Raw genomic sequence first — 72,089 nt, 5'->3', positions numbered from 1 at the left:
TTCTATTACTGAAAAATTATCTGAAAGAAAAGGAATTTTAAACGGGTATTTCATTTGTCTTGATCTTTAGAAAATGTAAACAATGCATTCTGATTTGAAATTAAGCAATTTTATCAATATTTTCAACCCTTGTCTGAACGATACAAGTAAACAAAGTTCCATTGGTAGAAAAAAATATTTATCTTAAACACGAGAATAATTTACCATCACCTACAAGAACTTAGTGTTTTGATCGTGGAAATACTAGTAATGCAATATCATATTGTAATTTGTGTAAATATTTTTTTTTTATCTTAAATCGGCATTATATAGTATACAGTTTAACAATGTAACATTTAAGCCTTGGAGAGCCTTTTGACCTACTTTAAAAAGTTTTAACATCAGGAGCATAACAAAGAGTTTATTTTATACAGATAAATGCATTTTACAACAGATTACATGTCACATAATCAAAGAAATTCGGCAAAGATACAAGACACTTTACAGATAAACCTTCTATTCTGGAATACATGTAGTCAGTGCATGACATCGCCAATTGCCGGAGAAGACTGCTTACGTCTACTGAGCAATTACGGCTCTTATTTCTGCAAGAAACGACTGTGACATAGAACCTCTGCATGTTTATATGTTCCCATCCAATTAATTCCATCCATTCTGATTGTTCAATGACCAATACAGGTTTCTTTTAGGCACAAATTATTGATTTTAACTGCCGGGGGGGGGGGGGGGGAGTATTAGCTGGGTCATACTTTTTTGGCATGCTTCTCATGTCAGATTATTTTTCACTATTAAATTAATGCAAGAATTGTGGTAGGTGTTTACAATCAGAGGGTAGGCAAAATATCTTGTCGGTCGAAATTGGGGCAAGTACCCCCCCCCCCCGGGAAAATACCCCTAATATCTTGATTTCCTCTCAACGTAACTTAAACTAGTAGTAATATATTACTTTATTTTCTAATAGCTATGCGTGGCATTTCTAATGAATTAGATATGTCAATAAACGTTTCCCTTTGCTCAAAAGTTCATCACCTCTCCGTTGTAATTTTGAAAAATCATAATATACTTATATACAGTATTTATCTACCATGTTATTTCAGTTGTAGGATCGCACATTAAGTGATGCCGATCGGCAAAATGTTTGGCATGATCGTGTACTCTGTTTGAAAAACATATGAAAACTTTTATACATTTTAAGGTCATGCAATTACTACTTACATGTACATGTTGATGCACATTGTAAGTTACATGTTGACGGAATATTTAATTTTAACAAATGAAATGCTTCTTAGTTTTTTTAAGGACCTTGAAGTTGTTTATATATCTAGCACCAAATTCAAAGCACAGGCACTTGTTTCTATGATATTTTTTTTAGCCCATAGCATAAAAAAAACATTATTACACTATGGGTCAAAAAATTATTACAGAAACAAATGCCTGTGATTCAAGTCATAAACACTGTAGAAAAATGTTGTAATAAAATCACAATAAAGGACGAAATAAGTTTTGATAAATCAAAGTCTTTTCATTTGATTGACTCAAACAATCCACGGATTGCATCCGAGTTGCCGTTCAAGGGTGGTAAAGACGAAGAAAACTTACTATTGGAAGTAACGTACGTCTTAGTCAGTGTATTCCAGGTTATTATTTATAACACGATTACAAAATGTGACAGGAAAAGATCAACATATAAACGTTTGAACAAATATAAAATAATAATAAATTAAAACAATACAAGTGGTTCAGGGAAAGGTGTGAGTGTGCACAGGCCCGTATAACGCGCGGGCGGGGGTGGGGTGGGGGGTGCGACCCCCACTTTTTTCTGAGTAAAATTTTTAATATTTAATCTTTATTTGATGCTGCCCCCACTTACTTATTTTGCTGTAAGGCCAAGCACTGGCGAGTTCAATGTTTTTTTTTTTAATGTGCACCAAAAAAAGTAAGAAACCCCCACCCCACCCCCACACACATACAAAATAGGATTTTTGCGTTCGGAACAATGTTTTCTGGGGGCCTTGTCAGATTGTTTGTGAAGATCCCCCCCCCCCGACTTTTAAAACTATTGCTACGGGCCTGGTGCATGTGACAATATGTAAGGTCTACGTTCAAAAATATGTATAAGGTGTACGAACCGAAATTAACCTTTTTCAAGTCCGGTAGAATCTCCATGTTTAAGAACACTTTCACTGGTACGTGTAGATCCCTTAAACTTATAAGTAGCTATGAATCATTGTGTTTCAATTACACTGCATATTTTTAACTTTACTCGTGTTGCGATCATTATATTATGCAGTATATACTTGATCCACGGGTACTTTACGTTACACATTGTTCTTATTTAAAAAATATAACCCCCTACCTAATCTACAAAAAAATATTATTTGAGCATAAACTTTGTGTGTTCTGTAAGTGTATTTTTTTTTTCGGAGAGGCATGTCGTTGTAGAATTTGTTCTTTTATAATGTCTCTATGTGAACGATTTTTTGCAGAGGCGAAAAACCATTTATACCTAAGTTACCTACATTGTTTGTGACGTCACAGTTACGTTACATCATAGATTCAACGTAATAGAAATCTGTCACGGCACTGTACGTAATTTGAACTGGAAACATGTACGGCAGCAAAAGGGTTAATTCTTAACGTCATGACAGCATTTTTTTTTAATTATTTGCCTAAACTTAAACAATTTAAGACGATTCTTTTTAATTTTGAAACTGTTATATAACATATACCACATTTATTCTCGGGTGACTATACCAGAATGTTTGCCCCTCGGTGTCAGGAAAGTCCTGTAGTGTTGTCATCCTCTGCCTTTGCATGGGGTGACATAACACTCCAGGACTTTCCTGTCATCTTGGGGCAAACATTCTGGTATGTCACCCTCGAAGCCATGGGAACGACTTTACTTTACCGGTCCCCAGAAAAACGCCCTAACATATAGTGTAGCCGTAGGCGTTTCTATTATATAGTACGACGGCGCCAGCCGTTGTAAAAATGAAAAATAAGCGTTTTAGGGCATTTTTGGCCCCAGATTCGTAACCTTCACAAAATTTCATAGTTAAAAAATTCGTTTTAAACGAAAGTTTTTAACTTAATAACAGAATATTACATTAAAACACTTATGTTTAAATGAAAATGTGATCAGCTGTTCTCCAAAACGCCGTTGTCATCACTGCACGTGCGGAATTTGCGCAGTAGTTTGACAGATGAATTTGTAAACAAATGCACGTTGCGATATGCCATACAAATTGAAAGATCTAGGAAAAATATTCTAAAATGTCGAAATAATTATTGACTGGTTTATTCAGTTAAATTTATTGATTAATCTGAAAGATTGTGTGTGTAAATTTTGTGATTTCGGACGTTTTTTTGTTGACGGGGTGTGAGTGTTTGGTGGAATTGAACGGGATTCCAAAAAGTGTTTTTTTTTTTCACCACTGTTGAAGATAGAACAGCTGATACATTAATCACAATAATAAAATAGCACATTAAACCTGGAACAACAATTATCAGCGACTGCTGGAGGACTTTCAGTTCCCTAAACTCGGAAGGTTTCGTTCACCTGACTGTCAACCATTCAGTTCACTTCGTCGATCCCGACTCTGGTGCCCATACAAATACTATAGAATCCACCTGGAGAGCTCCAAAGAAATCCTTACAAAAAACGGATCACAGAAAACATTATACGACAGTTTCTTTTCCCAATACTGCATCAGAAAATTATATTTAAACGACTCCCCTGACCCTTTCATTTGCTTCCTGAACCTGCTTTCTGAAGTGTACAAGCCAAACAAAGCAGTTTTCATTTCTGATCTCACCATTCCGCCTTTGAAAAAATCACGAACACCTTTAACAGACCTCACAACAACCCTCAACAACAGTCTGGATGATTTTCAGATCTAAGGTAGGTTTTATTTATAATTATAAGTAATTTATAAGAAACATTTTCGCCAACTTTTTACAAGCGATATCAAAATGACCGCCATAAATACTGGAACTTAGCAACATGTGTGACGACAAAGTTTCTCGCGTGGATCTAGATCTCTGGGGACCGGTAAAGTAAAGTCTACCCAAGGAAATATAATTAAAACTAATTATGAACTAAAACATTATGAACTTTTATTACATAGTACTCAATACATTTTTTAACATATGCGATATGCCTGGCCTCATAATAGACGTATTACAAAGCTTCCAGAGCTAAGTGCTGACATGGATCTGCTGATACGGATATTATAAATTTCATCCCTTGTGGATTAAAATTGAAAAACAGTCCATGTGTTAATGCACCTATTTTTTCGTTCAAATTCTCTGTAAATATTGCTTAATTTTAAATTACTGTTATTTGATAAAATGAACAAGTCTGTAATTATTTATGGTATTATTTTGTTCAAGTACATGTGTTCTGTTTGTTATTAGTTAGTATGTAATAAACATAATAAAACATACCCTTTTCCACGTCGAACCCTATATCAGCCTTCGGTCTTCTGACTGATATTGATGTCTCGGACTGATACAGGGTGTGGATTGAAAAAGGGTGTGTAGTATTTATTCTCTATATATAAACTGTTATCTAAGATACATTAAGTACTCTTTTATTATAACTTTGCAAGATCATGTTTCTTTGATAACATTAAAATGATGCTGATATTTTAATTATTAAACTGTTTTTACTTCAGGCAACATTATAGAAAATGTGACGATTCACTTTAATGAATCAAAAGTGTACCAAGTTCGAGAGAAGTTTGAAGTAAGGATCACAGCAGATATAGACACCACCTATGTCAATAATTATGCTAAAGTATTCACATATAACCCCTTCGGTCCAGATTGCTCTTCTTATGTAAGGATTTCGAATTTGAAAAGTCTCAACACGACATCTGTATGCGAAACTTACTGCTACAGGCAAGGAAACCACACTCTGAATTTATATGTATATTATGGCGGATACAGTTACAGGACAAGTGAAATTATCTATACTTGGAACAGAATGAATGAAGAAATTGTTGTACAAGATATTGCTGCTGTGGATGAGAAGATATATTTTAACTTTGAGTCAATTCAGTACTTTAATTTCCATTTCATTCTCGATTTTGGAGACGAAACAAAGTACGTGCATGAGTCAGGAACATATGGTAACTCATTTTACAACTTCTTTCCCTCATTTAGACTTTTACATTCCTACACAGCTCCTGGAATTTACAACGTCACATGGATAACCTGGAATGCAATGTATACCGAAATTCGGTATAGATTCGTAAGGGTTGAATATCCAATTCCTATTGGAAGTTTATCCATTTACCCTTTGACGGAATACATACCAATACCTGAGGGGAAAACTGAACTGACTTTACATTACTCATCAACAAGTCCAAACCCCACAAACGTCAGATGCATTTTCAAATACGGCGAAGGAGAAGAGACACAACCAGTTAGCCTTACAAATGGTATATCAATTTGGAAGGTTTACTTTTATGAGTCAGCGGGAAAAAAGAATGTTAATTTTACCTGCACAAATAACCTAACTACTCAGAGTGTAAATGCAACTATGTATGTGGAATCATACAGTCTATCTGAATTTGACTTTGAATATCAAACTCCAGTTCCTATGAGCATGGCATTGGAACGAGTTCAGCCGACCGAGGAGTACCGTCATTACTACCGATCCGTTTCTGTCCCTGTAAATGTAACATTTTCTATTTCTTTAAAGAAATTTAAAAGACTTCCGCCTGGTATGAATGTCATTTGGGATTTTGGAGATAATTCGCCCGTTCAATCATTTCTCTTAGAGTCTAAAACAAAAAACCACACCTTTTTTGTCAAACGCGGAACTTATACTATGACTATTGAAATAGGGTCCCAAGATAATTTCCACATATTTCATCGCAGTATCACTTTAGGGGTGATTCAATTCAGCTGTTATCCTACAGCATTTGACTTGAGGGATACAGACGTTACCTTTGCTGCAAAAGGAATCCCCGGTGACGCTACATATACATTTCATACAGATTCCAACTCCACGATTTACAGACGATCTTTTCATTATGCCATCAGCAGTCTAATGAATGTCTACACATACACAGTCAAGTATCAGAAGTATGGATTTTACATTCCATCAGTTATTGGTAATGGAGAAAGAGTATATCTTGATCAACCCTTGATTGCAGATTATAAGTTAGAAGATAGTTTATACCTTGATGTTCATCCAGATCCGATTCCCCTTCCACCCGGAGACATAACAATTAGAGTTCACACCTCGTCTATTAAACCTAGACCATACATAACCTGCAGCATGAAAGCGGGAGATGCAGTTGATCGCGATAGTGTTTTCTACAAAAAACAGAATGTAACAAACACAGAGCCGCTAGTCTTTGTATATACCTACACCAGTCTTGGAGTGCCTACTATTAGCGTTAATTGTTCAAATTACATTGCTGGCAAAACGATGACAAAGAAAGGAACGGTTATTAACGCATGTTTTGAAGCAAGGGGTGTATTTGATCGCCAATACTCGGTACCCAAGGAACCAATGAAAGTCTATAAATCTAGTGATTTGTACATTAGAAACAGAATGCATATCTATTGCGAGAATGAAAAACCTAGTTTTCAGTGGTATATATATTGGGCAAACAGCAGTGGTAAAACAAATTCATTGTACCCATATGAAAATCCTCTTGAAGAAACAAAGGGTACACTTCTTATTAAAAGGAATGCATTTCCAGAAGGACAGTTTTATCTTTTTCTTAATATATCCCTCAGCAGCACCTGGATATCTGAATACAGCTACCTTAACTTCTTCAGTTCTATTCCTTTTGCCTACATCAGCGGTGGAGATTATGTCATAAGGTCTAATAATTTTTCATTTGATGCCTTGACGGAATCTCATATAGCGACCGGAGATTTTGGAGAAAATGGGAACTTGACTTTTTCATGGACCTGTAGAAGGTATTTATATTTATAAAACGCAAATAACTAAAATTTTATTTGAAGGAAAAGTATATACATATGTATACTAATCACAATGAAGTAACAATTATCATTACGTTATTCAGAATCCCTCCAGTGAATCTAAGAGAACCAAAAATAGTACTCAGTGACACGTCATCAGGCACATGTTCTGTTAAAGAGGTGTCACGTGGTGTTTGTCAGTTGACTTCTCCAATATCAGAATTATTTGACTATGCCCTTACGGTTACTGTGAAAGAGGGATCCTCTCAAACACAATTCACACAAATTGCAAGCATAAGGGAAGAAGGATTCACGGATCTACAGATTAAGTATTATGAATGCAATTATTATAGAAAAAGATATGTTTATTAAGTTTTCATTCGTTTTAATGGAAGTTGATAAATTGTACAATTTATTTATACAATTTTACAGCTGCAGCTTGAACTGTAACGACAAAGTTGCCGTATCATCTAAATTGGCATTGATAGCTTGGTGCGCCTCCTGTAAACCAGAACATGAGGTTCAATATGTGTGGACACTGTGGAAAGACGAAAGTGGATCGGGGTTGTTCCAACCGGTGCATATTTTGCCTGTAGTCACCGGGAACGGTACATTTTATTAAAAGGGATTTAAATTTTGATAAATTTTATTTTGAAACATAAAAACCCACAAGCTTAATCCTAAGAGCATTGTAATTAATATCTATGTTAATGTTGAAATTATTTGTATTTTTTTCTTATTAACAGATACTGTTAAACAAAGCTTCATCTTACCAAAGTTCTCTTTAACACCTGGAAATACCTATTTGGTGACTTTATATATGACGGTTGTCAACGAAACGAATGTAAGTGGGGACGTATACAGGAAATTACGAACTAACGCCCCACCTACTGGAGGCTCTTGTTCTATCGAACAGAAAACAGGTTAAACATATTTTCGTCTTTTTTTTCTTCAGAAATATACATGGCAAAAATAGTTTTATTGGAACAGTTATTTTAGAAAAATTATTGCTACCAATAATGTGTTTACTGAGATTTAAATTATGACATATGAATTCAATATTTAAAAAAAAAAAAATTAAACAAATATTGATGAGAATACAAGAAATTTTTAACAAGACATTTCAAAACTAGGAAAAACAAATTTTCATTTGGTTTTAATAAAAATATTCGTATAAAGAAAAGAAAATTGAAAGTCAAAAAATGAGCTTATCAAAGTCAGACTTAAAAGAAGACCTGCAATAAGATTTATTTTTGAGATATGAATGATAACCTCTTAATACAATAATAATGTAAACTTGTTTAAAGGGTATGGCTATATTAATTTCCCCCTTTTTTTGGACGATATTCTACATTGAGTAAAATGCATACTATTTCTGTTAGTTTGGTATGTCTATCACCCTCTAAATGAGTAAATATAAATATATCCAAAGAGTAATGAATGATCATGATCATCTTTGAGAAAATTCAGAGAGGTAGATACGTGGAATTATTCTATTTCCTTAATCTATCTTTTAGCTATAGTAACTAAGAACATAAAATCAAAATATTGAAAACAATTAACAATATGCAAAAAAGGATATTTTACGTACATGTACTGTACATGAAATACTACTAAAATTGAAAGAAAAGTGAAAAGTTATGCCATGAAAACTATGATTGCTATGCTTCAATTATTTTCATGATAGACTCACTGGTCGTTCTTCTAAGCGTGCAGTGCTCAAATTGGATCGATACAGACGAGGATGAAAACGTGTTCACATACCTTTACGAAACAGTTACAAAAAGGAACTTTACACACGGAGAGGAAAACGTTGTCAATTTTCTCTATGAAGGAAGTATGTAAAAATTTTATACATTCATTTCGTTTTAAAACTTATAAAGTTTTCTTATATATAAAATGAAATTAGATGGAAGATGTAATGTCACATAAGAGCTTATCTAAATCATTTCAGGAAGGTAGTTACTGTTATTTAATTCTTAGATGATTTTAAACTTGGGATTAAAATTCAAAATGTTTAAAGAATTATTTTAACAAAGTGCTGATGCGGCAAATATACTTGTATGTAAACTAGCTAGGCTTTGTGTTGCAATTAACAGCTCAACAGTCTCTTTAACCTTACATGCTTTTATGAGCAACTAATTGCACCTTATAAAAATGTAAAAAAAAAAAAAAAAAAAGATAAAGAGAGAGAGAGAGAGAGGGGGGGGGAGAGAGAGAGAGATAATGAATTTTGCAGTTTTATTAAAGTTCTTATATTCATAATTGATAGCTTTTGATACTAGGCTTTTTTTGCACGAATAACAATTGACCATGATGCGATAGGTAAGTTATGAATTAAGTTTTCATAGAACCTTTTTAAAAAATGAACATCATTCCCGCTGGAGTGCCTTCCACATATCCTTTTGATTGTTAGGACGTTTTGACCAAAAGTCTTCTTCAATCGACCGCAAATATCGCATACTGGGTTTCAATCTGGAATTTTTTTCCGGCCACAGAATTTTCGAACCTGCACTGTGTTTGAAAAACTCTATCATGGTCTGAAGGACTATTTTTGTACCATTTGTGTTTGTTAAGTATCTCCAAGAAAGCGATTTATTTCTGTAATATAGAACTATGCCATAAAGAAAAAAAGCACAAGGGAGTTTGTTAAACACAATGCATTTCATATACTTCCGTGGCCAGGACACAGTTCTGATTAAAAATCCAAATATAACACTTGGGGTGGAATAAGGAAGACATTTTCTTAAGTCTTAACATGTCAACGACGCTCGACTTAAAAGGTACTAGTTTATGGAAGACACACCAGTTTGGATAGTGCTCAATTCTGAAATCTTTCTGAGGAAACCTAATTCTTAGCATACCTGCTCGCAACTTTGCTCTAGAAAGATAAATATCAATCACGAATAGAATTTCAAAATTCATCATGCATTCAGTGGTAATACATTTCTTTTCAAACTATGCATTTAAATCGTTCACAAATGCATGTTATTTTAAACCAAAATTGATCTGTTCCTTTTTTTAGTATTCCAAAATTACATTAAATTTTTAATCTATTGTAACCTTTATTAAAGGTGAGAGTCGCATCTTAGATGTCCCCGTGCAGCCGGGAGATCCTGTTTTTAATCACACAGTTACCGTCCGAGTTCGGATTCTCGACATCTATGGGGATTATGGAATATATTCTTCAAATATAAGAGTACTATTTTTATTACATTATTTTTTGTCCTTTTTATCCACAAAATATTTGCTTAGATTGATTAAACTCGGACCCCCACTCTTTAAAAATGATCTTACTCCTATACAAGGCATTCTTTTAGTTAACAAGTATATATATGAAGTGTAATGCTTTACTTATGCAGGTTATACAACCTTCCAACTCTCAGCCTGAAGATGTAGATGATATTTCAACAATTGAGTCTTCGTTTCAAAACTTTGATTCAAAGTTCAACAATTACAATCTGTCAGGGAATGACATGCATACCTTGAGTTTATTAGGAGCTGTTGGAGCCGGTTTCAAGCAATTCCCGTTTGTAAGTACTGGATTTCTTGACTTCTAGTGTACCAAGTATGTCTTAAAGATATGGTTAGAACGTCGTGGAAGAGTGTTTTGAAAGGAAAGGGTCAGATTCAAGGATACTATTTTCATATTTTTAAATATTTTTTTAACTTGTATTTTTTTTTTAAAGATTGAGAATACAACAACTGAAGAAGAAGTAAAAGGTGATATAGAGTCCATTAACATCGACACTTCCGGAGGGGGACCTGTGTTTCTTGTTTATCAACAGGTAGACTGTAAAAACATAAAATACATGCACTTCATATTGTTGTTTACTTTTTCACAAATCCTCACAAGCATTTTTTTTTCAAAAACAGAAAACTGAGAAGCTTCTTCAACTAGTCAAAAGTGTTGTTACCCCTGGCTGTGCAAATTCTATCGACAGATTCAAATTAACAGACATGCAAAAGATTTTTAGCACCTTGGATTCTCTGACTCGCTTTGAACCGTATTTGTCCTTGGAGGGAGTGGTTTGTATAAATCAAATCGGAAATTTGCCAGACTTTAAAAATATCTGTCAAATCGGTTGAGTTGACTGATAACATAAATTTTTCTAGTGAAAATGAGAGGTAATTCATAATTCTGAATATTTCATAATTGTCTAATTAAATGTTAATAATTTATTATCAATGAATTGATAAAATTAAGTCTATTTCAAACAGAACATAACGGTAGACATTGTCGACACAGTAATTGACTGTTTGGAATATGGTAGCAGAAGAACTCCTCTATCTGCAAGCACAGTTGAAGGTTTAACAGACATTGCTAATGGTAAGGCTCTACGCTGTATTCGAATTTGGGAGACCTCCAATATAAAAACAGTTTTTCTCGCTTGTTTAAATTTTTTTTTAATTTGTTCAAGTTTGTTTTTCTTCTTGGACAAAATCTTAAAATTTCTCCAAATTTATTTTACTACAAGAAAATCTTTCAACTTATGTCTCATTAGAAAAGTTTAAAATGTAAATGAGAGCTAAATATGCAAAAATAAGAAGAGAACAATTTCTGTACATCGTATTTTTGTAATTTCTTAAAAGCATTTTTAAAAGGGCACTATTCTCAAAAAAATTATGGAATAATCACCAAATGTTCATGCTAGTTTATCACCGTGTATTGGACAATGTCTTGAACAAGATGCTACCTCGGAAGCTGCAAGACTTGGATGTCGAGCTTTCCGAAGACAATATAAGAGCGGAAATCATGTTGCATGTCAAATTCTTCCTACAAGAAACCAGTCTATTAAAACAAAATCAAGGCAACATAACTTTAGACTACCAAAGCATTAATAGACAAGTCGATTTTATTTATCGAATACGAGCACATGGGCGACAGTTTCAACTTCAGCAGAGAGAAACCGTATGTAATTAATTATATTTACAATAAAGCAATATCTTATCTTTATAAAATTGCCTGTTCAACATTAAAAAAATTGTCTTTCTTAAATGGGTAGATAAATTTTAAAGTAGTTTTTACTAATCAATTTCATGTAGGAAAATCACAATTGTCAATAGAGATTACTTTTAATTGTTCATCTCTGTTTGATAGCCACAGTATTAAATGAAAGAAATACTATTTATAATTATTTCTTAATGATCTATATATTATGTAATATATTATATATCGGAAGTGTTTTTATTCATTCTCACAATTATTTCAGGCAAGAAGATGTATCCCGATTATAAAACGAATTCAGTCAGTCTTTCTAAATGTCATGCAAAAAACTATTGTTTTGGGCGAGCGACTTCATTTCAATGCTATTCGTGTATTAGAAATAATGTTAAGGAAGGCCTCCTTAAACGATCTTGCAAATGCCCCGGATGAGTTTTTTGGAGGTGTACATGAAGTGAATGGCTCAGACAACTACGCATCCTACTTGGAATTATCAGTATTTTCTGACATTTATACATCTCTTTTTTAATTTATGCGTTAAATTTAATGTTAACAATATATAACTATGATAAAAAAAATATTGGCGTAAAGAACTATATACGGTAAGGGCGTATTCCTGCCCCCATAATAGTCAAATTTTGAAAATCTCTTGAAATGAGAAAAAGTGCATATATTGTATAAAATAATCCAATTTAATACAATATATAATGAAATTGGAAAAATTAGTTGGCTTTTCTTGTCTCTGTGACGTCACAAACTATTTGGATTTCCGTTATTTTTAAAATAGAGGCCAAAATGTACAGAGTTTGTTCAATTTTGACTATAGTATTTATAGAGCGCAAGCTTGCTCAGGTACCATATTCACACATTTCATTGATATTATCATTCTACTTATTATATCAAAAGATCTAGTCTGAGCAGACCTGCGCTCGATAATTTCCAATCAAAATACCGACGTAAAATACACTATTTTCTCTCAAAATCATTGCAATTTGGAATTTACGTCATTTTATTGACGTCATATCTAACTAATGATGTCATAGTTGATAAAAATATTTAATGCTTTGAAGTCTGCAAATATCCACCTGGTTTAGAACATAATTAAAGATTTCTCCATCAAAGTTTTATTTTGGGGGCAGATACTGGCCACTACAGAATATAGTCCTTTGGAATTGTTTTAGTCAAATTGAAAATAGTTTTAAGGTTTATAAACCCTCTGCTCACTCATATAAAATGTATCTTTAACTCTTATGATTTTCCAAAGGAAATGTATATGCTAAGTAAAATACAAACAATTATAGCATGGCTTGCGGGACAAAATTGGAGAAAAAAGACACTTAAACTTTACAAATTTATAAAGGAATACTAGACATTTATGTCATTAAGAATTATATCTCAAATCAGATGTACCTTAAAAGAAAGTTAAGTCAACAAAAAGAGTCATATCCATTTTTTGATAATTCAAATAGTGTTTACATTTAGGTGACTAACTACTTAAGAAACCCTTACATATATGGAGAAAACGCAACCAAGGCAATCTCTTCAGTTCCGGTGATGGTTATCCCCCAGAACATAACTGTGGACACCAATATTCCGAATAAAGGAAACCTGGAATTCAAGAGATATATCCCTCTTATCAATCCGCAATATCCAGAACCGATGATTTATTTTACTTTTGAGATGATAAGTGAAAGAGATGCAGTACTTACTTACATAAAACCTGATGGATTTGATTTTTTGAACCACCAAAAGGTGCCTTTATATTCGTTTTACTTTAGTTCAGCTACATTTCCAACATCCAGTGCTTTTGATTACAAAAAGGTCCTGAGTGTTAGAGATTGGACAAAATATGGATTTAAAGTGTTTCTTCCCGGAGGTATATGTGGAAAAGGACTTTGTTATCTAGGCGTAAAACCCCTCACAGGTAAATGATACGGTTACTGCACATAAGCAATTTTGTGAGTACAATAATCCTGAATGAAAATATGTTTTAGGCATATTTAACACTTTCATATTCTTAATATTACATATTTTAATGATGAATTAATACGAATACTAAACTGAGGAATTTGCAAATTAAAAAAAAATGACTTTGGAGCGTTCTCGTTGTCGAATAGTTCAAATATTGTTATCAAATAAAAATAATTATAAAGACGTGAAAAGAAAAAGGAAAACTATTTGTTTAGAGAATAGTTTCGAGAGTAATAATGAAAAAGGTAAAGAGTTTTGATTGATCGAATTTACTTTCAAATTTGTTTTTAGCTCCCGACCCCGATGATTTCTCGGGATCTAGAAAAAGACGAGCAGCAGAACCTTTAGCAACTGTCGGTCCACCAGAGAGCACAACCTTAATTGTTAACTCTTCGGAATTTATTCCAATTGAGGCAAACTTTAGCATGCTATTTACAACTACAGGATGTCGAACCTGGGAAAACGGAAACGACTCCTGGACAATGGAAGGGTGTCAGGTACTTGTAACAATTGCTTACTGTGTTCCATGTAAAGGTATTTTATAAAATTAGTTTGATAAACTACTGATCCAACTTTATTAAACATCCTTCTGTTTGTTAAATCTCTTCAAATCTTTGTTCACAGCAACTGTAAATTAAATTTCAGTCACATTTAGCACATTTTTTTTTTCAATATCTTCATGTTAGTATAAGTAGTACATTTCGGAAGAGACTTTATATTTTGGTGTCTATTTCTCACACAAATCAACCAATACTCACTTTTATCTCTCAGAACTCTATCATGCACAACAAACAAACGACAATCGAAACGATAAACTTACCAATTATGAATTACCCATGCTTGCTTATCTTCTCTCTCTCTAACTAATCAAAATGTCACTCCTGGGAATCAGAGCTACAACGCCTGCATCGTGCACCTGCAACCCTATCAGACCGTTCATACCACTGTTCTAACTTTCTCATTTTTGTAATTAACTAACACCGGGGGATTGCTCTGTACCTCCCGTCTTAAGTGTGGCGATCCGACACACACTATAATGTGTCCATGACAACATTGCACTTACAAACTTTTTAATTTATTCTACCTCATCGTCACTAAATGCAAAACATATTTGATCTTTTCTAACATCCCATTTAGTCATACCCTCACGCTCTTTTTCACCCAGAATAGGGCTCAAGACACTTTCAATTCATTGACACAGCCATATTCTATCTTACAGTCCTTACTGACCTCTATACCATTTAATTTAACCATCTTTCAAACCACCCTCTGCTTGTCTAATTGCAGAACGAAATAAAACATTCTCATACTGTACGTGTACATAAATTGGCGTATTCAAAATTTAGCGCAATCACTGGGTATGGAGTTGTTGGTGAAATCGTGAATTAGCGCTATACATGTTCGTGCCGTATATTGTATTTAAAAATGATTTCTTAGCGGTATTCATGAATTAGCTCATCGTTGTCTGCGCCAAAGCCGCTAAAATATGGAGCCCGCTTTTTTAAGTACACATACAGTATATGCCCAGTCTCTCAGAATATCAAATATAATATACAACTGTATAGGGAATTTCTATGATACAATTATGATCTGTATTTTTACCAATTCTAAAAGTCGATATAGTCGCCCATAGCTGAGGAAATAATCACTCCCTGAACTGCTTTCTTTGCAACTCAGTTCTTCACTGACAATCGTCAAGCTGGATCAAGTATCACTCATCATGAACACCTTTGAATTATAAGCACTTCTTCCAGTTTTGGCGGAACAAAACTTAAGGATTCAAATGACAAGCATTTCCTCCAATTTTGGCAGAACAAAATTGATGAGTTAAATGACGACATAGTTTTCATACACATTTTTCACACAATTTCACTCTTTACAGAGTCGCCCGCGTGGCGCAGTGGTTAGAGCGTCTGCTCAAGAGTCGCGGAGTGAGGAGTTGATCCTTACGTCGCGGGTTCGAATCCACTGCGGGACGTGGTGACCGGTCCTTGGGATGAGACCGTATAAACCGAAGTCCCGAGTCGCAGTAGGTGTTGGCACGAAAAAAGATCCCTCACTGCTCAACGGCCTCAAGTGCCGAGTATAGATATAAATTTGCAGCCCTCCACCGGCAAATGGTTGGAGGTCCACATGAGTGAAAAATTCTCGAGAGGGTCATCTCGCTTAAAGTCTCATCTCCAAAGTTCTATGGTCGATACAATGACCTTGTCAGCAAATACAATTTATCATGAAGTCAAATGCTGACTAACGTTTTTCATACTAATTGTTAGGCCATTAATTACACTATTGTCGACGATTTTTCCATTATTTCCCGATCATGACAAGGAGCACATGTCGGGTGTGACCGGCCGGCAGGGTATGCTCACTCCTCCATGGCACCTGATCTCACCTCTGATGTTTTAGAGGTCCGTGTTTGCTCTCCTTCTAAATTTTATTGTTTGATGGACTTTTGAGCTTGAATACTGTTTGTTTTCTCCATTCATTTCACGTTAAACAACAAACAAACAAATTATCTACAGACGAAACTGCAGTATTCTTCTTCCATTGTCGGCTGTTCTCAGAATGATGATGCAGACATTAGTTTTCGGAATCGGCATATTTTTCCTCGTTGCACGGAAGCGCTATGTGTCTTGCTCTTTGGCAATTGTTGCAAATCGGTTTCCCGTCTGTTGTTCTCAAATTTTGGTCCAAATTCCTTTGATTTCGAATTCCTCTCTGATAGCTTCTGTGCTGTCCTTGTCCTCTGTAAGAATGGGGCATCGTTGAGAGTTCCTTCTCGATGGTATCATAGATTAAATTGCGTTGCAATCATGGGCATTTTGGGTAGTAAATTCCTGTACTGTCTCCTTGAGCGCAATGGTGCGTTGTGTGGCGAACACCTCTGCTTTTCCGGATCCATCTTTCATTAGACTGCTATTACGTTCTTCCCTCTTAGCATGTCTAAGGACTCGTTGAATGTCTTTGGATTTGATTACGTAATAAACCGCCCGAATTCAGGTCTTAGTCCCTGAATAAAGTGTTCTTTTGTCAGTTAGTCTATCTGTTTTTTAGTCATATCCTTATACATTTATACATTTACGAGGGCTGTCCATAAAATTCGAATACAAATGCTATAATTTTCTTTATATTTAGCACACCCTGTTTTTATTCAAACAAATTTAAACAATTAATACATAAATTGTAACTCTCTGGGTAAAAATCTTTCTTTGGGATCCTCACATATCAGGTGATAGGCCTCTTTCACGTCCGCAGACAATAATTCATAGTGTCCTGCTGCTTTGTCTCTTAGGTAGGCGGGTAAAGTATGGATTTTCCTCTCAATGCTACAACCATTTGCTCTTGAAATTCTTAGAAAGTTTTTGATCTAGACATCAATGTCGTCATCTAAGTTTCCATAAAATGGAGATGGATTTATTAACACAATTTCTTAAGGAACACTTGTGTAGTCCACCTCTAAAGGATCTTGAAGCTACCGGCTGGTGTTGCGTCTTAACTATGTTACAGAAATCTAACAGAATTATTTGTCATCCCGCCGCTTTTTTAAGGATAATAAAGATATATGTAATCATTCAAACTGTGTGTTTTTACGCGAAGTAATTTGAAATATGTAAGATAATCCATGTAATTTTTGAAATCTAGTAAATATACAGAGTAAACCCTTTTTTCAAATGATCGAAATTAATTTGTTTTTTTTTTTTAATCAGATTTAGTTGAAACGTAGGGTTTTTTTTCAGGTGCTGCCGATGAGTGATTTAAACAATACGGTCTGTCGATGCGTTGGGGATACCATTTCAACCTCCTTCTATATACCACCTAATGTGATAAATTTTCTGACGGTTTGGGGTAAATTTGACGGCTCCAACGCTGCAGTGTATGGTACCCTGAGTGTTGTCTTTGTTATGTATATAATACTGGTTATTGTGCTTCGAAGACAGGACAAAAAGGACCTTCAGAAGGTAAAAATCACTAGTATATCTCTGTCTTTGTTACAATGTAATAATTACTTTTAAAACATTCATTCCAAGGATTATAGAAAAAAAATCAAGGTTCTGGGGAAGAAATTTAAATACACTATTGTAAAATCACATATTTTCATGGGGTCAAATTTTCATGGTTTGAGGAAAAAATATTGATTCGTGGGGATTTGATTCCGTGGATGAGGAATTGTTGAATATTTGCTTAATAAAATTTTAGCCTTTGTGGTGGACATGAACTCGTGGATCTCTTCATACCTTGCAATCAACGAATCTTAAATCCCCATGAAAATTAGTGACCTCACAACTATATTTGATAAACTAAATACATTGTAAATATATCAAGTCATTTTGCAGCAGGTAGTAACCTTTCTCTGTGACAACAACACAACACATACCTACTTCTATTTGATAAGTGTGATTACTGGATTCCGGAGAGGAGCGGGAACCAAATCTAATGTATATTTCATACTTAGTGGTGATGAGAATGATTCAGGAATTCGTCTCCTACATGACGGGATTAAAGAGGTATAGTTTTATAGTTAAAAATAGTTTTATAGTTAAAAAATTGTTTTTCAATTCATTTTAATTTGATACTTTGTTAACATTTGTCTTTTTTCATTTGATTTAATAATTAAAAGCGATTTTTTTTTCTAACCAATTATGCTTTTCTGGCATGTATTGTAATTTTTTTTCAAAATTTTTTTGATGTATGCTTCCTCGTTAAGTACTTCATATAGTGTTAGTCCATCTGTATGTTGGTTTGTTTCCATAGAAAAAGTGTGAAAAGATAATTTTTTTTAAAAAGTACATCTTTTCTAAATATTATTAATGAAATGCAATGACCTCAATTCATAGTTATTGCATAAACAAGAAAATCTAAATATGATTTCAGATTTGCAAAAGCATTTTTGGAAAGTTATCTATAAAAATGAAAAATATATAAGTAAAAAAGATGATTTAAATAATTCAATGAATGAACTCCCTTTGATGACTATGTCCTTTTAAAGGAAGACCCCCCCCCCCCCCCAAAAAAAAATCAATAGATAAAAACATGGGAAAAAAATATAAAAGTTGTCTGTGCTATCATTGGTATTCTGGATTTCAAGTAAAATCCAGTGTTTTTAAAACTTTTTAAAAGCGATTTAGCATTGTGATTCGCCATGCCCTTTTAATGTGAATCAAGGCACTTTTGTGCAGCGCATTGTCTATTTTGGTTTTTTTCTAGTTTATAAAACTGAAGGTGGCGAAAATATTTTTAAAATAGGAGATCAAAGATGACAAGGAAAAAAGGTAAAGAAAAAATCTTTAAAAAATCTTTTCAATTACCGCAGGTTGTGATTAGTCATATTATATATATATATATATATATATATATATATATATATATATATATATATATATATATATATATATATATATATATATATATATAAAATATGCAAGCAACCTCGGGTAGTGTAGATTCAAGATTATTCAAATCAGGATCTCTTGAGGTAAGATTTGGGCAACAATATGAAAATTTTTATATTTATTTTTACATAGAATATTTATGAATAATTTATAGCTATCTGGTTGGGATACAATAGATCTGAGTTTTACAAGGGTATAAGTTTTTCAAGAATAGCAGGGATTCACTTATCCATATTAAAATGCGAACATTCCTACATTTTGCGGATTTAGAGTTTTCCTTTCAATAAATGAATCCTGGGATGTGGTTTAAAATGTTGCTCAAATAAGTGTTGCCTTTGTACGAAAAAAAAATAAGATAAAGAAAAAAAACAAAAAAAATTAATGTGAATCAGGTAAGCGGTGTGCACCAGGACATCTATCTAAAACGTTTTATTTCAAGATTGCCATTTTTTTCAATTGCTCGAGATATTACATTTAACAAACTGATCAATTACTGTTTTTAAGTACGATTTTCGTCAAAAACATGCATTAAATCTGAGTATGTGCCGTTTATAAGCAGTTAGGTTTTTATTGTTTATCAAAATAAATTAAGTCAACTTTTCGCAATATTAATGACAAAGTACGTTTTCATGTATCTTTTCTAAATATGCAAGAACAGATGGTAACTTTTTCATAGGGATTTTCGACATCAAGTGTCAACATGTTTTTCTTTGGAACCAATAAAACCTTAGGAGATTTAAGATATATTCGGATATGGCATGACAATTCTGGACCCCCTGGCTTCAAAAGTTGGTTTTTAAGCAAGATTACAATTGATGACCTGGAAAAGCAAGAAAGGTAACATTTGACCATATATATTTTTCTTAAAAAACGACTCTTACAACGCAAAAAAATACACATCTTATTGTATTTAATGTAGAAAATAATTATGTTCGAATCACGACCGCGACTGACCTTAGTCGATTAAAAAAAATAGGTAGCAACTGTTCCTTCGCCAAGCGCTCGGCACTTTGAAGTGAAAGTTGACGGTTTTTCGGAGGAGACCTTAAAAACCGAGGCCCCGTGACACGGTAGTGGTCGTCATAAGAAAGAACCCTCACTGCTCAATGGCCCTGAGTGCCGAGTAAAGGTCTAAATTTGAAGCCCTTCACCGGTATATGGTGACGTCTCTATATGAGTGAAAATTTTATGAATGGGACGTAAAACTACATACAATCAATCAATCAATTAATAAGAAATAATGCTAATATATGAACTTATGATATTTCCCCTCATAGAGAGGAGTTTAGATTTGCTACATTTTTATCACTGTTTCTTTCTCTGTATGTATTTGTTTGTTACAAAGTGTGTCTGGGTAATGAAGTTTGAGTATTTTCTGCACACAATCGAGTTCTGATAAGTTCTGATTCTGTAATATTTTTCTGCAGTTAGAGTGATCTGCCCTCATATCTAAATTTATATTAAATTACAGTGTATTTCTCAATTTGTAAACAATTCAAGCATTCTTAACATTTAAAAAGGCCAAAATAAATAAGCTGAACACTTTCTTTACATATATTTTATCGAATGAAATAAATGACAGTAATTCTGTTCATTGATACTTAGTATCGGTAAGAAATGTTTCTCTTGCGCATCTTCCGTCTGGACTCCGCAGCGGTGTATACGAAGTGTTTATACGGATGACGCACGTCAATTATCGTATATTGTTTTAAATTATACACCTATAACTTTCGTAATAATAGCACATTTGGCAGTGTGGTCATTATTAAGAAAATTATAGCATTTGTCTTCGAACTTTATTGACAACCCTCGTACATATGATAAGAAAGGGTCATAAAGTGAATCTTTATCTTAATTATTTTGAACTTTATTTACACATTTTGTTCAAAGCTAGAATTGACATCGATGAATAGAATAAAGTGAACCCATTACAGTTTTGTTGACACTACATATTTTAGATCTTAATTCAATGATCTGACCGATGGTTAGAGGCATAATTGAAAAAGTGGATACATATTGTTGATTTACAAAGACAATGTATAGTATGGTATTGAATGGAAACTGTAAAATCGACTTCCCTTGATATACAAACGTATTTAATAATTGATTACAATAAATATTCTGTCTCCTATTTTGATTTCAGATATACGTTTCATTGCAACAAGTGGCTAGGTATTGATGATGAAGATTGTAAGCTGGATCGAATTATCCCAGTATCAACTCCAGACACAATTTCTTTTAACGATCGTCTTTCTGTCGAAGCTCAATGCCTTATGCCTGTGTATCATATATGGCTTTCTCTGCTATTTCGCCCACAGGGAAAATTCACACGTGTTCAAAGACTCTCATGCCTAATAGCATTACTCTATCTGATCATGATATCAAACGCAATGTTCTTTCGATCTTCTGATGAAAACCTAAATGTTGATGAAGTGAAATTTGGAATTATAAGACTGTCATTTGGAACATTTTATATATCATGCATTGGAATGTTAATCTCAACCCCACCTGTTACTTTTGCTGCCTTCGTATTCAGAAACATTAGAAACCCTAAATCTCCCGAAACCAGGATCGACAATTCCAGAAAAAACAATTGTTTCCCATTAAAAAATGAGACATACAAATCATTTTCTAAGCTTGATGGCAAGGTATTCGTACCAAATCAAGGCACATTGCCACGTTGGGTGTTTTATATAGCATGGGTCGGTGTTGCTTTGGCTATTCTTTCATCAAACTTTTTCCTAATTCTCTACAGCATGGAGTGGGGTAAAGCTAAATCAGAAAAATGGCTTTCATCACTTGCTCTTTCAATTTTGGAATCCTTCATAGTATTTGACCCAATAAAAGTGATATTTTTCGCCATCATTTGTTCAACCTTTTTGAAAAGCTTTGCAAGGGAAGAGTCTCCCAGGGTAAATCTCGACAAACTACGGTCGATGTCCAAGGATAATAAGTTTTGCCAGGAATCAGGAATTTCAGGTAGGTTATTGAATATGCAGAATGTTTTTAATTGTATTATTGAACAATTGAATCAGGTATTCTAAGACATAACTTTATCATTTGTACCAAAATCTGGTTCATATTACATGAGTTGTTTAAGAGGTTCTCGGGAATTATTAGCATACATTTTGCTTAAAGCGACAAAATTAGTCACAATCATGTTTTTCATGATATATGAATCATAAAAGTTTATAAAAGTATGAGTATAACGAAGGTTTGAAAAACTCAACTGAATAGTAAAGCAATCAATGATTGCAAAGTATATGTACCGGAAAAGTATATCATTGTTGATTTCCTCCCTGTCAGAGTCACGTTACAGATTTATAGCGTAAAAGAAATAAACAGCATAGAATTGGAGTGTGCAAAGGTAAGAAATATACGCTGATTCAAATATTGTTTTTACCGACATTCTACTTTTTGGGACTTAAGGCCATATGGTAACTTGTTCATTTTTACTGCGCTCATGTACAATATTTTTTCTAGGACCAGAGAAAATTACCTTGGTATTTTTTTCATCATAAAAGTAGATTTTAAAGTTCGAAAATCTGTAATTTTATGAAACATACTCTCAAGAATTGAAGAAAATTTGCATGTGTATTGTACAAAATCCATTTTTCTTGTTTCTATGCTAGCATTTATAAAATGGAAGAAATTAATCGAGCATAAACTGACTTCGGAGTTTTAAAAGTAATCCCCTTTTGCTCCACGTAAAAAATTCTCTCTTCCACAATTTTTCTTAATCTTAATTAGGAGCTTGTGTTTGGCTCGCTTTATACGTTTCTCCTTGACCCTCCCTGGACTTTATTGAATGAATGAACAAAAACAAACCAGAATTTTTTTTCAAACTTTCATAATTATCTGTATTTTAACAGTATAATTGATAGCTAAATTTTGAAGTCACATAATAGCCAAAATTCAGAGAAAGTTGGGATTTGATAATACCTTCTTGTTTTTGTCCTTTTTAGGGTCAAATTAACTATTTTAGAATTAGAGTAAATCTACAATTATTTTTTTTTAAATTTTTTAATGTTTAATCATTTAAGGAAGCGCTAAACACTGCACACTAACGAGTTCTATTTGTAGGGTAGTTTTGTTGAGTTAGAGTGATCTGCCCTTGGAAGAAAAATAGAATAAATGGGAATCGACACTTAATGACACAATTTCTTATGAATTAAAGTATTCTTAATGTTATGTTAGACCAAGATTAAGTAACTGAATACATTATTTCCATTAATTTTCTCGATGCAAGTAAACAACAGTGATTTCTGTTCACAAATAGTTCATTGTCTTTGAACAATATTTCTGCAGAAATAAGGCAGGCACCCTATGTTGAAAATGAACTAGATACACTGAATATGTGCAACTTTATATATTTTTCTCAAAGTCCAAAAAAACATTTCTTATTAGTGTTTAGAGCTTCCTTAATGTTTTAAATTCGGTATCTTCTTTTTCAATACATATAAAAGAAAAGATTTTTTGAGAATGAAAAAATAAGGCTGATCGATAGTGACATTTCGTGTTAAATATGTAATTTATGAATTATAAAACCTGTATAAACTATTATACAGATTTTTATAAAATAAATTTTTGAGTAGCCTATATCCTTAAAGCAGTTTGTTTTTTCCTTTAGTTACTTAAAATCACGTCTGTAAAATTGTGTTGGCATTTTGAGCCAGATTTCGTATCGTTATAATGTATTGTTGTAAATTTGTTATAACAAAGGTACCCCCTTCCAATATTTTATGACCGAGATGTTTAAAAATTCACAGATTCACCGGCATTTTTATCAACAGATACCAAGCATGGTCGATATACAGAGTCTGATTATGTAATTAACCATAATTACCTCTTCTCTTTAATGTAGACGTAACCCTCCTTGAATAAATAATTCATTTATTAAAATCACACTTACATTTTTTAATTTATGATATATACATTACATTTATTGGAAACATTATAATTGTTTCTATATCCATTACAAGTAATTAATTCTGATTATGCATGTAATTATATAAAGTTACACAATTTGTGTATCAAATTAGTTATTCAGAAAAGTTGTGTATGAAATATGGAGATAACGAACAATAATCAAGCTCAAAAGTCCACTGAAAATACAAACTGGGAGCAGAGCAAACACGGACCTCTAAAAACATACATAAGAGGTGGGATCAGATGTCTTGAGCATCCCCTGTCGTCCATCATCATCCATCAGAAGCATCCCCTGTCGACCGGTCACCCCCCCCCCCCCCTTTGCTCATTGTCATGATCTGGTAAACGGAAAAATGTGTGTATTGCAATCTTGATTCCGTCTCAAATTTGGTTGCGTTAAGACGGCGAAGATTAGAGATTAGCGCTTTGCGAACAGTGTGCGCCATAGTAAAATCTCAAATGATAGATATTATTTACATTTGAAAAATACAAGTACATTTTCAACATTATCTTTTGTGTTGCATTTTGTCTTTACCCCTCACTGAAAAAAATGTTATATAGAACAACTTCAAACTTTTCTTCAGTGTTTTGTAATTTTTTTTTTACATTTGTTAATTCAGATTTACCAACCAACATTTTACCGAAATGCGAAACATTTTCCGAGGAGAAGATCGACGACTTGAAAAGGAAAAGTCGCGAAGAATCTCAAGCGAAGTCAGCACTGGCCAGACTTGTCATGTTCACTTTGTACATTTTTGCAGTCTATGGAATCGCTTTCACACAGCGCGACCAGCGATCTTTAAAAGTGAAACAGAACCTGGATAATTATTTACTTTCAGGAAGTCGTGGTTTCTCTACAGTAATTTTTTTAAATCTTGATATTAGAAAAAAAGAATATATTTTTTTGAAAATCAAATTGCTACAAATTCAATACTTTTGGTCAGTTTTCAAGATTACCTTTCACATAAGTTTACTTCATTAATTGAGACCTTTTAAATGAATTTAGAAATCACACAAGATATTTATAATTGTAAATATTCTTGGTATTTTTCAAAGAGATACAGAAGAGATATCTTACAAATCTTTTCTGATTCATATTTTTTATAATAGAAATTTTAGTTTGATACTTTGTTGTCGGATGAATCTAACCACTATCTGCATTACAGTTGAAAGGTAGAAAGGACTTTATTAGCTGGATGAGTGACACATTCATTCCAACTTACTACCCAAATGAAAGTTATTCGGGTAAACCATTGACAGTTATGGATCGCCAGTGGTTAAAAGATATGACTAATATCCGTGTTGGACCAGGGCGTCTCCGCCAGGTTCGCATGAGAACTGGTAATAAGTATTCCATGTATATCTCTAGTGCCACATATATCTCCTCTCAACAGTGATAGCTAGAAAATATTAAGTTATCAATATCAGAGAGCAGATAGTGATAAAAATGTACTAGATTAATGATTATATCATGTTCAATTGTTATGTTTGTTTGTTTGCTTGTTTTTCTTACGTCCCTTCAAGAATTTTTCACTCATATTGAGTCGCCATCACTTGCCGATGGAGAGCTGCAAATTTAGGCCTGTTCCCGGCACTTACGGCCTTTGAGCAGTGAGGGTTCTTTTCAAGCCATCACCCACTGTGACACTGAACCCCGGTTTATACGGTCTCATCCGAACGACCGGTCTCTACATCTCAGAGTGGATTCGAACACGCGACAAATGGATACACTCCTTACGCCGCAAAAGCATGTTTTTATCCATTATTCATGTATATTTTGTAGGCAAGTGTCCGTATTCTTCCCTAACTTGGCCTTATCCATGTGTGAACGCCTACTCTGAAACAGATGAAGAGAAACATTCCTATTGTCTACGATGGAAACCATATAATGACACCATATGTGGAAGCGAAATTTACAAAAAAAAGTTCTATACAGCCCAGGCTTGGAAGTATATGGAGGCCAGTGATATATGGGGTATATCTAGAATGGGAGAATATAAAACATACAGTGGAGGGGGATATATTCTGCAGTTTGTGAAAGATAGAATGAATGCCCACTTATTACTTACTGAACTTGTTGAAAATAACTGGATTGATCGAAGTACACGTGCAATATTTGTTGAGTTTACAATATATAACTCAAATGTCAATCTCTTCGCGTATGTCATGTACTTAGTGGAGTTTCCTGAAGTAGGCAGTGCATTTACATGGACTGACACACAGGCCTTTAAACCTATATTGAATTTATCATCTCTGGGCTTCACCCTGGTGTTGTGTTATATTATTGTTTTCTTCTATTATATCATCATGCTCTTCAAAATACTTTTGCAATGTAGGAAAGTTGGTTGCTTGGGTTTTGTTAAAGAACCATGGAATTGTGTGGACTGTTTATGTACTTTACTTGCTTATTCTTGTCTGGTGACATTTATATTGAGGATGAAATACACGAATAAGGCAATGGATATGTTTTATGACGACAAATTGACTGGCGCCAATCGGTTCATAAACTATGGACATATTGTGCTGTGGGACCACGCATTCAACGTACTTTTTTCGACTCTCCTGTTCATATCAACGATACAAGTTTTAAGAATTTTAAAATACAATAAACGATTCACTGAGGTCATATCGGTGATATCAAATGTTGGAAGGGATTTATTGGCTTTTGGTTCACTCTTGTTGATTTTATTTGTTTCATTTGTCATTTATGCTTATCTTCTTTTCGGCTCAAAATTGGAAAGCTACAGGTCTATGTATAATACGTGTGCTAGTTTAGCCAACACATTAATCGGTAAAAATAAGCTAGACCCCCTGATTATGGCTGCACCATTATCAGCTCAATTCTTTTACGTATGTTACGTATTGTGTGTTATTATGTTTATGTTGACTATCTTTATGGCAATCCTGAACAACAGTATTTCGGCAGTGAGAGCAGACAGTGTTGCATCAGCTGCAAAAATAGGAATGTTAGAGATCGTGAAGAAATTTGCAAAAAACACTCTTGAAGTTTTCTTCAAACCGAAAAAGAGCAAAGAAATAAAACGTACGTCGTTCTTTTTTTTTTTTTTTTTTACAATATACATATTAAAATTATATTTTGACATTTAAAAAACCTATGTCTCATTATTGTTTTCGTTTTAAGCTTCTTATAAAGTAGTAATTTGTCCATGGAATAAACTGATTTTAAAAACTATCGAGTAAATGCTTACATCGGGGAAAAAACGAGGGGTGATCAAAACGTTCGCTAACTAATTGAATAATTCCATAAAAGTAATCAAAATGGGTTTCAGTGTTTATTCTTCATCAAAGTAGGCCCTTCCGGTTTTAATACAGATATGCCACCGTTCTGACAATTTACGAAACACATGGTCCAGGCGACATGCTTCGTAGCGTATTGTTCACAGCAGTCCAAATGTTTTCTCAGGTCTTACATTTCTTACCAAGCGGGTTATTTTTTTTTTAATATCAGGAACAGTCCATATGCCACAGAACAAGATTTTTTTCTCAGTGTGAGCATGGTGTCCATCTCAACCAGACTTATCTGCCTTGGATGCGTCGAGTATCCAACGTAGATCAAGTGTGGACGTTTTCCCTTTATTATATCTGATCTGCTAACAGTCTAAAGTTACTCAAATATTAGGGAATTAGGAATAATTTTCTTGTTAATATAATCAACTAATTCACTAACTGTGACTCGATCATCTTTTATTATAAATTGCTCAACTAAGGACACATATCTTTTTCCAGCTCACTTACACCCAGAATGAACATCATTTTATCCATCTCCTTTCCTTCACTAAAACTATCCATCCAGTTACTAATTGAACTTTTTGCAAGTCCTTTGTCATCTTAACCGTTGCACAAATCATCATAAATTACTGCATAGGATTTTCCAAATTTCACGTAAAACTTTACAGCTGTTCCTTGCTCGAGTTCGACTTAGTCATCCATTTTTGTCACATGTCATCTAAATATTGACGTCATTTTCACATTGTGACGTCATAAAAATGAAGCAAAATATGCTATTCATAAATATACAATGCTCATAACTATATAAAAGCCAAATTTAATTTCTGATCTGAGTTTTGGTAAAGTAGACACAGAGATAGTTCTTAAACTTTTTGATCACCCCTCGTACATTTATAAGAGTTATGTGATATTTTTGCACTCCGTTCTGTCAATATTAGATCACACGGGTTCCAAAGGATATAAAAATTTATATACACACCTGTGTGATTTATTGGGTGGTGAAATGCAAAAGAAAATAGCAGTGCTTACCAATTATTCATTCATTTTTAAGGAAAACAAGAACAGCGAAACAGTGAAGAAATCAATGCTGCAATAGTGGTAGAACTTCTCCGTGACATTGTTTATGTACATGTATATGGAAATAAGGAAACTAAGGTAGACGTTCATTTATAAATTCTGATGAGAATACCAGAATATCAGATGTCTATGATAATAATATAAATACATTATAACATTTTACAGCTCATGGACAGAAAATACAATGCAGGGGAAGATCGACGATCTTTGCTGAAACCTACCAGTCCAACCACTTCTTTAAAGATAACTAAGCATACCAAGGAGGATGGATTTAACTGAACGAATGTTGCATACGGAAAGGGCGAACCCATGAAAAATTTCCGACAAAATCTTGAGTCTCGACTGTCGTACTTATAGGCGTCAAATGTGGACATGTCAATACCGGTCTGTGATACAGAAGAAATTAGCCATCGTAAAGAATGATACAATACTTTGTTGTTTTGAGTGCACAGGGTTATATACATGTATTCTTGTCTTTGAATTTGTTTTTATTTAGTACTGTCTTAAATATTCCTCCAACGAGATAAACAAATGTGCACAGAATATCTTTTTATACCTTTGATATGCGCACAAAATAATATCTGTTTGATACCTAGCTTACTTATTTATATATATTGCTTAAAAGCGAACCAATTAAATATCTAATTTTTTCAGTTTTTTTCTGTGTCGTCTGTATGAAGTATTAATGTCAAGAATTATTTTCTACTTATAAGAAATGAATATCTTCCATGTAAACTGTTATGACTGTTTAAACGAATTTAAACAACGTTTCTTTAACAAGAAAATATATAGCTATGGCCCGTTTTTGTTATTAAGTTTTTGAAATTTTTGTCATTTACATTACCATTTTCTTAATGTCTATATCTGATCTTCTTTCAAAAAAGGGTATCAAGAAATGTTGGATGGAATTCCATAGCAAATGAAAATGCTGTATCCCAAATTTGATAAACGATGTCCATAAACTTTTCTAATTTAAAATCCTTTCAAGGTTTTTTAAGCTCACCTGGGCCGAAGGCTCAAGTGAGCTTTTCTGACGGAAATTTGTCCGTCGTCTGTCGTTGTCGTAAACTTTTCAATTTTAAACTTCTTCTCACTGGGCAAATTTCAACCATCTTGCCACAAAGTATCCTTGGGTAAAGAGGATTCAAGTATGTTCAAATGAAGAGCCACGCCTTCTTCGAAGGGAGATAATTATGAATTCGTGAAAAATTAATGGCTTCAATTGAAAATCTTCTTCTCAGGAACCACTGTGCTTGACACTTATGTGGAATCATTGTGAGGTAGTGTAGATTCAAGTTTGTTCAAATCATGACCCTAGGGGGTGGGGTAGGGTGGGGCCACAATGGGCGATCAAAGTTTTATATAGGAATAGGAAAAATCTTTAAAAAACTTTTCAAGAACAGCAAAGCAATGATTGGTCGTATTGTAGAATTGTATTGTAGAGTCAAGTTTGTTCAAAATTTGAACCCTGGGGTAGGATGAAGCCATAATGGGCGATCAAAGTTTTACATAGGAATACATACGAAAAATCCTCCAAAAAGTGTGAGCATGATTTTCAATTTTTTCTTTGATATGGTTACGCTTCAGTTAACATCGAATTTATTTTAATTTCTTATTTTTAACTTTGCTAAAGTATTTATATATCAAGTACATCAGAAACAATTACAGTTTTGAAAAGGTGAATATTAATTTTCTGAAAGCTTTGGTGGTGCGTTAGCAATTTTGTCTAGTGTAGATTTATAGTGCCGTGCAGTGACCTTGAATTAGCTTTCTAAACCAAAGGTCAGATCTCATATATCTTTGTGCAAAAGCCTTCATTGGATCATATTTTGACTCCCCTTAGCCTATGCCTATCAGACTCGTACATCATCCATAGATTCCTCGTGAGTAAATGGTGTGCAAATTTTAAATTTTGAAGATTCAAGGTCAGAGTTTAAGGTCATTTCAGATTTCTGTGTGAAATCCGTGTTGGCATACTTTCTCTCCATTTAATTTCATCCGGTTCACACTTTACTAAAGTGTCCCGTTGGTAGAGTTGTATGTTAAAGGTCAAGGTCAAAGCAAATCTTTGCGTAAAATCTCTGTTATTAGCATATTACTTATCTGGATCATTCTTCCAGCAAAGAGTGCTTATTAGTAATGTGTGAGAAAACCCTTGAGCTTAGTTTCTAGATCAAACGAAAACTCTGAAAAAAGTCAGAATTCAGAATCAAAGCTTTTGTGTATAATCCTTGTTTGAAGAATATATTTATTGCCTTTAGACCATTGTGGCTAATACCTTACCAAAAGATGGCCTTGAATAAATGATATGCAGTGTTTTAACCAAGTAAAAGTTTATAATTTTACGAAGAAGAGAAAAGAAAGAAGTGCAAATAGCGCATTTTCTCCTTAGCATTGAGACAAAACTTTTTGAGTACCAAATGGTCTTTTCTAAACGCATTCCTTTACAGGGCAATTCCTCTATATGTCCTTTACTTTATTAAAAGCGGGCCACTTAGAGATGGTCCCCATGTCAATGATGCCTAGTTCGAATTATATTCATTCTTTTATCTGATTATAAATATGAAAAATGATTATGGTTTGAATGTTAAAAAAAAGGTATTTTTCCTAACGCATTAAATATTCCACAATACGCGTTTTGAATAGAAAGTTTTAAAGTCGCCTAGTTTTCATGCTTGATAATGTTCAGTGAGATCTATGCTAGAATTGATTTGAAACATTTTAATAAAATTTTCATTGCTTAAACTTGTACAGCAGATTTTTTTATATGCATAAATTATTTTCAAATGTAGTTTTCGATTGGTGTCATATTGATTGCACTATAAAATTTTCAATAATAAACTAAATTTAAAATATCCTTTCCTTTATTTTCACCTTTCAACTTCTTAGGTACACCTGTATAATGCTATGGTCACTCATACATGTAGATACTAATTATAATTATCTCCGACTGTTTTACATTGGTATTACTTTGATCTACTGATTATAGAATGCATAATTCAGGGATAATCTTCACGGTATACATGAGACGGATATTTCTAATTCGTATTACATAATGATCAAAAATATTATCAGTCATGAAAGGTTTTGTAAGTTCTCTATGTGATTTTGAAGTCACTGGAAATCAACAAATGAAAAAAACATCAAAACAATTGTCTCTTCCTATATTTCCTTAGACATGCAGCTTAAGTAGTACACAACACCCATGAAATCTGTTTCAACGCATATCTTATAAAGTACACCAGAAAAAAAGAATAATTTCACTATCCTGTCAAAAATCAAGGATCTTTGTATGAAAAATAATAAGGCTGTGACATGTTTTCACCATATTTTGAAGAAAAATTAGAGAAATCCTATATATTGGGTAAGTCCACTAAATACATTTCCCATAGGCGACAATGTTAGCGTTCTCTCACACAGCTCCTCCCCTGGTTTTCGTTGAAGGATGGGAACCCGTCAAATAAAACCTCGTCAAATTTTCTCTAACTGTTTAAAATCTCAAGATGGCATGTCAGATTCATTTTCTGGAAAAATGCACATGTTCACAAAAATATCGGAAAATGAAAGTAAAAGTAGGGTAATTCCCAAAATCAGGGTATGCACATATCAAATAATTCAATTCCTTTCCTTACAAAGATAACACAAAAATGAAAATGGTTTTAAATGTGGAATTTTCTCTTCTTTCATATATATCAAGCATCTTTAATTCAGATGACCTACTTATTTTATATACTGCTTGCAAGTTTAGGAACTATTTTGTTTTAGTGAACTACTTTATTCCCTACCGATTCTAAAAATTATTAAAATTTCCTTATTTTGACATATTTTGATCTGGGTTCCATTTCAATTTTTTCTGTTGAAGAGGACGTAAAACAAGATACAATCAATCAACATAAGGGTCACATTTAGCCAAATTTAAATTAAAGCATTCCTATTATATGCAAAATTAGTTTTCTAAAGATCGTGCTCCATGGAGATAGGGTTAAAAATCCTCAAAAACACGATCTCATCATGTGTATTTTACATGCATGCATTCAGAACTAATTTAGATTCTATTTTGTGAAACTGAATTCATTTTAAAACTAGATGTGTCATAACGCCACAATTGCCCCCGCAGGTTGCCAAAATTTCAAATGCCATACTTAGTTTTAAATTTGAATGCAAACTTGACCTGTATTTTCTGGTAAAATACCTGCATATGTAATTTCAACCTTTTACATAGATCCCTACAAAAGTTGGAGAGCAGAAACTAAAAAATTCTTATTTTTGTAAATTTAAGAAGAATAAGTCTGTCAAAAATCATCGGACCATGACCAAATTGAAACGTCACCTGTATTTTCTGGTAAAATACCTGCACTTGCAATTTCAACCTTATACATACATCCCTACAAAAGTTATAAAGAGCGGAAACTAAAAATTTCTTTTTTTCTAAGTTCTAGAGGGATAACTCTGTCAAAAATCATTGGACCATGGCCGAATTCGAACTTACCCGTATTTTCTGGTAAAATACCTGCATATGCAATTTCAACCTCATACATACATCCCTACAAATGACGGAACAGGGTAACACTATATGCTCTGGCCATTTTATGGCGGAGGCATAACGAAATAAGTATTCCACATCTGTTTTATATTTGGATGTTTTACTGACTATAGACGAAAAGGGTCAAATAAACTGTACGACAATGAAGGTGATAACATCACTAACTTCTCTTCTTTATGTACTAATAATATAATTGCACTATCACCGGTGTAACGGCGAAAAGTGACCCCCGTAGAATACTGACCGGGAATCATTTTTTAAGTTGTAATTATTTAAAAAATCAAGATTATTTTCTTAGCTGGTGTAAAAAAGATTGTTTGATTGATTGTGTTGTTTTACGTCCCATTCGAGAATTTTTCACTCATATAGAGACGTCACCATATACCGGTGAAGGGCTCAAATTTAGACCTTTACTCGGCACTTAGGGCCATTGACCAATGAGGGATACGGGGCCTCGGTTTTTATGGTCTCATCCGAAGGACCCGCAACTTTCACTTCAAAGTGCCGAGCGCTTGGCGAAGGAACAGTTGCTACCCATTTTTTATCGACTTAGGTCAGTCGTGGCCGAGATACATATAAATAAAAAATGTATAGCTTCCATAATTGTAATCCTCTTTGATTTTACTCTGGAAATAATGTGCAACAAATAAAAAATAAAAAGTATATAGTCTTCTTTTTTTTCTTCAGAAGTTATAAGAAAGGTTAACGTTTTGGAACCGTACCCATATAATTTGCCTGAAAAAAATAGAAGACTGGTAAGAAAATTCGATCTCGTAAATATCTTTGATTTTCTATGAATAAAATCTCAAACTTCCTCTCATAAAATTAATGGGAAGATTAAATTTGTGAAAAAACTAAAACAATATGCGCCTGACCTTCGATAACAGGGGCACAAAAAGTGATTAGCTCAAAATCTTTACCAATGTCTTTTGTCATTTGCTAGTGTCAACAAAGTCTTTAACAAGAATTGACACAAGACTACACGATAGTATCGTCTTTCCCCTTTCTAGTTACATGTAAAAATTTTTACCAATAGAAAAAAAACGAATCATTGTTGCATTATGAGAAAAGCTTCTCAGTCTAATTTACATAAATTTTTCCTGAGTATGATTGGCAATATCAGCATATTTGAAGTTGCGTGTGCAAAAAATATAGAACTGTACAAAATAGTATTGTAACACATTGTGTTAGAATCAAGTACCATGCAAGATTCTTAAGGGCGTATCTATAGTGGCGAGTTTTGAGGGGGAGGTGTTATTGGGTTGTAACCCTCTCTTCGAATTCAAATTTACTAGTAGCCTGTAGGAAAAAAATTTCCCTTCTGGCCATGTACGATTTTCCTATAAACAAATTAAGCGTTCTTGTCGTCTGATACGAGGTTTAAAAATATAAAAGGGTTTTTAGGATAAAAGTGAAAAGAAATCTTTTTTTCCTTTCACCGAAAATCCTCTTATAAGGATTTTATTTACATTATGCATATGTGTATTGTAATGCAGATTATTTATGTATCTATAATGATCAAGGAAGGGGAGAATATTGCCAGTATTTCTATCACAATCGTAAGGCACTATTAGTATTTTGTATGCCCCCGAAATCGAAGATCGGGGAAATATTGTTTTAGTCTAGTCTGTCTTTCTATCCTACAGTCACTCAGCCACAAACTTTAACTTTCCTTCAAAACATTAAAGGAAAGAAGTTATTTTAGTTAATTTATAGATATGTATGAAGGCTGAAATATTATTTACTCCTAGTGAAGATCTTAACTTAATTTTGCCCGTTTTAGGAGCATTATAATGTAAAACACTATACCCCCCCCCCCTTTCCTTCGGAGCGGGGTAATTATGGTTCATAAATCCTCTGCTCACTCATGTAAAATGTAACTTAAACTCTTATGATTTTCCAAAAAAATGTATTCTATAAGTAATATACAAGTAATTATAGCATAGCTTGCGCGGTAAAATTGGACAAAATAAACATTTCAACTTGACAAATTCATAAAGGAATAATAGATAGTTATGCCATTAAAGTTATCTCTCTTTCCAGAGTATCAACGAACCTTAATATTCATGTAATAAATAAGGGTGAATGAACCGTAAAGAGGGATAAAAGATATAATATGATTTTAAAAATGAAGTAATTACAGTAATTGATAGCATCTCCATGTGGTCGTTTCATACTCGCTCTGATTTTTTTTTTCTTTGTTAAAAAGTCTAATTGCAATACTTTTATGATTCAATGTATTGGTGTATCCAGAAACTGATAAAGGTGGGGGTAGGTTAAAAGCGGGCACAAATATTAAAGGAAGAAGTACGAGGCCTAAAACTTGTCTTTAAAATGGTTTGTGATAACATTCCTACAGGTATATCGTTGCAGAAACATATGTCATTTTCGGATTGTTTTACAAATTGAGCGCTGGATTAATTATTTATTGTAAATATGATTAACTTGTCTCCAGATCATGCACTGCAGTATCGTTCTGTTCCTGTCATGTAAATAAGCCAGCAGGCATTAATTTTTGTTGGTTTCCCAAGGAATTTCGATTTTCTAACGTGTTGGCTCCCCCCTCCCCCTAACTCCCGGTCCTTTTCATAGCTTAAATTCTTCCTTCAGACTAAGAATTGAATGCTTGTTTTAAATGTTTATACGATTTACAGACTTTGTCTCTATTATGTTACATGGCTTGAGGAGGGCGCTATGCTCCTCAGAGGCAACCTTGTAACGATTTTTAAGCGCACATTTTGCATGGTTCTCTTTTTTACTGAATGAATGGCTCTACTGCTTGATTGAATGATTGTAATTTTCTCAGAAGCATGAGTAAGGCCTTTTATAAGGTCTGGTGAACATTTACTCAAATTATACTGATGGCCCAACGGCTAATCATTTAACACTATCCATTCAAAAACTTAAGTGTAAATCTATGGTTAGTAGAGTAGAACCATGCAAAAAGTAAAGGTTACATGTAGGTTTTATTAACAGTACGCATTTGAAAAAAGCACCAAACGAACATTCATATGCTATGAGAAAAAATGACATACGGGTAATGCATAAATTTTAACAACGAAGGTGTCATGATGCAGATGCATTTTGACTAACATTCAACGCAACGACTCGATGTTTGAACAGGACAAAAATTATAAAAAATATAAAATTTAAGTTAACTGAATCCATACAAAGTAAAGGGATAGTGAATGTCAAACCCTTATTACATACTTGTTCAAATAAAGAATATTTTATAGACCTCCTCTCAGCATGTGGATGATTTAAGGCATCAGCCGCATATCTACTTTTTATAACGGTACATTGTACAACAAATAATATCAAACTGGGATTTCAAGCTGACATATCATCTTCCTTGCATGTTAGAAAACATATTAATATTGTTTTTCAAGCATATAAAATTCTTTTTCATTAGATACGAAAATAAACCACGCAATGATCTAATTTCTGTTGTGTGATGTTATCGCTCTTATAATTTTTGATTACTTTCATTTTTTGCATAAATAAACAATTGTGCTAAATCCATTTAAAAGTAAAAAGATCAAGAATAAACATTTCATAATTTCTTTTAAAATAACGATAAGAATTTTTTTCCTTGTTGTAGAATAAGTATTTTCCCATAATTTTTCATTGTAAATAAACCATGAAACATATATGTTTTATGCATATATATAGTTTATTTCACTATGATGAAGGGTAACCGAGTCAAACGGACAAGAAATAAATAAAGAGAGAGGGACGGAGAGGGAAGAAAGAGAGAGAGAAAAAGAATGGGGAGAAAGTGGAAAGAGAGAAAGAATGAGAGAGGAAATGGGGTGAGAGAATGGGGAATGAGAGAGGGGAAGTGAGGAAGAGAGAGATTGAGAGGTGGGAGTGAGGAAGAGAGATGGGGTAAGAGAGGGTAGGGAGTGAGAGAGAGAGAGAGAGAGGGAAGTGAGGAAGAGAAAGAGGGGGACTGAGAAAGAGAGTGGGGAGTGAGGAAGAGAAATACTGGAGGCTGAGAGAGAGTGGGGAGTGAGGAAGAGAAAGAGGGGGAGTGAGAGAGAGTGGGGAGTGACGAGGAGAGAGAGGGGGAGAGAGTGGGGAGTTAAGGAGAGACAGAGAGGGGGAGTGAGGAAGAGAGAGGGAGGTGGGGAGTGAGAGAGAGTGGGGAGTGAGGAACTGAGAGGGAGAGAGAGAGAGGGGGAGTTAGAAAGAGAAGTGTGTGTTGGGATCGGGAACGAATAGGCAGATAGAGAATGGAGAGGGTTCAATGAAATATATGGAGATAATGAAGAGTATTCAAATTAAAAATCCATTAAACAATACAAAATAGGAGCAGAGCAAACACGGACCTCCAAAACATCAGAGGTGGGATCAGGTAACATGGAGAAGTGAGCATCCCCTGCCGACCGGTCACACCCGCCCTGTGCTCCTTGTCATGATCGGGAAATAACGGAAAAATCCGTCGACAATTCAGTGTGTAAATAATGGTGTAACAATTAGTATAAAAAACGTCAGTCAACGTTTGACTCAATGATAAATTGTGATGAAACTCAAACATCTTTTTAATGTCAACTTCAGAGTACTTGTGTGTACAATCAGAATGTTTTTTAGCAAAATAATTTTGCAAATTACCAATGACAAAGTAAATAAATTTACGAGTTCCATTTTTATTGAAAAAGCAGTTGTCAATGATGTCAAAAAACCAGGACTTTAATTTATCGTGGGGAATGGTTGTATACAGAGTTGAAATGTGTCATACGTTTTTATGCTATTGATTTTGGTAAACTTTTGTGATTTTAAATTTTCCAAAAGTTCCTTGGAATTTTTAAGTATCCACATCTGATTTACACCACTTCTCGAATGTATTGTTGCACAATTCTCCTGAAGTTTCTCTTTCACTGCTGTGAATATTTTAGGAGGAGTAAAGAAAGAGGCTTAGAAGGACTTTTACTGGAACCCGCTAATCGTAAAATATCGTTAAATAAAATGAGATTAAGAAAATGATATAAAACTGGAAAAATTAAACTAAAAGTAAGAATTAAAATAAGAATATGTGAGAAGAAAACACTTGTCGTGGTCTTCAACTCGACATTTAGATATATCGACGACATATTATCAGTTAACAATAGATATTTCCATTCATTATTCGACACAATATAATTTGAAATAAAAGATACCCTAAAGTCAGACACATTTGTTTCATACTTGGATATTTTACTAGGAAAAGACTTAATGGTAACCTTACAACAAAGCTTCATGAATAACTTTTCAATCGTCAACTTTCCTTACTGATGCAGCATCTGCATACGGGGTTTATATCTCTCAGTTGATTCGATACGCAAGAGCATGCTCTACGTATGTACAATTTCTAAAACGAGGTAAATTCTTGACAAACAAGTTGATGAAACAAGAATATCAACAGTCTCGTTTAAAGTCATCATTTCATAAGTTCTATGGTCGATACAATGACATTGTCAGCAAAAAAAAATCTTTCATTAAGTCAAATGCTGACTGACATTTTTCACACTAATTGTTAGGCCATTATTTACACACTGAATTGTCTAGGGATTTTCCCGTTATTTCCCGATCACGACAAGGAGCAAATGGTGGGTATGACCGGTCGGCAGGGATGCTCACTCCTCCATGGCACTTGATCCCACCTCTGATGTTTTAGAGGTCCTTGTTTGCTCTGCTCCTGATTTGTATTGTTTGAATGGACTTTTGAGCTTGAATACTGTTCGTTATTACCATATTGCATGATATGAATTATTTCCCGCTTATGCACGGCATGCGGGGATCTGGATGGGCTACGGTGTTTAAGTTTCTAGCCGAAATTTCCAATGACCTTCAATGCCGAAGGAATATCACTATCTACATGTATGTTAAAATATCTAGGTTTGACACGGCACTGGAAATATTGGACAATCGAACTCTGAGCTCCCATGGCGTACAAAGCTATCGCCCATAGACACTAGGCTACTGTGATCAGTGTGCCAGTTATTAAGAAGTAACTTCAGTTAATTGCAATATCAAATTAAAAAAAAAAAACACCCAATAAATATTGGTTCGTGACAACGTTTTAGGGGGGCTTCTAAAAACGTTTGCGAGCAAAAATAGATAATCAAATAAAATGAAATACTTATATTAATTCCTAAAACTCGTCCTACTTAGTGGGAGGGTGATAAGGATCTTCCTTTAAAATCCTTATCACCTTATGGGTAAAATGAAATGTAATTCTAAAAATTTAAGATAGAATCAAAATAAGACAGAAAAATTGTCAAAAATGAAATATAGACGAAAAAATAAAATTGGAATATTTAAAGAAGTGAGAATTAAAATAAGAAATAAAAATAAAATCATTGATATTTGGGTAAAAACAAGAAGTTAGAATACAGCTAGAAAATAAAACATTAAAAAAAGTGGTACTGATACTCCCCCATACTTTCTCATAATCAAAATTTGACAAACGTCTTCACTTTACATTTGCAGACTTGTGAATCGTCTAAGTGGGTTTTTTTTATCAGAGATCGGCAATATAGATAGCAGAAAACACCTAGAGGGATGAAAGGTTAACTTACAACACATGCAAGTTTAATGTCTTGTTTACTACAAGTAAACGAAATGTACAAGTATGATATCAAGCGGACAAAAGTACAGTAAATTCTGAAGTTGTATGTTCGGAACTACATGCTAAAATGTCGGAATTACCTACTTGAATGTCTAGACTAGGAACCTGATACGATTTTAAGTTCGGATTTACAAACTTACAAGTCTGAACACGTTTACCCTCCATACTTTAGCACCCTTTTCTCGTGACTGCTGCCTTTTTTTTATTTTGTTCAGAAAAGGATCGAGCGTGGGAGGGGGATCTTTAGTAAATGAAATTTACCCTCCAAGGTAACACGGATCTCTTGCTTAAGATCAAGCTTAAATGTCCATTAGAACAATACAGGTAGGGAGCAGAGCAAATACGGACCTCTATGACATCAGAGGTGTCATGGAGGAATAAGCATCCCCTGTTGGCCGGTCATACCCGCGGTGTGCTGCTGTCATGATCAGGTAAACGGAAATATCCGTGGACAATTCAGTGTGAAAATAATGGCCCAACAATTCGTATGAGCAATATAAACATTGGCGTCGGAAGCAAATTGAAAGTGGGGGGGGGGGGGGGCTAATTGATGAAAGAGAAAAAAAATCGAACCTGAAAAAAACTTGATAAGCAAAATAAAAAAAAAGTAATTGTCCAGATGCGAAAATCCTATTTCGTGTGTGTGTGTGTGGGGGGGGGGGGGGGGGAAGGGGGGTCAAACTTCTTTCAGTACCATTTTTTTTCCAAACTCTAACACTTACCCTTCTTTGACTACACTGCAACCTGTGCCTCTTGAAAGGGGGGGGGGGCTAAACCTTCGCCCAATGTTCAATGCCTAAATTATGTCTATCTTTGCCAAAAAAGGGAGGGGGCTAAGATTAAAAAAAGTTAAAGTCATCACATTTATCATTAAGTAAAGTTGTAAGATTGCCATTAATTTCTTTCTCTAGTAAAGCATCCAAATATGAAAACATGTGTGTCAGTCACTGCGATGTGTTTTATTTCGAGATATATTGAATTAAAATTGAAGAAAAAACGAAATATCAAATTGAAGACCACAGCATCATACTTCTTCTTCTCATGTAGGAGTTTTTGAATAAATCCTATGATATCAAAATATCTAATTCCCTTTTTTCTAAAGTGATATTAACAGTTTGGTCAGTTATCTTCAATAGCACGATGCCTCGTTGCATAAAGTTTTGAAAGACCTAAAATAAAACTTCGAAGCTTACTTTTTAAGGAATGCTTTTGGCTAAATATTCTGTTCTTTATCAATGAAACTTGCCTTTTTCTAGAAAAATGTTTTGTCTAGCATTTGAAATTCTGTAAATATTGTGTGCATCTATATTTTTTCTGTATGAAAGTAGCTTTCAATGAATTTATTGTTAAAAAGAAAATCTAATTTTGCTTTCCAATAATTTGATGACAAATATGTATTTCATTCATGTAAATGTGGATGGCTTTAAAAATTGATTTTTGATGCTAAGAGTCATTAAACTCCACTGAGAGATAATTTTCAGATTTTTTTTGGTTTTCCACGCTTTCTTGTGCTGTAAACGGAATCAAAGTTATAATAATGCAGATGCAAGGCGTTGGTGTATGAAGTACATTTAGAATTAGATATCATTCAGGTTTTTGGGCAGTGTCGTGATAAATTGATCGGCAATTTTACTCATTCTGCATTGCGTAGATAACTTGTGGCATATTGTGTCTGATCTTGGGGCATTTCATAACATCAACCTAAATTACTTCTGTTTCTCTAGTGTTTCTGCTACATGAAGGGTTTTCCAAGTCAATTATACTGAAATTATACCGAGTTTAAGATTGATTATGGAATTAAAATCATTTTTCGGAACCCCTTGGCATTCTGCCATTTCATTCTGTGACATTTCATAAGAGTATCGTCATGCTACTTTTTATCGAAGGAAATTGATTATTACGTATTATTTTTGTTACCAGGGTAAGGGCATTATTAAGACATACAAGAAATGAAATATATGGAGATAACGAACAGTATTTAAGCTCAAAAGTCCATTAAACATTACAAAATAGGAGCAGAGCAAACACGGACCTCCAAAACACGGTTCTCCAAAACACTATCATATCTAACATATATACAAGTAAGGGAAAACCGCCGATGAATTGTGGTAAAATTATAGACTTTGTTTTTAAAAAGCAAGAAAAATTTCTCTATGTAAAAAGTATTGGATAGTATATGATCTTGGATCTTGAAAAGAATTGATTTTTAAAGTAAATAAAGTGATATGAATATTTAGTGTCCGTTATGATAGATATTTGAAGAGAATATTTAAAGAAGAAATTTCTTCATGAACCTCTCTATTAAAGCCAGATTTAAATAAGCTCATCTGGCGATGATTGGTGCTGCAACAAAATATCGGAAAATATCTGTATATATATATATATATATATATATATATATATATATATATATATATATATATATATATATATATATATATATATATATATATATATGATTTAAAATGTCACATTGGGTACATTTTGTGCAATGCATTGCTCTTAATTTTAACATACTAACTATCAAAATTAAGCATTCTCAAGAGAAGCAGAAAAGCAAGCCAAAATAAAACTATCATATACATTATTAAATGCCATAATTGAAAATTTATTAGAAAGAAATCCAACTGCGCAGGAGCATATCCATGTATCTTTGTTCTATTGATCCATTGATTTCACGGGAGGCAAGCTGTAAGAGAGGTTTTCTGAATTGTCGTGGAACCCCTAGTACTGCGACTTCAAAAGATGAAAAGGACTTTGAAAATATGGTAAAGAAGATAATGTTGGTGACAATTTTCTGGACAGTGTTAGTCTTGCTTTTAGTCCTATCTTCAGCTTTTGGTGAGTAAATTCTCTCTCTCTCTCTCTCTCTCTCTCTCTCTCTCTCTCTTTGTACGTGCATGTGTCTGCCCAGGGAGCGGAAAATTACGAATCCTTCTCGGAAATGATTATTTTTAATGTTTATAAAGAGAAAAGCGAAATCTTCTTTGAGAGATAAAAAAGAATTAAATGTATGGGTCATTTCGTAATAAAGATATATCTATAAATATTATAGATGGTAGCTGAAAATAAGAAAAATAAAACTAAACTACAGCGTAAGTAAACAATGCATAATGATATTCTTCTATTTCCAAATATGTAAATTTTCATTTTATGTCAGAATAGGCCATAAAGACGTTCAATTCAACTTCTCGTATGGAATGTTTATAATGAACAATTCAAGTGAGAAATGCAGTGTAATAAAAATTTGGTTTTGTTTTGAACATTTTTTATTGAATACATCAAAAGGATTGGAAACAAGTTCTATATAACTTACTAAGTTCCTCTCCTTATATATTACAATATGTCATGCATCTGAAAAAAATAATACAATTGATACAAGTGAAAAAGCAATTAAATAACATATCAACTAGAGAATCTACATGTTTAGGCAATAAATTTATGAACAGTAAAAACATTGGTAAATGCATACAGTATGATACATATAAAGGCAAGAATGTACAAAGAAAGTCTCGAAAACTGTAAAAACATGCATTTTAAAAATGTTTTTAATATATTGTCGCTGGTGTAAAGACGAATGATGACCGCCATCGGATAATGACCGGGGTCTTTTTTTCAAAACCAGAAAAAAGTCCCGTTCGTGATTCTACTTGAAAAATGGGTCTCAGGGCCTGTAGAAAATGTGTCATCAACCATGAAATCTGCGTACCCTACGTGAATATATACAACCCCTGCAGAATAATGAATCCCTTTTAAATTCTATTAAGGATGTATTTATGGGATACACTAAAGAATGATAACTCTTAATGTTCTAAATTGAACTTGTGGTCGCGTAAATGATGTCGTAAAGATAGTTCACAAATCATTATTTGAGTAAATTGAATTTACCATTCATGATGAATTAACAAATTAACTTTGGAACCTAAATGCAGCCTTCTTGTTCCTTAGGTTCATCACTATCACTTTCGACTTGCGAACCATACTGCGGTTCTACTGTTGCGAAAAGCCATGGGTTTAAAAATGAAATTAAACTAACACTATATTTGTGTTCCTTCGTACATAAATACTAGTATACCAATGTTGTTCTTGAGAAAATATTAAATTAATACTCTCCTGTATATTTCTATGTAAAACTTCAATTCTATCCCCGACGTGATCACATTCTTGAGCCGACATTAAACGACAGTATCATATTGAATAATTAATATCCAAGAGAGGTCCTTTTCATAAAAAAAACGGATGTTCGTATGAAAATTTAATGAAAACATACATATACAGAAACCTTTTTTCTCTTTATCATTTGTAGAGCTCATGCCATGACTTTACTTTTCTGGTATTTATTACAAGCATGAGAACATACCAAATATAACACAATAATATTCAATTAATAATGAAATTCGTTGACACTGCATGTTTGTTTGAGGCCATACAAAAAAAAACATAGTAAAAATAATGAAAACAATGATAAATAATACAAAATAAAAATACCTAAACTCATCAATAATTCTTGCATTGCTCTTTTGGCATTGATGATTTGTCAGAAATTCATTCATTTTTTGGCGAAAGCACAAAGAAAAATGATTATTCTAAAAGCCTTAATAAGTAATCATATGAATGTTTGTTGGGTTCATGATGTTTACTGGATAGTTTCACGTAATGGATACAGTCAGCATTTTAAAAAAGTCACGAACATATTTTGTTTCTAATATTTAATTTAAACTTGATCGGCAGGGTTTTTTCCCTTTTCGACAAATGACACTGAATTCATTCTGAGTTAAATAAAATATTATAAGGAATATTTTCTTCGAAAATGTTTTGAATATTTTGGGGGTTTGTGTCATTTATTGAAGATGAGCATAATTCATTATTTTTTACCCTTTGTGGAAAATAATTAAGATTGAAAATCTTTTTTCATTGACAATATCTTTGTAGTCTTTGGAGACCAGGACTTTGAATTTTGATAAGAATCAATTGTCCTCTTATATAAGTCAACCTTTTTTGATATACATATGAGGTAGAATTTATTTTAGAGAACTCTTACATGTAAATGAGAAGAAAACTCTTGTTGTGCTTTTCACTACACAATTTTATAACTACGTTTTATCAATTAACAAATACTTATTTTCATTTATCCATATCCAAAATAAACTCGAAATAAAAGACCACTGTTTCAGACTTGGGTATTTTACTGACTGTAGACGTTAATGACCAATCAGCAACTTAACTTCACGACGAACAGGATGTTTTTAGCTTTTCCTTCAACAGCTTTCCCTATTTTGTTAGTATTACACAACCACCTGCAATACATGTGTGTTCTTTATGTCTCCAAACTGATTCGGTACGCAGATGCGAAGCTAACTACAGTCAAAGTTTAAAGTTAGTATTTCGCAAATTCTATGATCGTTATATGGCCTTGCTTGCAAATACAATCTATCCTTTAGTAGTATAATGTCTTCAATGTTTCCTGTCAATTGTTAGGTCTGTATAGTTCTTATAACAATTTGACCAAGGATCATTCCGTGTACTTGATCAGTTAAGAGGACTCAAGGCGTTGTGACCGGTAGACAGGGAATGTTTACTCCTCCTAGGCACCTAATCCCATCTCTCGTTTTTTCCTAAGGTTCCTATTTTTGCCAATCATCGAATATTGAACAAACTTGACATTTTCATTTTTAAAAAGTAAACCACTCATCAGTGCAAGTATATGTTTGTAAAAAAAAAAGTGCTATGGTTTCCAGAAGAATATCACACGGTCAAAGTATTGCCAATTAAGGCAGTCTGATCCTCAGGTTCTGAAAATAAGCAGCTACGATACGGAGAATGCTAAAAAAAGTCTATGAATTCACAAAGTAATGTGTATTTATCCCTGTTCAAATTTCCTTGTTATAGTTAATAATATTATACAGGGAATATGTTTTCAGGAAATGCGAATGAAACCAAAAGTTAACGTATTTTCTGATTTAAAACTTATCATCGAGTATACTTTAAGATAAAAAAAAAAAAATAGGTATCCAGGCATTCGGAGAAAACTGCATGTTCTTCATACATACAAAGGTGCCTCAAAATCCGTAGACTGAGCTCGTATCTTGTTAAAAAAAATTATATATCTTTTTACAATTTTCTGAGTGGATAAAGTGTGTTGTTGGCTGATAAATTTTTAAGTTTTAACATGGTCACTTAAAAACAATTCGAGATATAAGAATTGAAGTGTTATCGCTCCCTAACACCCGGAGCAATCTCAAAAAAGAAAAATGTTAGAGGAGGTGGGTTAAACTAATTACCAGAATCCATTTCTTCATCATAAAGGTTATAGATATAAATATGAGATATCTTAATCATTATGATATGATATGATATGATTTAATATTAGAATATATAAATAAAGAACGTACATGTATCAAATAATAATTTTGAAAAAAACATGTTTTTATTGGTTTTTCGTCTGTCTGCTCCAATGGAGTTTGAATTCATCATTTCGAAAGTTTTATGGTCGATACAGTGACCTTATCAACTAATAAAATCTATCATTAAGTCAATGCTGACTGACATTTTTCATACTAATTGTACAGCCATTATTTACACACTGAAATTTTTACGGATTTTCCCTTTTACCCGATTATGACAAGGAGCACACGGCGGGTGTGACCGGTCGACAGGCGATGCTTACTCCTCCATGGCACCTGATCCCGCCTCTGATGTTTTTGGAGGTTCGTGTTTCCTCTGCTTCCCATTTATATTGTTTAAATGGACTATGAGCTTGAATACTATACGTTATCTCTATACTTTGTATCGCTTTACACAGTATCAATCTTGTCCGATTCTTTAGTCGGTTTCTTTTTTTAATTTCCTTTCTTCACATACTTAGAAAAACCGTTTCATTCATTTTCATATACCAACGACCATGTGTACCTAACATTTATGACTTATGCGTTTCTGTAGGAGTGAACTAAGATTAGAACTAGTGCGCCACCTGTGGTCAACGCAGCCGTCATTTTTCAAGAACTCCGAGTCAGATTTCATCCAGTGGATATAAAACGTTATAAAATCATACTAATCAAAGCATATACACGAATATAAGAGGAAAGTTAGTTAACAATACAATATTGAATATTTTTGTTTCTATTTCCAAAATTCTGAGTAATAACTGCATTTTCGAAGAAATTTACATTTTATATACCGATTTTTAACTCCAATTCTTGGGAACTCTTGGTTTAATATATTATGTACAATGTTTCATTAATTTTTGATGCCGGGTTCCTATTAAACTACGTTTGTCTACGGAATTTTTGGAGAGCCCTCATGTTTTAGGACTTCTATTAACTTCAACTGATATATAATACTTGTGCATAGTATTGAAGCCTGTGCTACCATTTCAAGACATCATAGATCACTTTCAATTTCATATCATGCTTATAAGCATTGTTATTTAAGGTAAGATTAAAGGATTTCTCTGATTGGTCAGAAGGATAAGCACCCAGTTTATCTGTATAATTATAGCAATTTACGATTATTGTTCTTGACTTCCTTATATGGAAATCTTCCAGACATTTTGAGTGTTTGTCGCATTCGAAATTCAAGTAGAAGAATTTTTTTGGTTCTCATTTTGTGCTTTTCTTCATAAATTCTAGGCTGTGAAAATTCACCTGACATTCGCATGAGGCCTGTATAATTTAAGGAAGTTTTTTCTTATATCTAAATGGTTTGCAAATCCTGTTATTTGGTGATCAATAACTACACACTTGAACAATCACTAACGAAAGATCATTATTTGAAATTATATAGAGAAACACTTTTAATATCCACATAAAGGTGGACTAATAAGACGCTCTGAATCGTTCCTAAACATTTTTCAAGCTTTAACAATTACAAAATGGAAAAACATTAGACTGATTCAAATATTTACTGATATAATTTACCGTTTTAGATATATGTACCTGAAAATACTTTGTTCTTTTTAAATTCATTATAAATTCTGTGTACCTGTTAAGTCATCATCAAAATTCTTTTAATGTAAGGAAATATAGTAAAAATTAAGATGAAGTATCAGAAAGTTCGTGGTCTGATGCAATAAAATTAACACTATATATGTTGTGCTTACAAAATTTATAAGTAACATTAAACAATAAAATCCTAAGAAAATTATTTTAGTTGAGATGTTGATAAGTTTTATTTTATCGTTATGTACAATGTTTCATTAATTTTTGATGCCGGGTTCCTATTAAACTACGTTTGTCTACGGAATTTTTGGAGAGCCCTCATGTTTTAGGACTTCTATTAACTTCAACTGATATATAATACTTGTGCATAGTATTGAAGCCTGTGCTACCATTTCAAGACATCATAGATCACTTTCAATTTCATATCATGCTTATAAGCATTGTTATTTAAGGTAAGATTAAAGGATTTCTCTGATTGGTCAGAAGGATAAGCACCCAGTTTATCTGTATAATTATAGCAATTTACGATTATTGTTCTTGACTTCCTTATATGGAAATCTTCCAGACATTTTGAGTGTTTGTCGCATTCGAAATTCAAGTAGAAGAATTTTTTTGGTTCTCATTTTGTGCTTTTCTTCATAAATTCTAGGCTGTGAAAATTCACCTGACATTCGCATGAGGCCTGTATAATTTAAGGAAGTTTTTTCTTATATCTAAATGGTTTGCAAATCCTGTTATTTGGTGATCAATAACTACACACTTGAACAATCACTAACGAAAGATCATTATTTGAAATTATATAGAGAAACACTTTTAATATCCACATAAAGGTGGACTAATAAGACGCTCTGAATCGTTCCTAAACATTTTTCAAGCTTTAACAATTACAAAATGGAAAAACATTAGACTGATTCAAATATTTACTGATATAATTTACCGTTTTAGATATATGTACCTGAAAATACTTTGTTCTTTTTAAATTCATTATAAATTCTGTGTACCTGTTAAGTCATCATCAAAATTCTTTTAATGTAAGGAAATATAGTAAAAATTAAGATGAAGTATCAGAAAGTTCGTGGTCTGATGCAATAAAATTAACACTATATATGTTGTGCTTACAAAATTTATAAGTAACATTAAACAATAAAATCCTAAGAAAATTATTTTAGTTGAGATGTTGATAAGTTTTATTTTATCGTTTAATACAAAAGATATATGACCACGCAGCGCTGTCGCAGCTGTGTTTTATGACGTTCAACAACGTCATTGTTTCTTTTATTCTGATCCTCAGTATACTTTTTTGGCCGAGATAACCTAGTGTTAAGTACTCACTGAAACCCATCTTGTTTATACGACTTTAAAAATTTCATGAGCAGATGATTATAAAACACAGCATTGTAACTGAATCTGTAAAAAAAGAAAAAAATCCTCATTTGATTTTGGCAGGTTAATCTTTTTGTCGGATTTCAATTTCTATCACCTTCGAGCAACGTTACTTTTTGTCGTGACTTTTGGACATCCGGTCTACGTATCGGCATTAAATGTATCTCTCTTCTGATTCTTTTGTTCCATTTAAAGAAAAGATATGGACTTATTTAGTCTCTCTCCCCCTGTTAAAACCTTTCCAAATTTTATGCGTTTTCCCACTATAATTTCGGCGAAAACACAACTCCTATTCCAGTGGCGTCATTTTTAACCAGTATTTTCAACACTATCTATTAAATTTACATTAAAATATCATAGGTCTTACAAATTGAGATAAAAATTGTAACTTTTACGGAACATTTGTGTCACAGGAGTGAATAAACGGAAAATTGGACAACAAAGGCTCATATGAACAAAATTGTCTCCTTTAGACTCACGGTAGAAATATGTATTTTGAGGTGGCGCCGACAATTTATTCAAAGATAAACCGTTTGTCATATTATTTATTCTGTAGACAGAAAAGTTGATGTTGAAGAAATGATTAAAAAATTATTGATATGAATAAAGCGGTTTTAAATTCATGACACCAGTCCACGAACTTTTTAAATAAACCCTCTTAATGATATAAATCATAAGAATATAATATCACCTATATATTTTGAAATCATATTTCCTGCTTAAATTACATTAAATGCAACTAAACCTGCCAAATAGATGAGATATAAATGTATTGTTTTGATTTCAGGCAACGTTATAGAAAATGTTACAATTCATTTTGATGATTCAAAAGTGTACCCTGTTTGGGAGAGCGTGGAAATAAGACTCACAGCAGACATAAATACAAGCAATGTCGATGATTATGCTGAAGTACAAATTTATAACAGTGGTGGTTCAGATTGCAGTTACACTTATTTAAAGATTTCGGATTTGAAGAATATCAGCACGGCATATGTATGCAATACTCTTTGCAATTCGCAAGGCAACCATACCCTTTCTGCATATGTATATTATAATGGATATAGTTATAGTACTAGTAAGATGATTTATGCTTGGAATAGAATATATGGAATTGCTGTAAAAGACATTGCTGCTGTTCATGAACATGTATATTTTTACTTTCAGTCAGTTCAGTACTTTAATTTTTATTTCATTCTTGATTTTGGGGACAAAAGCAACTACAGGCATACATCAGGGTCATTTCAGAGCAAATTCTCGGACTATTTTACATCACATTCACTTTCACACTCATACACAGCTCCTGGAACTTACAACGTCACTGGTATGTCCTGGAACACAATGTATACCCAAACGTATCATAAAATCATAAGGGTTGAATACCCAATTCCTAGTGGAAGTTTGTCCATTAACCCTTCGACCGAATACATACCGGTACCTGATGGGAAAACTGACCTGACTTTACATTACTCATCAACAAGTCCAAACCCCACAAACGTCAGATGCATTTTCCAATTTGGCGAAGGAGAAGAGACACAATCAGTAAACCTTACAAATGGCATATCAATTTGGAAGGTTTATTTTTATAAGTCGGTGGGACAGAAGAATGTTAATTTCACCTGCACAAATGACCTAACTACTCAAAGCGTTTATGCAACTATTTATGTGGAATCATACAGTCTATCTGAATTTGACTTTGAATATCAAACTCCAGTTCCCATGAGCATGGCATTGAAACGAGTTGAGCCAACTGAGGAGTACCGTCATTATTACCGATCCGTTTCCATCCCTGTGAATGTAACATTTACTATTTCTATGAAGAAATTTAAACGATTTCCACCTGGTATAAATGTCATTTGGAATTTTGGAGATGGGACGCCTGTTGAAACCTTTGTTTTAAAGTCTAAAGCAAAAGCTCACACATTTTCCACCAAGAGAGGAACCTATACTATGACTATTGAAATAGGGTCTCAAACTAATTCCCATGTATTTTATCGCAGTATCACTTTAGGGGTGATCCAATTTAGCTGTTATCCTACAGCGTTTGATCTTAGAGATACAGAGGTTACCTTTGCGGCACATGGGATTCCTGGTAATGCTTCGTACATATTTTATACAGATTCCATCTCAACTTATTACGTAAAATCTTCTCATTATGCCATCAACAATTACATGAACATGTATACATACACAGTAATGTTTCGAGAATATGGATTTTACATTCCATCTGTCTATGGTGGTGGAGAAAGAGTATATATTGATCAAACCTTGATTGCAGATTATAAGTTAGAAGATGGTTTATATCTTGACGTTTATCCAGATCGGATTCCCCTTCCACCCGGAGACATTACAATTAGAGTTCACACCTCGTCCAGTGAACCTAGACCATACATAACATGTAGCATGAAGTCGGGAGACTCAGTTGATCGCCACAGTGTTTTCTACAAAAAACAGAATATAACAAATACACAGCCGATCGTCTTTGAGTATACCTACACAAGTCTTGGAGTGCATACTATTAGTATTTATTGTTCGAATTACATTGCAGGCAAAACTATGACAAAGGAAGTGACAATTACGAATGGCTGTTTTGAATCAAAGGGGATATACGATCGCCAATACTCGGTACCAACGGAAGCAATGAAAGTCTATAAATCTAGCGATTTGTACATTAGAAACAGAATGCTTATTTACTGCGAGAATGAAAACCCCAATTTCCAGTGGTATATATATGGGGCAAACAGCAGTGGAAAAACAAATACATTGTACCCATATGAAAATCCTGTGAGAGACGAAAAGGGTACACTTTTCATTAAAAGAAATGCATTGCCAGAGGGAAAATTTTATCTTATGCTTAATATTTCCCTCAGCAACACCTGGATATCTGAATACAGCTACATTCAGTTCCTCAGTTCTTCCCCTTTTTCATACATCAGTGGTGGTGATTATGTCATAAGATCAGACAATCATCTGTTTGATGCATTGAGTGAATCTCGAACTGCGAATGGAGATTTAGGAGAAAATGAAAACTTGACTTTTTCATGGACCTGTAAAAGGTAAATATTCATTTTAAAAACATTCAAAACTCACTAGTATTAAAGAGAGTTTGTTATTTTAATTTTTATTTTTCTGGCCATATTTTTCATAATTTGCTCTTATTTTTTATGTTTCCATTTTTAAATAAAATTTCAAAACCATATTAGTCATATAATCTTTCAATTACTTTTGGAAAGTTTTGAGAACCTTTCTCCCCTGTTTGCAAAAGTTGGTGATAGTCTTATTCTGTGGTTTATTTTGAATTAAAAGTGAAGTCCATTGATACAATTTATATTCAATCGAAATAAATGTAAAACGTTTGTATAACGACTGAAAACATACACATTTGTGTAATATTCTTTTAAGGAAAAGTATATTGCTCTTGCTTATCACAATGAAGAAACAATTATCATTATTATATAGATCCCCTCGAGTGGATCTAAGAGGACCAAAATTACTACTCAGGAACACATCATCAGGAACTTGTTCTGTAAAAGAGGTGTCGCGTGGTGTTTGTCAGCTAACATCTTCAATATCAGAATTATTTGACTATGCCCTTACGGTTACTGTGAAGGAGGGATCCTTTCAAAAGAGATTCACACAGATTGCAAGAATCAAGGAAGGGGGATCAACTGATCTACAGATTAAGTATTGCTATTAGTTAAACTGTACTAAAATTATTAGGAATATGAAAGATCAAAGAATTATTCCTAAATTTCTTTCATTCCTTTACATGAAAGGCTAATTTTTTTTAATTAAGAGCATTCAAAATATAGTAAAATGATGTTACAGTATACATGTATTTAACTCTTTGTTTAATTGTACAATTAATTCAGCACAATTTTACAGCTGCAGCTTGAACTGTAACGACAAAGTTGCCGTATCATCTAAATTGGCTTTGATAGCTTGGTGCGCCTCCTGTAAACCAGAACATGAGGTTCAATATGTGTGGACACTGTGGAAAGACGAAAGTGGATCGGGGTTGTTCCAGCCGGTACAGAATTTGTCTGTAATCACCAGGAACGGTATATTGATTGAACAATTCCTTCGAAATGTTCCATTAAATCAACTTATTGAAACTCGTACAGTTTTTAGCTCACATGAGCTGAAGGCTCAAGTGAGTTTTTCTGATCAAAGGGTGTCTGGTGTCCGTCTCTCGTGTGTCGTCTTTCGTTCGTCGTCTGTAAACTTTTCACATTTTCGACTTCTTCTCAAGAACCACTGGGGCAGTTTCAACCAAACTTTCCACCATTGTGTGAAGGCGGTTTAAAGTTTTACAAATGAAGGACGAATGCTCTTTCAAGGGGAGATAATTAAGAATTTGTGAAAACTGTATAGCATCTTTTAAATTCTTCTCAGTTACCACTGGCCCAGAAAAGATGAAAATTATCTGAAAGCTTTATTACATATATAGTGAAGATTCAAGTTTGTTCATTTCATGACCCTTGGAGCTTAGGGTGGGGCCACAATAAGCGATTAAAGTAATACATAGGAATACAGAGGAGTAATCTTTAAAAATCTTCTTCTTAAGGAAAAGCCATGATTAGCCATATTCATATGGAGGCATCCTCGAGCTCAGGTAGTGTAGATTCAAATTTGTTCAAATCATGAACCCCAGGGATAGGATGGACCACATTAAGCAGTCAAAAATTTACATAGGAAAACGCTTTAAAATTTCCTCAAGAGCAGCAAAGGTATGATTAGTCATATTTACATGGAGGCATCCTTAGATAGTATAAATTCAAATTTATTGAAATCATGACCCCGGTGGTAGGATGGGGCCACAATGAACGATCAGAGTTTGACATAGGAATATACAGGATGATGCTTGGAAAATATTCTTCTTAAGAACAGCAAAACCATGATTAGTCATATGGAAGCATACCGAGATGGTGCAGATTCAGATTGTTCAAATCATGACCACTGGGGTAGGGTGAAGTCAAAATAGAGGATCAAGCTTTTACATAGGAATGTAAAGGGGACAATCTGTAAAAATCTTTTAAAGTCATGATTAGTCATATACATGTAGACATGGAAGCATCCTCAGTTAGTGTAGATTCAAGATTGTTCAAATCAAGCCCACTCCCAGGTGGGAGGCTAGAGATGAGCGATGTGGCCCATGGGTCTCTTGTTTAATTATATTTTGTTTTACTTTTACAGATATCTTTTATTTATATGATTTTAAAACATAAAAACCCAAAAGCTAAAAAAATTTAAAATTTTTATGATTGAGATCAGTGTTGAAATATTGTTCTCTCTTTAATAAGATACTGGTAAGGAAAGTTTTGTCTTACCAAAGTTCTTTTTAACACCTGGAATTACCTATCTGGTGACTTTATATATGACGGTGGTCAACGAAACAGAGATAAGTGGGGATGTATACAGGAAGTTACTAACTAACGCGCCACCAACTGGTGGCTCCTGTTCTATTCAACAGAAAACAGGTAAAACGTATTTATCATCGGTTCATATTGGGAAATTAGAAATAGATATGTTCGTTAAGGAAAAAAATACCTTTAAAAAAACTTGTGTATTTTAAATTGAAGAAAACCTTATCTTGGTATTCCGTAAATAAAAGGTCGTTTTTTTTAAGTAATTAAAAATTAATTAGTTTACTAGTATTTAACTTAAATTTAATGGCATAACAAAATGATGCAAATAAAATAAGAAAATGTTTATTTATGAATTAAGAGTGATGCAAAGAAAATATATTTTCATTGCATCACTCTTAATTCATAAATAGTATCTTATATTATTTTTTCATGGTAGACTCACTGGTCGTTCTTCTAAGCGTGCAGTGCTCAAATTGGATCGATACAGACGGGGATAAAAACGTGTTCACATACCTTTACGAAACAGTTACAAAAAGAAACTTTACACACGGAGAGGAAAACGTAGTCAATTTTCTCTACCAAGGAAGTATGGAGAATTTTTAGCAACATTTCCTTGTTTTAAAACATGAATGAATCGATCATCTAGTTTATCATAAAATGGAATGAGTTGAGACTTGAAAAACAAAGTAACATATATTAATGTATTAGATAAAATGACCTTTTTAGGGAGCTCAATCACTCTTCTTTATTTCTAAAGTGACTTTTCCTTAAGATAAATTCAAAATATAGTTATTATTTCAGCAATAATGTTGATAACGTAAAATTCTTGATCATTTGAATAGGCTTTCTATTGAAGCTTATATTTTAGTTAAATTGCCTTACCTATTTATACAGATGCGTTTTTGATCTAATGTCACCTTGCTTGTAGGCGAGAGTAGCGTCTTAGATGTTCCCATACAGCCGGGAGATCCTGTTTTTAATCACATAGTGACCGTCCGAGTTCGGATTTTTGACATTTATGAGGATTATGGAATATATTCTTCAAACATAACAGTACTTACTTCATTACGTTCCCTATTTTACCTTGTCTTTTTACATCAAACATATATTAGTCAATCAAACACTGAATACTCTCTTGAATCAGAAACTTGTAAAAGCTAGAACAGCAAAGGTTTATGAATGAATTTCTTAATAAAAGAATTTTTTAGTGCATGAATTTTATGAAGTGTTATGTTTTGCTATGGCAGGTTATACAGCCATCTCAACCAAGAGATGTAGATGATGCTTCAACAATCGAATTGTCATTTCAAAACTTTGATTCAAAGTTCAACAATTACAATTTGTCAGGGAACGACATTAAAACTTTGAGTTTGTTAGGAGCTGTTGGATCCAGTTTCAAGCAATTTCCTTTTGTACGTATTTGTGCTATTGTTATTTTAAGACTTCCTCTAAAAAATTTAAAAAGATATTTCAAGACCTTTTTGGAGGAGTGTTTTCGGAGGTAAAATTTATAAATTCTATGAGACTAATTATATTTCTGAATCATTTTCTTGAAACTTCATTTGTTTTTACAGACTGATACTACAACAACTGAGGAAGAGGTGAGAGGAGGTGTAGAGTCCATCAAAATCGACACGTCTGGAGGGGGAACTGCATTCTTTGTCTATCAACAGGTAGAGTCTGTAAACATAAAATGCATGGAGCTTATTTTGTTTTAATTTTATTGAACAGGAAATTTCATGCTCTCTGATTTTTCCAGACAGTATTTTACGTAGGACTTTTTTATGGATCAACCATGCATAGATTTGTGGATATTTTTTGTCAACCAATACCTCACCATGTTCATGTACTCACGGAAAGTCCTGATGAATTTCAATAATCGGTTTGAATTTATTAATTTTTTTTTTTTAATACAAATTTTAAGTTTACACACATCACTTTGCAATTGCAGAAAATTGTGAAACTTCTTCATTTAGTCAAAAGTGTTGTTACCCCTGGTTGCGCAAATTCCACCGACAGATTTAAATTAGCAGACATGCAACAAATTTTTAGCACCCTGGATGCTCTGACCCGCTACCTACCTTACTTGTCTTTTGAGGCAGTGGTTAGTATAAATCAAATCGAAAATACTATTTGTGGTCTTTAAGAAAATTGTTACTAATAACATCCATAAATTAGCTGAAAATAATAAATACAATGTATTTAAAGTTAGTAACATACACTGTGTAATCATGTGGATTTTATAATTACCTTACCATAGCTAACCTATTTGTATTTTATTTGTGACTTTTTAAATCAATCAGTTTTTTCAATGTTCATTAACATTTATAAATGAATTTATAATGATTGATCTAATTCAAACAGAACATAACGGTAGACATTGTTGACACTATAATTGACTGTTTGGAATATGGCAGCAGGAGAACTCCTCTCTCTGCAGGCACAGTTGAAAGTTTAACAGACATTGCTAATGGTAAGGCTGTACACTGTATTCGGAGTTAGGGCCTACCCCCTCCATATTCTAAAGCCAAAATATTGAAAACGATTTTTACTCGATTAATATCTTTTTTTAAATATATCTAAATATTTGTTTAGTATTTTGATTAATTGATTATTTATATGTTGTTTAACGTCCCATTCAAGAATTTTTCAACCATATAGTGACGCCACCGTATGCCGGTGAAGGGCTTCAAATTTAGACCTATACTCAGCACTCATTGTCATTGAGCAGTGAAGGTTCTTTATCGTGCCAACTCCTACCGTGACATGGGACCTCGGTTTTAAGTTCTCATCCAAAAAACCCATGGCTTTCACCGAACGAGAATCGAACAAGGGCTCCGATCACGAAGCGAGCGCCCTACCACTAGAACAGTGACTTTTTTTTCTTTTTGAACAAGACAGATCTTGAAGTATTAATTTTAATTATTTTTTTCAAATTTGTTTAGGCATAACTGATACTTTCAAACTTAATGAATAATGATATCTAATAAAAGTGTTTCTTGTAGTTTATCATCGGGTATTGGACAATGTCTTAAACAAGATGCTACCTGAAAGATTGCAAAACTTGGATGTGGAACTTTCAGAAGATGATATTAAATCAGAAATTATGTTGAACATCAACTTTTTTCTGCAAGAAACCAGCCTCTTAAATAAAGATCAAGGAAACGTTACTCTAGACCATGACAGTGTAAATAAACAAGCCAATTTGATTTATCGAATACGAGCACATGAGCGACAATCTCAGCTTCAGCAGAGAAATATAGTATGCAATATATATAATTTTTATTTCTTAATTTCTTCACACAAAACATTTATATGTCATCATAACCAATCCGATAGTCAAATAGAACTGTCATGTTCTTTTAGGGGTAATTCAGTTAAAAAGTAGTTTTCACTGATCAAATTCGTTCTTGGGATAATTAACTTCGTCAACAAAAATCTATATCTATTTCAACATCTTTTTGATTGATTGCTGAATATTAAATTAAAAAGTACTATGTTCATTTGCTTTCTATTTCTAATTCTACATCTCTGTTTGATTACTGAAGTATTGATTTAAAAGATATAATTATTTGCCTTTTATCTATATTGATTTTTTTTTTTCATTTTATAAAAATATCCACATATTTATCATGATTGTTTCAGGCAAGGAAATATATCCCTATGATTAAAAAAATCCAGTCTGTCTTTCTAAATGTAATGCAAAAAACTATTGTTTTGGACGAGCGACTGCACTTCAGTGGTATCCATGTTCTAGAAATAGTGATGAGAAAGATAGCCATCAACAATCTTGAAAATGCCTCGGATGAGTTTTTTGCAGATGTTCATGAAGTGAATGGATCAGCCAACCATGTCCCCTACCTTGAATTATCGGTATTTTCTGTAATCTTAACAATTTTCAATTTAACAAATGTGAATCGAAGATTTTTTTTGATAAAAATTTGACATGAATATGACATATTTTCATAAAAAATGGAAATGGAATAAAAAAAGGAAAAACTACTAGTATGTAAACAAAGATTCTTTATACCATTTTGAATGATGATTTTAGTAGTATTTATATTTAGGTAACTAACTTCTTAAGGAATCCGTACATCTATGGAGAAAACGCATCCAAGGCAATCTCTTCAGTTCCAGTTATGGGTATACCCCAAAATATATCTGTGGACTCCAATATTCAGAATAAAGGAAAAATGGAATTTAAGAGATATATTCCTCTCATCAATCCACAATATCCAGAACCAATGATTTATTTTTCTTTTGACATACGAAATGGAGGAGATGCAGGACTTATTTACGTAAAACCTGATGATTTTGACTTTCTAAGCCATCAGAAGGTGCCATTATATTCGTTTTATTTTAGTACAGCTACTTTTCCAACATCCAGTGTGTTTGATTACAAGAAGGTCCTGAGTGTCAGAGATTGGACAAAATATGGATTTAAAGTGTTCTTTCCTGGAGGTATATGTGGAAAAGGACTTTGTTATTTAGGCATTAAACCTCTCACAGGTAAACATTTGTGAATAAAACGGTCCTAGAGAAGGGTAAATTTCGGTATTGGGGGGGGGGGCGTGGTCCCATATTCTAAATATGACACATATCATTGGCAAGTTGCTGCTTACAGCAAACTGAGAAATTCATATAAAAATTTCAACTTGGAGGTTTCTTCAATGTCGTCAGAAGGATAAGTTTGAAATAACGAATAGAAAGGGTTTGAAATATGGAGATTGAGTTTGAGGTATTGTTATCAATGATAAAAAAAAAAGGAAAAAAAAAGACAAAGACAAACTATTTATAGGTATGGATATGTAGCTATGATACTTCTAAAAATATACATATATTTACAAAAAATGAACTGTTTGATTAATTTAAATACATAAATACACAATGATTTTTTTAGCACCCGACCCCGATGATTTCTCGGGATCAAGAAAAAGACGAGCAGCAGAACCTTTAACAACTGTCGGTCCACCAGAGAACACAACCTTAATTGTTAACGCTTCGGATTTTGTTCCAATTGAGGCAAACTTTAGCATGATATTTACAACTACAGGATGTAGAACCTGGGAAAATGAAAACAACTCGTGGACAATGGAAGGGTGTCAGGTTACATTTAGATATTGTTTTCCGTGTACAAGGATTTATTTGAATTTGATTTAGTCGTAAATTCGTAAGATCTTTTTTTATCTAATTTTGTTTTGCCCCGTAGCTGTTTACTTTTCAAATGCAAATATATCTATTCCCAGGAGCTGTTTAGTCAATTTCAGAAACACTTGGCAAAACTTATAATTTATTGCAGATCTTCATTTTGGTATAAGTAGTACATTTAATAATGTCCATTCCGGAAAATAATTATTGGCATAATTTCTATAATTAAGCCTAATACAATAATTGTGTGGCGATGTTTTTGGAATATTGCTACATGAATAAAGAAAATTGAAAAGAAAGCTGAAGTCATCCCGTATGTCATACAGTTTAGTTATTAGTTAGCCATTATCGTCTGTAGTAAATCATCCAAATGAAACAGATGTAGCAAATTCTGTAGTGTCCCTTACTTCGAGTTCATGGGATAGATCGAGTCGACATATGAATGAAAGTATTTTAATTGATAAAACGTCGACGATATATTTAAACGTTGAGTTGAAGGCCACAACAAAAGTTTTCTTCTTACGAAGAAGTTTTCGAATAAGTTCATCTTCATAAGAATTAAAAAACAGGTCGGCTAATAAAAGAGCACAATTAGTGCCCATCGAAATTCTAACAAATTGTTGCAAGACCTGATATCCAAAGACTACGATAACATTGTCAATGAGGAACTCCGGCATCCTTTTAATATCACCTTCAGAGTATGTAGAATAAAAATGATTTTTAACAATGTAAAAAATGAAGGTAACGAACAGTGATTAATCTCATAAATCCAGTAAACATAAAGAAAAAAAAGGCAGAAAGCCTGGAAACACCAGATGTGGGTCAGGTGCCTAGTAGGAGTAAGCATCCCCTGTCGACTGGTCACATTCGCCGTGAACCCTATGTATTGATCAGGTAAACGGAGCACTCCATGGTCAAATTTAGTGTAAAAGCAATGACCTAACAAAAGCATGAAACATATCAGACAAATTAGGACCCACGGTAGTTGTATTTACAAACAAGATCATTATAACGACCTTAGACATTTCGAAAACTGACTTTTAACTGGGTTGTTGAAATCCTTGTAAAATCAACTTATTTGAACTTAAGTGTCAAATCAGTTGCGAGACATAAAACACCATTTGAAGTAATTTTGTAGATGATCAGTCACAAGAAATGGAAATTTACGAGTCCCATCGTTATTATTAAGAAGGTAGTTGTCTATGATGCAAAGAATACTATTTATTAAGAACGAGACTACATGTTAAACTAAATTTTAAAAAAGGTATTTCATTTAATTAAAAAGAGGGTGTTCATCAAAAGCTATTAAATATGCAAGTAATATGATATTGATGCAAATTGTATTAGATTTATTCTAATGAAGTCTAGATGTTATATTCAGGATTAGTTGTAAGGAAATGCATGAATCGCAGGTATGCTTTCTGGGTGATATGTTTTTTAAAAATATTTTTCAGGTGCTGCCGATGAGTGATTTAAACAATACGGTCTGTCGGTGTGTTGGAGATACCTTCTCAACCTCATTCTATGTACCACCTAACGTGATCAATTTTCTGACAGTTTGGGGTAAATTCGACGCCTCCAACGCTGCAGTGTATGGTACCCTGGCTGTTGTGTTCGTTATTTATATAATATTGGTGATTGTGCTTCGAAGACAGGACAAAAAGGATCTAAAAAAGGTAAAAATAAAAGTCTTATACATCATTGCTTCAATTTTGCAATAACTTAAACTTCATACAAGGGATTATAGAAAAATATGTCGATTATGGAAAATAAAAATCTAGAGTCGCCAGTAAGTAAAAATTAAATGGGTACATTTCAAATCATTTTGCAGTGGGAGGTAACCTTTCTCTGTGACCACAACACAACACATACCTACTTTTATTTGATAAGTGTGATCACTGGATTCCGGAAAGGAGCGGGAACCAAATCTAACGTATATTTTATACTTAGTGGTGATGAGAATGATTCAGGAATTCGTGCCCTACATGACGGGATTAAAGAGGTGTTTTTTTTTTATTTTACACATTTGTTTCCTTCAACTTATAATGTGATTATTTAGCATACAGTACAGTTTAATCTTCTATTACAATGATTATTTTTAAATAGAATATAATGTACTAATCATGCAGAATTGGAAAATGAAAAATTAAGTAAAATTTCAACCAAACATACCGAAGACACAGAAAGTGGTAGCGACCGAGCTTGCAAGGTCGCTAACATTTTCAATGTCTGAGGTCAATATTACGGGACATGGGTCCTTATAACCACATATTGACCATTCAATGAAGTCCGTAAAAGTTATATAATTACTTAAAGTTAATAATCCGACGCATACCTAACTGAACAGACTTGGCTGTCATTACGTCACAATGGTAAAAACATCCTTCTTATCTAATGAAGTCACGTTTAGCGTAACTTTTTTGCAGCCGTTTTAGCTTTATACAGTACAGAAAGGGTACACAGTACACGGTAACGGTTATACAGTATAGTATATTCCGAGGGCGCACTTTCGTGTCAATATCACAAAAGGACGAATATCATGTGACGTCCTTAGCCAATGAAAATTACGAAATCTTTTTATATTTTTTTTTTTCATACAGAACTGTGTTTGGCATATATCCATTACATTAACCAGAGTACATGCCCATTATTCTTCTTTGATTTTTATTAATTATCAAAATTAGTAACCACACAAGTTTTACAATTATTGATAATATTAATAATATTAATAGCGACATTGTTTTTTAAATGAACATTTGCGTCCTTTATACGAAATATGAATGATGTTGTTAAAACTTTTTGCTAGGGATTTTCAACATCAAGTGTCAACATGTTTTTCTTTGGAACCAATGAACCCCTAGGAGATTTAAAATATATTCGTGTATGGCATGACAATTCCGGACCACCTGGCTTCAAAAGTTGGTTTTTAAGCAAGATCATTGTTGATGACTTAGAACAGAAAGAAAGGTAACTGCGTCCATAGTTTTATTTGATTTTTAAAAATAAGCAACTATCTTACAATGTAAATCTTCTTCGTATGTTTATAAATTAAATACGGAGTATATGGGGTAAACTAATAAATTTTCACGTGTGATGATATTTCCACTTATTGAGAGTGGTGTTTTTTTTTATAATATAGTTATCTGTTTCTTTGAATGTATGAGTATGTCAGACAGAGATTGCCAAAGCTGTATATATTCACTCTAAAGAAACCCTTGTCCTCGACACTAGATCTAATTCAATGAATGATAACAACAAATATTTAATGTCTTCTATTTTGATTTCAGATATACGTTTCATTGCAACAAGTGGTTAGGTATTGATGATGAAGATTGTACGCTGGATCGAATAATCCCAGTATCAACGCCAAACACAGTTTCTTTTAACGATCGTCTTTCTGTCGAAGCTCAAACCCAAATGCCCGAATATCATTTATGGCTTTCTCTGCTCTTTCGTCCACAGCCAGGCAAATTTACACGTGTTCAAAGGCTTTCATGCTTACTGGCACTACTCTGTCTTACTATGATATCAAATGCCATGTTCTTTCAATCGTCTGATGAAAATCAAAATGTTAAGGAAGTGAATTTAGGAATATTTAGACTATCATTTGGAACATTCTATGTATCATGCATTGGAATGATAATCTCAACTCCACCTGTTACTTTTGCAGCCTTTGTATTTAGAAACATTAGAAACCCTAAATCATCCGAATACAGGATCCCAAATTCAAAAGGGAACAGTTGTTATCAATCCCGCAATGAAACATACCAATCCTTTTCTAAAATTGATGGTGGAGTATTCACTCCAAACCAAGGCACATTGCCACGTTGGGTGTTTTATATAGCATGGGTCAGTGTTGCTTTGGCTATTCTTTCATCAAGCTTTTTTCTCATTCTATACAGCATGGAGTGGGGTAAAGCTAAGTCAGAAGAATGGATTTCATCACTTGCCTTTTCATTTTTGGAATCGTTCATAATTTTTGATCCAATGAAAGTGATATTTTTCGCCATTATTTGTTCGACCCTTTTGAAAAGTTTGATAATGGAAAAGCCTCCTGAAGTGAATCTAGAGAAATTGCGATCGATATCAAAGAATAATTTATGGCAAGAAACAAGAATTTCAGGTAAGTTTATGTGTATACAGTATATATACTGTATGTAGATTCTGACTGTAAGATTTAAACTTCGAAATTTTTCTAGGACTGAAGTCTATGATATGTCGTATATATTGTAAATCAGATTCATAATTGCATGACATCTTTCAGAAAAACTAAATTTATTTTACCTCACAGTTATTTGCATTGCCGGTACCAAAAAATAATTAATGCGTGATACAAAAGCGTAAAATGATGCCTTAATTGACATTTGACAGATATAATACTAGTAATAAAGGTACATTTTTATCATTATCTTGTCCGTGCCGTATTTATCCTTTTCCTATGACTGTTCTTAACATATCTGAAAAAAAAATAATTCAACGTTCAAACTCTTTTCCATGTTTGGTAATTCTTATTACGTTTGTTATTTCAGACTTAGCAAACAAAGTTTTACCAAAATGTGATACATTTTCAAAGGAGGAGCTCGAAGAATTGAGAAAAAAATTTCGCGAAGAATCTCAAGCGAGGTCAGCACTTACCAGCCTTGTCATGTTCATGTTATACGTTCTTGCAATCTATGGAATCAGTTTCACACAGCGCGATCAGCGATCTTTAAACGTGAAGCAAAACCTTGATAATTATTTACTTTCAGGAAGTCGTGGCTTCTCTGCAGTAAGTTCTATTAACATATTTATAATCGTGATTTCTCTTTTTTTCTACCGCATTGTTTTCATTCAATTTTAAATAAAGTTATGTCACTCGTCAGCTTTTAAGAAAAGTTCAGTCAGAACTTCTAACTTCAAAACTATTTATTTCAATTCAATTTTTATAACATATTTGAATTAATCAAAGCAAATTATACAACATTGACAAATTAAAAACTGCTCACAAAGTCATAAAGAAACAAGATTTATAAGGGACTATTTCTTGCGGTTGAAGCAAGGATATTAAAAGAAAATTCTTTAAATCTACACATTTGTTAAATTTAATGTCTTGGAACTTTAACCCCATATATTTTTACTCAGAAAATATTTTCCGTTTTTATATGCTATGAATATTAATTATAGGTTTCAATTTATATTCTTAGAACAAATTTTACACATTCACTCAACAGACTTTGTCAAGAAATGAAGATTTATTAAAGGAGTCAAAATAAAATTTACAGTTCTTTGCCTGAAAATCGCACATTTTGACCCTCAAAATTTACATCACTGACCCCAACTTTTTCTTTCTTTATTTTAAAATACACGATACTTCCAACCGACCAGCACTTAAGTCATTAAAAATTTTGATACAAGAAAATATGTTACAACCTGTTTAGATTTTTAATCCCCCAAATATGATACTATTTTAGTGCAAAAAGGTTTCATGATATATTTGCGCATTAATATAACTATTTTACATAAAATAAGATTATATTTATTGCCATGATTACATCTGATAAAATATGATAAAGATAAAACTGATTTACCTAAGAGGTACAATTTAAGTGCAGAGGGGTCAAGTTCATTGTACCGTTTCTCGGTAAGATACACATTGACCCCAATTTTCTTTTCAATTTTGAGTCATGCTATATGAGTACTTATCAAAAGTATACTTTTCAAAAAAATCCTTCCTATAACTTATTTCACGAGTGACATACCTTAAATAATCTACCATAATTCATAGTTTTGTAGTAAATCTTTAATATTGTACATTGTCGTTATTGTATTCTTTGAAAAATTTTACTATCCATTTCTAGTTGAAAGGCAGAAAGGATTTCATAAGCTGGATGAATGACACCTTTATTCCAACTTATTACCCCAATGAGAGTTATGCAGGTAAACCTTTGACGGTTGTGGATCGTCAGTGGTTCAAAGATATGGACAGTATCCGTGTTGGACCAGCACGTCTCCGACAGGTTCGCATGAAAACAGGTAAAAAGTATTTCATGTTTATTTCTAAAGCTAGCTTCACTACACCCCCTCCCCCTCTAAAAGGGTATGTAGAACAGTGAAATGTCACTATTAGGGGATAGACAGTACTTAAAATATACCAGAATACTAATTATATCATGTTTTATTGTTATGAAGACCTTCAGATTTCACCTTTCTTCTATTATTATTTTATCCGTACGTGTGATTGTAGGCAAATGTCCCTATTCCTCCCTACCTTGGTCTTATCCATGTGTTGACGCTTACTCTGAAAAAGATGAGGACCAAAATTTCTATTGTCTACGATGGAAACCATACAATAACACCATCTGTGGAAGCGAAATTTACAAAAGTAGGTTCTACACTGCTGAGGCCTGGAAGTACACGGACGCCAGTGAAATTTGGGGAGTGTCCAGGATGGGAGAGTATAAAACATATAGTGGAGGGGGGTATATTCTAAAATTTGTGAAAGACAGAGTAAATGCTCACTTATTACTCAGGGAACTTATCGAAAATAATTGGATTGATAGAAAGACACGTGCAATATTTGTTGAGTTTACGATATACAATTCAAATGTCAATCTCTTTGCATATGCCATGTATTTAGTGGAGTTTTCTGAAGTAGGCAGTGCATTTACATGGACTGACACGCAAGCCTTTAAACCTGTATTAAATTTATCATCTCTCGGCTTCACTCTAGTCTTGTGCTACCTGATTTTTCTCTTCTATTACATTTTCTTGCTCTTCAAAATACTTTTGCAATGTAGGAAAGTAGGGTGTTTGCGTTTTGTCCAGGAACCATGGAATATTGTGGACTGTCTGTGTACATTCCTCGCTTATTCTTGTTTGGTAGCGTTTATATTGAGGATGAAATACACGAATACGGCAATGGATATGTTTTATAACGACAAATTAACAGGTGCCAATCGGTTCATAAACTATGGACACATTGTGATTTGGGATAATGCATTCAACGTCCTTTTTGCAACGCTTCTGTTTGTATCCACAATACAGATTTTGAAAATCCTGGGATACAACAAACGATTCACTGAGGTTATATCAGTGATATCAAATGTTGGAAGGGATTTATTGGCTTTTGGGGCACTCTTGCTGATTTTATTTGCTTCATTTGTTGCTTATGCCTATCTTCTCTTTGGCTCAAAATTAGAAAGCTACAAGTCTATATATCGTACATGTGGAAGTTTAGCCAACACCTTCATTGGTAAAAATAAGCTTGACCCCCTGATTGTTGCAGCGCCTTTATCAGCTCAATTCTTTTACACATCTTACGTTTTATGTGTCATTATGTTCATGTTGACTATCTTCATGGCAATCCTGAACAGCAGTATTTCAGCAGTGAGGGCGGAAAATCTAGCATCAGCTGCAAAAATTGGAATGTTAGACATCGTGAAAAAAATTGTCGGAAACATTCTTGAAGTTTTCCTTAAACCAAAAAAGAGCAGTAGAGTTAATCGTAAGTTAAATCCTTTTTAAGTCAATAAGTAAACAATATTTCAGCATAAAAATTGTTTGAGAACACTTTCAAAATATCCATGATTATTTTTTGCACTTGATTGTTGCATAAATCACACAGAATCCATAAGTTATCAGATTTTTATGCACATCTGTGTACTTTATGCTACAACAAAAAGAAAAAAAAACGGTGCATGTCATTTTGTTTATTTATTTTATAAGGGAAACAAGAACAGCGGACCAGTGAAGAAATCAATGCTGCAAATGTGGTGGGACTTATCCGTGACATTGTGTATGTATATGGTAATACAGGTACTAAGGTATGTGTTATGTTCCTTACACTAATTTAAAAGATTTTACTCGTTTTCCGTTATGATATGCAATAACTAGAGTATCACATATTTAAAAAGTAATGATAGGACAATTTTCTTTACATTGTGCAGCTTGTGAACAGAAAATATTTTGAAGAAGACGATCAGCGCTCACTGCTGTCACCTACCAGCCGATCCACTTCTTTCAAAATGAATAGATATAAGAAGAACGAATATAATCAAAAGTATACTATCGAACACCTAGAAATTGAAGAAAAGGGTGACACAAAAGAGACTTACCGTCAAATGTCCCGATTATCATACGTATCTGCATCAAATGTGGACATGTACATACCGTTAAACGATACAGACGAAATTGACACTCGTAGAGAGAGATACCAGTTTACGATATTTTGAGTGTGCGTGGTCGTCCAACGAAACAAAAAATTATTATGCGTGCACTGAAGTTTTTGATTTTTTTAAATATCGGTATTACCTTAAATATTTGTCCTACGAAATATACAAATATGTGCACTGAAAGATTGCTATCGGATATCGAACGTTACATAATAATATATTATTGTATTTAAAATGAAACAAGTTTATATTAAGATAATTTTAAGCTAAGGTCTTTTTTATACCCTCCGTTTTAAAAGCGAGGGTATAAAGTGGTGAGGTGTCCGTCCGTCCGTCTCTAACGCTTGGGGGTACCCATTTCTTATTGGAAACTCTTCCTATACCACTGAATTTACAATATACTGAGACTTTCATAGATTCTTAATTACATAGTGCCATTGTGCACCTCCTATTTTAATTTACATTTTGATGAGATACATATTTGGGGTTTCTCATAGCAAAAACATGGACACTGTCATTCTTTCTATGATATTTGGGGTACCCATCTCTTATCTGCAACTCTTTTATCACTGAGGGTGTCCGTCTGTCCATCCATCTGTTACGCCTCTTATTCGCAACTCCTATATTACTGAATAAATTTTAATGAAACTTTCACAGAATATATATTACATATTGTGCACCTCCTATTTTACATTTTGATGAGACTATTATACTTTGGATTTCTGTTATGGACAATACAAATCTTTCTCATATATTGGGGGTAATCATTTCTTATTGGCAACTCCTCCTATATCACTGAACAAATTTTCATGAGGCTTTCACAGAATCTTTATTACATAATGCCATTGTGCACCTTCTATTTTATGAGACATATATTTAGAGTTTTCCATAGCAAAACATATGGACACCACCATTCTTTCTATAATATTTGGGGTAACCAACTCTTATCCGTAACTCCTACTATACCACTGAATAGACTTTAATTAGACTTTCGCAGATTTTTTTTCTACATAGTGCTTTTGTGCATATCCTATTTATCGTTTTGATCAGACACATATTTGGGCTTTCCCATAGCGAAAAATGAATTTTGTCATTATACTCATATAGGAGCGGGGGTATCATTTTGCGAGTTTATTGCTCGCAGTACCTCCGGTTTTCTGAGTTGTTTACATTAAGAATAATTTTTTAAGAAGCATATTTTATTCTTTAGGAATAAAACTTTACAATGAACAGAGCAGGCTTTTCGACAGATACAAAATTTAATGAAACAATTTTTAACATGAAAACACATGACTATCGGCTAAATTTGTTTTCAGTTGTTGAAAAGCATGTTCATTTATTTTTCCGCTTTGTGGGAACTACTTAGCAAAATAAAATATTTTACAGCCCAAATTTAATAAGCAAAGATATTCATAGACTTTTCTAATTTGAAATGCTTTAATATTTAATTAGACAAGACAAAGGAGACAAATTTCTGTTGAAATGCATTTTTGTATATATATTTTATGATTAGACGTGCTCTTAACTTTATCCGAATTATATGCACTCTTCCGGAGCCATTTAAAGTTAATTTGAAAATTTAAGTTTTCATTATTTTTATGATTGAGTAAGAAAAAATGGAACACCACTTTTCTTCTTCTACTGAACTCTTTTTTTTAGGTTTGATTTTGATTTCAATGTTATGTATATCTTTTATTTACTGGCGCTTTAAAAATATTACAATGGATCTATTGATTACATTTTTCCGTATTTTATGAAGTGTTGATTTTTTCAGTAATGTTAATAATTCATTTTCTGATGTGTATTTTACAATTGGTTTCATATTGATTTCGTTATAAAGTTTTCACTAATAAAAAATTGATTACTTGCTTTTTCTTGGCTTTCACTTTACCTTTCAGTGGTAATCTGAGTCTCGTTGACTCTTTGTTTCCTTGTTGCACGATTTCCCAAAATTGACAAGAGAATGCATAATTTAAAGGAATTATAGAATAAAAATATTGTTGACCAGTCTTTATTTAAATTAAAGGTTCAGTTTGTTTTGTATACATATGTAACTTTGAAGTCTCTCAAAATGAAAGACAATAAAACAATGCTCCTAAAGGAGTTTTTCATGAAATCTTAGAACAATTAACAATTTAATACAAAGTGAAGATTCAGGTTTGTTCAATCATGCCCCTCCCCCCCCCCCCCCCCCCCCCCGTGGGACGTGTGTGAGACCACAAAAGGGGTTTAAGTTCTAAATAAGAATATTTTGACAATTTTTAAAACTTCTTAAGAACATAAGATTCACATATTTTAGCATCCCCATGTAACTCAGATATTAGCCCCAGGGACTGGGGTTAAAAATCTTTAACAACAGGATTTCTTCCAATTCATTTGCCTTTTCTTGATAATCTATGCTTGGAAGTGAGCATAGAACATTCATCATCTAATGATGCTTAGTGACAAGAAATTGGCCCCCTAGTACTGGAGAAGAAATCAAAAACGTGAAAAGTTTGCATAAGAACAAGCAAATGGGTGAAATTAAAAAAAAATTAACAGACATATATTTATCAACTTAAAAATAAAAGCAATGTGAATGAATTTCTACGTCTAAGCATATGTTTTTTGATATTGTCTAAATACCTGCCAAACATCTCATTGATATCTTAAGTCACAAAAAAAGTTATGCCCAAAAATGATGCTAAAAATGTCAGGAGTGCAAAACATTTTTATGACATTTTGAAAATTCATTTTTTTTTTTGGTGAAGATCTGTGAAATAAATAAAAAATAGTTAATGTTGGAAATAAAGAATTACTTGATTATCCTCAAAGTATTGAGCTTTAAATGTAAACTGTAGCAACTTTTATTTGACCAAGTTGTGGTAATGGCTGATGCTGAAAAAATGTTATACCATGTCAGGAGTGCAACATAAAAAAATGTAGTGTTGCCAAAAAAAAAACAAAAAACAACAACAACAACAACAAACATTGATTTTAAAAATCTCTATGAAAATTAAGACAAAAAAGAATTTTCAAAGTGTACAACAATAACTGATATACCAATTAAAACTTTAAAATGTTATACAAATCACAAGCAGCATTATAAGAGTCAAGTATCTGTGCATACCCAATTATGTCAGGAGTGCAATATTTGATGTTTATGTTCAAGAAATTCCCAGCATGGAAAAACTTTTATCAATATATGATTCTCTGATTTCTATTTTGGAAAATAAGACTCAAAGAACATTTTTACCAAAGAGATCTATCAATGACAGAGTCTGTGTATTTTAGATCTATATTTCAATGGTCAGGAGTGCAGCACATTTTTTTTTCAAGATCCAAGTTATATGATGAAAAGATTTCTATTCATACTAATGAATATTTTTAATCAATAATGACCTATTTACATCATTTAGTAATAAATTATTGATAGTTTTATTATGAAAAAATGTCTTTTTTATTAATTTTGTCAACCCAGACGTGTTTTTATCTTTTCTTTGAATTTTTTACGAATATAAAAAAGACACACTGAAAAGTTCATATAAAATTCAAGTAATTCCATTTCAACTTCACTGAAGCAACAGAACACGTTCTGATGTAATTTGTAACTCGCATGCTCTTGGTCAGGAGTGCAACAAAAATGTTCGAATTGTTGCTGAGCAGATAAGACAGATATGAATAAATATAAAGAAAAATCGACGAGTAGAATTTTTCTGGTTGATCTCAATTGCTTACAGTGTTTGGCTCCATGAAGAAAAATACATTTATACTTTAAAATATTTTAAACTAGTTTTTTGGCATAAAAAGAGAATAATTCAAGATATAAAGTCAAGTTTAAATACTTTTATGTGTTTTAACCATGAATTAAGTATTGGACTATAATTATTGCCCAATTTACCAAGTTACCACTTGATGTTGCCAGCTCTTTAAGATTTTTTTATGTTCTATATATTTAATTTTACTGCAATCAGGAGTGCAACAAAATTATTTTATGATTATCAATGAACTTCATCTATTTTTACTAAAAAATAAATTGCCATCTTCTCTCATTCAAAAGTTAATTTAAAAAAAAAAATTGAAAAAGACTGTAGATTAAACTTTAAGGTCAAGGTCACGAGGACAAAAATCACAGTACACAGAGAAACGTCTTGAAACAGGTAATGCACATGTCAAATATAAATGTCCTATCTTCTCTCCTTCGAAAGTTAGCAACAATGATAAAATTTTTGAACATTAGGTCACACTTCTCCAAGATCAAAGTCATGTCCACCTATAATAGCATATGAAAACTTCTTCAAACAAGTAATGTACTCGTCATGCAATTATTAACGCCTTACTTTTTCATTCAAAAGTTATCATAAATGTTTAACTATTTGAAAATATGTCAAACTTTAAGGTCAAAGTCACGGGAGTCAGAAATCATAGAATGGTCTAAAAAATGTCATAGGTAATGCATATCTCAAA

The 72,089-nt window shown here is 33.1% G+C and overlaps 2 protein-coding genes across 2 annotated transcripts; both read left to right on the top strand.

Moving 5' to 3' along the window:
* Positions 1-10,301: 10,301 nt before the first annotated feature.
* On the top strand, positions 10,302-11,871 carry LOC133181815 (uncharacterized). Its single transcript, XM_061316440.1, has 5 exons — positions 10,302-10,478; positions 10,635-10,733; positions 10,822-10,974; positions 11,167-11,275; positions 11,601-11,871. Exons 1-5 carry the CDS (start codon positions 10,302-10,304, stop codon positions 11,867-11,869), a joined length of 807 nt encoding a protein of 268 aa, XP_061172424.1. The 3' UTR covers positions 11,870-11,871.
* Positions 11,872-42,714: 30,843 nt separating this feature from the next.
* LOC133181810 (uncharacterized) lies at positions 42,715-69,351 on the top strand. Its single transcript, XM_061316427.1, is given in 25 exon segments — positions 42,715-42,754; positions 49,767-49,888; positions 50,144-52,032; positions 52,436-52,660; positions 52,862-53,037; positions 54,280-54,456; positions 54,782-54,931; positions 55,274-55,414; positions 55,624-55,757; positions 55,920-56,018; positions 56,297-56,449; positions 56,710-56,818; positions 57,351-57,607; positions 57,991-58,218; positions 58,413-58,876; positions 59,277-59,451; positions 60,948-61,169; positions 61,325-61,495; positions 62,300-62,460; positions 62,781-63,616; positions 64,023-64,261; positions 65,331-65,505; positions 65,717-66,976; positions 67,198-67,295; positions 67,419-69,351. Coding segments are annotated over 25 exon segments (7,986 nt in total). The 3' UTR covers positions 67,704-69,351.
* The last annotated feature ends 2,738 nt before the right edge of the window (positions 69,352-72,089 follow it).

The sequence above is a fragment of the Saccostrea echinata genome, unplaced genomic scaffold, assembly GCF_033153115.1.
Source record: "Saccostrea echinata isolate AGI-Se365-2 ecotype Australia unplaced genomic scaffold, CSIRO_AGI_Sech_v1 ptg000001l, whole genome shotgun sequence".
Taxonomy (NCBI): Eukaryota; Metazoa; Mollusca; class Bivalvia; order Ostreida; family Ostreidae; genus Saccostrea; species Saccostrea echinata.
Note: the sequence above shows the minus strand (reverse complement) of the source record. Positions and strands in the feature narration are given on the sequence as shown.

Coding starts and splice junctions, on each gene's coding strand:
- LOC133181815 (XM_061316440.1), top strand. CDS start 10,302: ATGCAGGTTATACAACCTTCCAACTCTCAGCCTGAAGATGTAGATGAT. Junction 10,479..10,634: donor GTTTCAAGCAATTCCCGTTT/GTAAGTACTGGA, acceptor TTTTTTTTAAAG/ATTGAGAATACAACAACTGA. Junction 11,276..11,600: donor TTTAACAGACATTGCTAATG/GTAAGGCTCTAC, acceptor TGTTCATGCTAG/TTTATCACCGTGTATTGGAC.